General features: G+C 39.7%; 4 protein-coding genes, 1 long non-coding RNA gene and 2 pseudogenes across 13 annotated transcripts in view; 4 read left to right on the top strand and 3 right to left on the bottom strand.

The window, feature by feature from the left end:
• LOC139193147 (uncharacterized) overlaps positions 1-1,271 on the bottom strand; it is a 4,628-nt gene extending 3,357 nt beyond the window's left edge. The window contains exons 1-2 of the mRNA XM_070816122.1: positions 1,077-1,271; positions 643-878 (exon numbers count right to left, since the gene is read on the bottom strand). Coding sequence (XP_070672223.1) covers positions 643-878; positions 1,077-1,271 — 431 coding nt within the window. The remainder of the gene's footprint in view (positions 1-642; positions 879-1,076) is intronic.
• Positions 1,272-23,469: 22,198 nt separating this feature from the next.
• Positions 23,470-28,575, top strand: LOC114822018 (carbon catabolite repressor protein 4 homolog 4). 5 transcript variants are annotated; one of them, XM_029095888.2, is made up of 10 exons: positions 23,470-23,709; positions 23,819-23,916; positions 24,047-24,087; positions 24,612-24,661; positions 25,171-25,240; positions 25,354-25,475; positions 27,003-27,136; positions 27,462-27,609; positions 27,748-27,895; positions 28,057-28,575. In XM_029095888.2, the coding sequence occupies exons 1-10, from the start codon at positions 23,642-23,644 to the stop codon at positions 28,363-28,365; spliced, it is 1,188 nt and encodes a 395-aa protein (XP_028951721.1). In that variant the 5' UTR covers positions 23,470-23,641; the 3' UTR covers positions 28,366-28,575. The 5 variants fall into 5 exon arrangements, with proteins under 5 accessions (XP_028951721.1, XP_028951722.1, XP_070671284.1 ...); XM_029095889.2 differs by having other exon boundaries at positions 23,479-23,709; positions 23,822-23,916; XM_029095890.2 differs by having other exon boundaries at positions 23,567-23,696.
• A 5,594-nt stretch (positions 28,576-34,169) lies between these two features.
• LOC139193146 (uncharacterized) lies at positions 34,170-34,586 on the top strand. Its single transcript, XM_070816121.1, has one exon. The coding sequence runs from the start codon at positions 34,170-34,172 to the stop codon at positions 34,584-34,586; it is 417 nt and encodes a 138-aa protein (XP_070672222.1).
• A 2,160-nt stretch (positions 34,587-36,746) lies between these two features.
• Positions 36,747-50,408, top strand: LOC103420186 (pentatricopeptide repeat-containing protein At4g19440, chloroplastic-like). 5 transcript variants are annotated; one of them, XM_070815180.1, is made up of 6 exons: positions 36,747-37,305; positions 45,688-47,902; positions 48,020-48,107; positions 48,807-48,968; positions 49,377-49,462; positions 49,992-50,408. In XM_070815180.1, the coding sequence occupies exon 2, from the start codon at positions 45,867-45,869 to the stop codon at positions 47,883-47,885; it is 2,019 nt and encodes a 672-aa protein (XP_070671281.1). In that variant the 5' UTR covers positions 36,747-37,305; positions 45,688-45,866; the 3' UTR covers positions 47,886-47,902; positions 48,020-48,107; positions 48,807-48,968; positions 49,377-49,462; positions 49,992-50,408. The 5 variants fall into 5 exon arrangements, with proteins under 5 accessions (XP_070671281.1, XP_070671280.1, XP_070671279.1 ...); XM_070815178.1 differs by having other exon boundaries at positions 36,765-37,290; positions 45,671-47,902; XM_070815181.1 differs by having other exon boundaries at positions 37,045-37,179; positions 45,800-47,902.
• A 1,743-nt stretch (positions 50,409-52,151) lies between these two features.
• Positions 52,152-52,811, bottom strand: LOC114822333 (uncharacterized; annotated as a pseudogene).
• A 469-nt stretch (positions 52,812-53,280) lies between these two features.
• LOC114822334 (flotillin-like protein 3) lies at positions 53,281-57,856 on the bottom strand (annotated as a pseudogene).
• Positions 57,857-58,217: 361 nt separating this feature from the next.
• LOC139192858 (uncharacterized) lies at positions 58,218-59,931 on the top strand. The gene is made up of 2 exons (XR_011577342.1): positions 58,218-58,354; positions 59,464-59,931. It is a non-coding gene; the product is annotated as an uncharacterized lncRNA (long non-coding RNA).
• The last annotated feature ends 11,983 nt before the right edge of the window (positions 59,932-71,914 follow it).

Genomic DNA, 71,914 nt, shown 5'->3' with positions numbered 1-71,914 from the left:
ACAAGTAACATACCAGTGATGACTCTGGGATCCTGTTCTTCCTCCTATTGATTCATGGCATTGATACGCCCATGAGTTTGACGTCCTGAACCATTGTTACGGCCCCTATGAGTCCTAGGGCCCTGGTTGTTGTGGCTTGCTCGGTTCCCCTGAGCACGACTGCCAGAAGCTGCACCAAAAAATTACGGCTATCTCCGAGCAGAAAACAAAGTATTCGGATTACTACTCCTACCATAACTCTGAGTAGTCGAATAATTTCCCCCACCGTAATTCGAAGTGCTTGGGTTATTACTCCTACCGTAACTCGAATTGGAAGCAAAACCATTAAATGAAAGTAGAGTAGCACAATCACGGGCTATATGTCTAAAGCCGCCACATCTGTAACACTCGGCCGGATTAGCCGCACCTTGATTAAAGTGGCTGAAAGATTACCTTGCTGACTCACTGCCTGAGCCTTCATTAAATGATCATGAACCTTGACCTTGTCGCTTAAACGACTGAGAGTGTTTAGGGCCGAAGGAATTAGAAGAAGTAGAAGGCTCCCTCATACTCCGGGATCAGAATCCATAACCTTACTAGTTCTGGTTCCGGTTCCAATGTTGATTCTAAGTCCGGGGTTGATTCTGGTTAAGTCTACTCTACCTTGTCTGTTCGACCCTCAAAGCCTCATCAATCATCTCCTCGTATGATGTATACCTTTGTGGTGCCAGAAGCTCGCAAATGTCAATATTCATAGCAATTTGTAGTTGTATCATCATCTCCCGTTGGTTCTCATAGGTTCCCTTATGGTGCATCACCAACTGCCGAAATATGCTATCAAACTCTGTAATACTCAGATTACCTTGGTGAAACTCTAGGAATTCCTGTTTCTTCCTCAGCTGATAACCAGGGCTCAAAAAGTGTGTAGTGAAAAGTCTCTTGAATGTAGCCCAAGTCATTAAAGAATTACGTGGGTGAGAACCCGTCACTAACTTCCACCACTATCTCGCATTCCCCTAAAGGAAGTAACCAGCGGTATTCGCCCATTCAGACGTTGGGCATCTCATACTCTCTAAGGTGTCCTCCATCTTTTTAACCCAATCCCCATCCTCTTTACAGGCTCCAGCTACAATAAGCTCCGTAACGCCATGGCTACGAGCAATCTCCATATAAGTACGACTCGGCTTGTTACTTCTAAGAAAAGCATTTCGTAAAGTAGAGGGCAACTCTTGAATTCCTCCCATTGGACCAGAACGAGTTTGTCGAGGTACATTCCCACCAGTAGGATCCATGTTTTCGATAAGAGGCAAACAAGATTTAGAAGAACGAAACATTATGATTACCAAATGGAAGAATGAAGTCCTAAGTATGCTCTGATACCAATTGACACACCAAGTCTCGATGTCCGGCGGATAGCGGGATGGCCACCTGTTGGTCGACACTCAAGGGTGACGAAGCCATTTAATGAATATATATGCCGAGAACATGTGCAAATTGCATATAAATTTCGCGTGAACTACGCAATATAATATTCAAATACAAACCTTACCAAAATAATATAATAATAATATTCAGTCGTTAATAAAATGATAGTGATAATGCATGACATGTTCAAAGCATACATCTAATTCAGAATACAAGCGGAAGGTGTGACATAAAGTACTATTACAAGTGATGTCAAAAGCTGAGAGGATGACACAATATCACTGGTATGGGAATGCCTCGTAGCTCGGATCGTATGCCTCGTTCTTATGTCCTGAAGGGGCGCAAAACAAACATGAGTGGACCAAGTTGATATATATAATACTAAAATTGTTGATGCACAAAATCAGTGAGGACTTTGGTACAACCAAAAGTGTTAAGTTTGTGACCTTCGCTAGATTGCTCCGGTCACTAGTGTGGATAAGTAAGTAAATGGTAGAGACAAGGAAGCAAACATAAGATGTACGTGGTTCACCCAGATTGGCTACATCCACGGAGTAGAAGAGTTCTCATTAATTGTGAAGGGTTTACACAAGTACATAGGTTCAAGCTCTCATTTAGTGAGTGATGTGAAAATTAACTTAACACACAAATTTAACTCTCTTTTGACAATTGTAGTACAAGTATAAGTAGGGATCGTTCTGGACCGGGGATTAGGAGGGCTTGCTAATAACTTCTAAACTGACTCAAAAACATAAAACTAAATTTAAAAACACTTAACAAGACTCACAAGACTCAAAGCAAACTTAAAATACTCAAAACAGCTTAAAACAACCAAATAAACTTAAACTAGACACTAGGAATGACTTTGGACGAAAATTGACTTTTACTTTAATCAAAACACTTAAAAACACAAACTAACACAAATTTGAAACACTTTGAAACAAGAAACTAAAAGGGGGGTTTTGATTGGGATGGAGTTGAAACAAACAAACAAGTATGAAAAACTAGACAGATTGTAAAACAAATTTGAGAAATAAGATGATGGATGGGATAGCTAGAGGCTTTTTCTCCACACATGACATGTATGCAAATAACTTGATTTCCAGTTACTACTTCATTGAATTATAAACGACAATGCTCCAAATTAACCGTGACATCACTAGTTAACTCTCAGATTTTCCTTGTTTTATTGGATTGGATGACATCATTCGACAACTCAAAACATTCTTCAAAAGTTCCCTACATGACATCATAATAGAGATACAATCAAAGATCATTACGTTTAATGAAAAGCATAAGCATTGACAAAGCACTTGCAACTATGACATCATGTCGCTTATGCTAGGAATTGAACTTAACGCGATCGTTTATAAGCAACCTTCACTACATGTGAATATAAGTTTGTAACGATTATGTGAAACTTCCTTATATTCTAGCAACGGATTTATGCATGCCAATTAAGTGTCGACCCTTAATTGACAAATACAAATAAGTTATCAATCAAATAGTTAAGCCAATTGCATTCAAGAGTTCATAACTGGAATTCATCAAATTATATTGCACACATAATCATGGCTTTGAAATCACCCCTAGCCAAGAGGGGTTTAGCCACTCATACTTACAACAAAACGAAAGGAAAGAAATTTAAACATTAGAAACAAAAGAAAGAAAACACCTAAACGCTCAAACGATCCAAGTTGTACAGCAAGCACGTCTAAGCACTTTCATTCCCTTCCTTTGCTACGGCACAAGGTGTTGGTAAGTGTATGAAGGTTTATTTATATGGAGGAATAGATGTGTTCGAATGAAGGTTGTATTGAAATGGGGATGAATGATCAAGCAAAAACTAAGCTATATGGCTACCACACACACTTCCTTTTATAGAGGAAGTGCAAGACAATGGAGGGAAATTGGTGGTGTGTGCAATGATTCAAGGGTGAAAATGAAGTAATGATGCAAAGCCTAGGGGGTAAAATAGAGTGGTGTTGCAGCAATGAGTGCATTGAGTGGTATTTGAAATGATTCAATGGTGAAAGTGAAGTGATGATGCAAAGCATGGGGGGTAAAATTGAGTGGTATTGCAACTAGGGAACATGAATGATTGTGCACATGGTAGAGAAAGGAAAGGGAGGTGGAATGGTGCAGAAATGAGTCAAAGGTGCAACAAGACTCATGATGCACGACATGGGATTCCAAATGTGGTGGATGGTGCATCAATGAGTGCGTGTAATAGAGGTAAAAGTTGTATGAAATCTGATGGTGAAGGGGACAAGAAATGTGCAACAATTGAGTGCAATGATTCAATGTTTTGATGCATGAAATCAGAAATAATGAACGAGACAAGGGTGGATAATGAGTGTAATGGTGCCTGAAATGAGTGCAAGAAATCTGGTGCATGAAGGGGACAAGGGTGGTTATACATGGCATGGGTGGAAATGTGAGTAAGTGGTGAATCAATGAGTGCAAAAAGGTGAAAGGATATTGTGCACATGGTAGACAAAGGAAATGAAGTGGAATGATGCAACAAATGAGTCAATGGAGGGAACATGGATGATGATGCACGGCATAGGAATCCAAAGGGAGTGCAATGGTGGTGCACGGTAATGATGGAAATGTGAATGGTGGAGTAACACCCCTTTGTAGCTGAGCTCTTTGTCCTTTTTACATTAATTCTTCTTTCTCTTTAACACATTCCTAGCCTCTTTAGTCTTCAATTTCGTCCATCCACCTTGCTCCATGCATGTGCTATCCATTCCAAGCCCAAAACTGCTCCAAAATGCACCAAAATCATCTTATTGCTTTATAAGGTCTATGGACCTACAAACACATGAAAATAGCTTAAAATACATAATTAACTAAGAAATAACAACATAAATGCATGAGAACAAGCTAACTCAGTCGCATAAATATGCTCATATCAGTGAGTACTAGTGAATGATTTAGTACAAATGACATTAGGAAATATTGTGAAAGAATGAATCTCTATTTATAGAATAGAGTTTCTAGTTTCATTCTGACATTGACACGTGTCATGCTGTGATTGGCCTCTGATGTCAACACGTGTCGCATTATGATTGGCCTCTGATGTTGACATGTGTCGCGTTGTGATTGGCCTCCTGGTTGGAGAGAGACTCTTATGGGTCTTTGGCGGTATAATGTTGACCGGTGCTTAGTAGTTTCGGGGTTGGTCAAGTATGGTACAAACAAAAACAATTATTCATCAACGTACTAACCCCTAAAGTTTAAGAAAACTCAATAGTATACTATGTAATAGGTTTTCCGAAAACCTTAGCATTCCATAAAACCTTTCATAAAACATATATCGTATATAATGTGCTAAATAATGGTATCATAATCGACCGAAGCCACTACATCACCCGACTTGTAGGCCAAATATATGAATATCTTTCGAGTCATAGGCCACTACATCACCCGACCTATAAGCCAAATATATGAATATCTTCTAACCCGTAGGCCACTACATCACCCGACCGAAGCCAATATAAGTATCATCGCCTGTAGGCAGAACAATGACCACTAGATAAGCACAAAAACATTGAATATAATCTTTTCGACATAAGTACATATATCTCAACGGAGCTCAGCAGCTCAAACATCATATCTCAAAACATCTTCATAGTATATAGTCATCCATCATTTATAATACAAAGAACATGAAAATCGATAAAGCATGGTATTCCAAAATATTCGCAATAAAGCATAATATCTCATACTAAGTAAAATCTAATTTACTTATAAAACGTAACCATTAAATCATGCTTTTCATGTATGCATTTCTAATAGTATAATAAGCATTTTAGAAGGGGTCCACTCACAGATACTCCGTTGTCGAAAAGCCGTGCAAAATATGAGTGATGAAAACACTGCTAATAATTAGACCTAAGCACATAAGATTAATAAAACTCTACCATAACGATTGAATTTCTAAAAACTGAAGTCGAAAAACATAGGGGGGACCTCGGGTACCCACATGCGCCGCCGCGTGTCGAGATGGGTCATCAAAAAGTTCGTCGAAAAAGTCGATGTGGTCGTCGTTGACGGCGACACGTGTGCTCTACGCGCTGGCACCGGTGACCTTTCACGCACGCCCACGTATAAGCCAACACACCGGTTGGGTCTGGGTTCCGACTGGGTTTGGGCCTGGGGTTCTTAACCTGGGTTTAGTGGGTTTGGGCCTAGGTTCATTGGGCCGAAGGTTAGCATGGCCCAAAGGCCTGGGTTTAAAGGGATTTTAGGCTTGGGTTATATCGGGCTTTGGGCTTGAAAGCCTGGCCTAAAGCTCTGGCCTGGAAGACTCAATTTAGGGTCTCAGGTCGGGTATCACCCAGTTTTTGACGAGGGAGAAGATTGGAGCTTTCCGAGCTTGGATCATTCCGTTACTCAACCCTACGGTGCGACCTAGCTATCAAATTGAAGCTTAGGAGGAGAGGAAAATATTTATACCTACAACACGCCGTAGGGTGGCCGAAGTCGATCGGAGTTTAGCTCAAAATCCATGAGGCTTGCCAGAGCCTCTAAGCCCTTGCATGATTTCTCTTAATGTTACCTTCTTGGTCCTGGGTTCGAGGGTTAGTGTCTGTGGGTCGTGGGTTCGAAGGTTTGTGTGTGTGTGTGTGTGTGTGTCGTCGGAGGGGTAAGAGCACAGAGAGAGAGATCTACGAGAGGGAGAGGGAGTGTGAGCTGAGAGAGAGTACTCGGGGGAGAGAATAGAGAATGAGAGAAAGAAAAAGGGAGGGGGAGCTGCCACGTGGCAGTCAGAGCGAGAAGAAGAGTTAGGAGGAAATCCAAAAAGGGGATCCGGATTGGGTAAAGGATAAGGGACAAAAATCCTAAATGGGTCCCGCAGTTCGCAAATTAATAATGTAAAGAACAAAACACAAAAATATCCGAAAACGTTCGACGTTCGAACGTGGAATCTTCGTTATAAATTTGAATTTGAATCTGTTCGCGCCTACGCATTCTTGGCGATAAGTACGTTAAGAATAAATTAGAAAAAGCAAAACTACGCATTTCGACGAAACAGTCAAACAAAGTGAACTCCAGGCAAAATGATGATTTCATAAGTCCGTAAATATGAAAATGTACTAAATTTGGGACGGGGTTTCACAAATGTGTTACTTGATACTCAGTAGGTGTATTCAGTACATTTGAAAGACTAAATGATCTTCGATTTAAATGATTTTTGCAGAGATGATCTTCAAATGAAGATTAAAAAGTTGACGGTTTCGATTATGAAATTTGTACAGTGAAAATACGTTATTTGTAAGTAGAGTTGTGAAATTATCACCTCAAGGGAAAATGTAAGTATTATTCTTTTTACATCCCCTTAATTCTTAATGTAGGAAATTGGAGCAATTGTTTATAATTAAATTGTGGATTTGGTCCATAAAATTAAAATTTACAAAATGTGAAGTACTAGTTCTTTCGTGCTAAGTCTGAAAATTTTCATTAGTATGTTGATGTTGTGTATGTGGGCTCCATATTTAGTTGATGGAGATGTAAGGCTTAAAAGAATTCTTTCTTAAGGGAGAGGGTGGGGTTTTTTTAAAGTAATTAAAAAAAAAGAAAAATGAAGTAAGTAACAACTCCATAGGTGGGGTTGTTTATGTAATTTTACCATTTTATCTCTGATAATTAAGTAGTTTATTTCAAAATGTGTAACTAAGCGAAGGGCATTGTTAGGCATTTAAAATGCTTCACCAATTGTGCCTTCTTTTATATATAGGGAAGAGAAGAGACAATTATAATAGCACATGAATAAATAAACAAAGAAATTTTATTTTTTTTGTTCCTCTCTCTAGGCTCCCCTGTGACAACCCGTCCCTAAAATTTCGTTTTTATTTATTTTAATCGAGGTTGACAAAAATGTCTAGAGGCAAGGATTTTGATTTCTATTGACCATTGTCTAGAAGAACGTATAACTTATTATTTTGGTGTATTTGCATAGTACTCGATGGTACAAACACATAGGCGAAAGCCGTTTGTGAGTCCGAATTATAACGGTATAGTTAGACATTTGAAATTTGTTACTTGTTAGTTTAATTTTGAACTCCCACCAGGTGGGAATAGTGGACCAATTAAATTAAAAGGACAATGAACCAATTAGAAGAGAGGGAGAGGGGAACAGCCCAATCAGAAAATCAGGAAAAAAAAAAAAGAGGAAAGCTCCCAGCTTTCCGTACACCCGCACCCACACCTATTGCGACCACCCATCTTCTAAGGCTGATTTCGGCCAACTTTGGTGGATTTTTTCAACGCCACCACCACCATATTGAAGCTCTCATTCCCCTCTACAAAACCCACCCAATAACCACCTTTAGAAACCACCACATGGGGTGGGGCGAAGCCACGAAATCTAACCCGTCAAAACCATGTCCGGCCACTCTTTTCAATTTTTCGGCAAATCAGCAAAGCGATGGCCGATGCCACCACTTGGGCTTTGTAGCCCATCATCCTAGGAGCAAATCCCAACCAACCTTGACCCCATTGGTCCACTGTAGACGACGAATCGACGTCGTGAAGTTTTAGGCACCGTCGGCTTTGTGGGAAAAATTGACCATCTTTCGTCCACTTTTGGACTTCGTGGCAGGTATAAAAGTTGTTCATCTCTTTGAGATCTTCATTTCTATCAAATTTGAGAATTTTTAGAAATAGTGGAATTTTTCGGCGAACCGTGGCGGCCAGCCACCACCCGCGGCGGTACGTGTGGCGGCGGCCTAGCCAGGGGGTCGACGATGTCCTTTTAAGTTCAATTAGATGTTTATAATTGATATCCATGTGATGTGGTTTGATTGTTTGAACTTAGTTCATTACGATACATCACTTGACCTTTATATGAATCGATGATTCATTTGTTCGATTGTCGCCAAACTTGATACATATTAGTACGTAATATTTGAGGACCATAAAAACTTACGGATCAGGAATCCGAAGTACGGATCTTCCCAAATTGGATTTATAAGTTCATAAATTAAAATGTTGACCGCCATTTGGTTTTGGCAATTGGCGGAGATCCAACTGTTGGATCGTAATGAAACCTTAGGATGTTGTTCTAGAAGTATAATGTGGATCTTTGGAAGCAACGGATCGAAAATCCGTTATGCATATCTTCCGAATTGAATTACGTAGTGATGTGTTTTATGTAAATTATGTATTCTATCGAACAGAACTCTGAGATGTGATTTGATTGGTCGTAGGCGACGATAGTTCGTGATGTCTCGATATGCATGCTAGGGAGTCATAGCGTGGACCACAGGTGAGTGGGTCTTTTCCATTCTATCGTGTATTATATATATATATATATATGATTGACAATTCCATAAATGTTTATAAATCGATTATTGCTTATGATTAATGTGAATGCTTTGAAATACTATTGTGAACTACGAATGGCTTGATCCCTATTTAGGGCACATAAGCAGTCTAACAAGACGTTAGATGCAGCCATACAATATTTGAAACAAAAACCTTGTTTGGGAATTGAGCAATGTGAAGGAAGTTGGTGAAAATATGAAATTTAACCTTATATTTTTAGTGATTGGATGTTGGTTATAAATTAATGTGGAAGGAATCAAGAAACTGAAATATGATGCATTTAGAACTCATAAACCTGCACCCCGGTGTTAGTGCTCCTACATGTGGCTAGGGCATAGTCCTTCACGTGATGTTCACCTCCTGCACTTTACGCTTACCTTGGATCCAAGGTAGGTGCACAGGTTTATCGTACAGATCACTATAGGTGGTTCCGACTTATAGGTGATCTGTGATTATTCGCATAGTCTTCGCGTGATCGTAGCACTTGAGCGTATTTATTTACACCCAGTCCTGTCGTACAGACCACCTTAGGTGGTTCTGACTTGTGTGCAGATATACTTATTGAGGTATGGATAAGTCGTACAGGTCACTAGAGGTGACTCCCGACTTATGAGCTAGCATATGTGATGAGATATGGATAAGTCGTACAAGTCACTATAGGTGACTCCTGACTTATAAGCTAGCATATGTATGAGATATGGATAAGTCGTACAGGTCACTAGAGGTGGCTTCCGACTTATGAGCTAGCATATGTGATAAGATATGGATAAGTCATACAGGTCACTAGAGGTGACTCCCGACTTATATGTGATGAGATATGGATAAGTTGTACAAGTCACTAAAGGTGACTCCCGACTTATGAGCTAGCATATGTGATGAGATATGGATAAATCGTACAGGTCACTATAAGTGACTCCGACTTATGAGTTAGCATTGATTGATGAGATATGGGTCCAGTCGTACAAGTCACCATAGGTGACTCCGACTTGCGTGCTAGTATGGGTTATTAATCACATGATTATTGATATTGCTGATGAGATGCTGTGTTGTGGTTTATTTATGGTTTATTGTTGATATACTTTTGATTTCACATTGATACGTGGTATGATTTTTTGGAAACTATACAGGTATTGCAGCGAGGGGTTATAATGCTTTAGATGGTTTCTATTAAAATTTCATTTCTAGGGCCACTTACCCTTGTTTTGTTTTCACCCTCCAGGTTTTATTAGATGAGTTTTCTTATCGTCGAAGATTCATGGTGATTCTTAGTATTGGAGATTCTTCGAGGGTACGATTCTTAATCCACTCTATCGTACTTACTTATGCTCTAACGTCACGTGTGAAGTGAGTCTTTCCCGCTCACCAGCACACTCTGGTATTTAGGCACTCTTAGGTCTAAATTTATTCACATTTTTCCACATCTTCACACTTTATGGCTTCGTCACATTCCAGGTGTCGGCTAGCGCAGCTCGATTCGGAGTCCTAGTGGACATTCCGGATCGGGGTGTGTCATCCCCCCTTTTTCCCTTTCCACATAATTTATATTTTACTTTTTCTTTAAAAAATGAATTTTGTTGATGCACAAAATCAATAGGGACTTTGGTACAACAGAAAGTGTTAAGTTTGTGACATTCGCTAGATTACTCCGGTCACTAGTGTGGATAAGTATGTAAATGGATAGGGATAGGGAAGCAAACACAAGATGTACGTGGTTCGCGTAGATTGGCTACGTCCACGGAGTAGAGGAGTTCTCATTAATTGTGAAGGGTTTACACAAGTACATAAGTTTAAGCTCTCCTTTAGTGAGTACTAGTGAATGATTTAGTACAAATGACATTAGGCAATATTGTGAGAGAATGATCTATATTTATAAAAGAGAGTTTCTAGTTTCATTCTGACATTGACACGTGTCGTATTATGATTGGCTTCTGATGTTGACACGTGTAGCGCTATGATTGGCTTCTGATGTCGACACGTGTCGCGCTGTGATTGGCCTCCTAGTTGGAAGGAAACTCGTCTGGGTCTTTGACGGTATAACATTAACCAGTGCTCAGTAGTTTCGGGATTGGTCAAGTATGGTACAAACAGTGTTCCCTTAAGTTCCCGAGTGAGGGCTCGGTTGGGGACTTGCAAGATCCAAGCCATTGAGTAATCACGAAACTTCTAAGTACCGAAGTGTGGTATCATTTTCACTTACCTTATCTGTCTCATATGTAGATGTGGCATCTTCTCTGAAAGTACTTTTCCTCTATCCAAGGATGGTATCTTTAATCGATGAAGATGCACAAGGTAATGTATCAATTTCACTTGAAGCTTACTTGTAGTTTCGAGCTTGGTCAAGTGCGATACAAACCCTATAGTAGGAGTCCCCCAAGTCGCTGAGCTAGGAGATTTATCAAAGGAGGTAACAGACAAGGTAAGCAATCAGACTTCCAAGCAAGCAACCTGGATTGAAGATTCGACTTCGGCTTCCTGTTGATTGTTCTCCTTCTCCTTGTGTCGTAAATAGCAACAAGGATAAGGAGAAGCAAATGGAGAAAAGATGATATGAGATACTTTTGCTTTTGAAGAAGTAACTTTCCACATGCTTATTCTTGAACTGGGCTGGAAGGTTTTTTGGTTTATTCCAGAGTATAAGGCCGACTCAAGAATTTGAGGGTCAAAACAAGTCCATCAAATCTAAAGTACGTTTGACCCTGATGATATGGGATACTTTTGCTGTTGACAAAGTAGTGGATGTATTGGCACGTGTTCTGTTACGCTTGTCTCCACATGCTTCCTTATATCCTTCTCACTTGCCCTATCTGTTTCTCAGGCAGATGTGGTATCTTTTTTAGAAACATAAGATGTTGAAGATGAGTACTCGAGAGCAATGCCAGGTAAGTAATCAGGCAAGGGTTCCAGGCAGTCAGTTCCTGACTAGAAGCTTGATTCCAAGTGTTGACTGATTGCTCTCTTTCTCCTTATCTTGCAGGTAAGAATAAGGCCAAAGGAAAAGACAAGGAAAAAGCATGATATGGGATACTCTTGCTTTTAACCCTGATGATATGAGATACTCTTGCTCTGGTATGGCTTGTTTGCAGAGGTATTATCGGGGGGAAAAGAAGCTGAGTATTTCGAGAGACTTTGCTGAGAGTGCCCTCTCGGATGTGGCGAAAAGTTGAGCATTTTTTTTTATTTGTAGGTCTGCCTGGCTATGGAGGATGGAAGTCGACATATATAGGAGTCTCCCTAACAATAAGTAGTAGTGTTATTCCTTTACCCTTATTGGTCATAACAATGTAGTAGGAGCTACAAGCTTCACGTGTTTTAACTTTGTTAGAGCACTTTGAAAAAGTGTTCTGTGGTATCTGGAAAGCTGATGTTGCGTAAAGATTGCAGACAAGCTTTAACCAAGGAAATCTGGCTCTTGAAGTTCGGAAAGCGGTGCTTCTTCGGTTTTCGAACAAGCAATCCTATCGGGGATCTGGCTTTCAAGATTTAGAGAACGGTGCCTCTTCAATTTTTGAGAAACCAATCCTGTTAGGAGTCTGACTCTTGAGATTCTGAGAGTAGTGTTTCTTCGATTTTTGAGAAAGTAATCCTGTTGGGAGTCTAGCTCTCGAGATTCGGAGAGCGGTGCCTCTTCAATTTTTGAGCAAGCAATCTTGTTGGGAGTATTTTCTCAAATGTGAGTAAAGGTTGGGCATTTTTACCAGTCTGCCTTGCCACGGAGCACGGAGGTAGACACACATTGGGACTTTTTAGTTATCAAGCAGTGGTGCTGTTCTTTTACCTTTGTGGGTAATAGTAGGGTAGTTGGACTTTCAAAATTTATGTGTTTAAACTTTGTTAGAGATCTTTGGCAAAGTTATTTGTGGTACCCGAGGAGTTGATGTTGCGTGTGGAAAGTAATGCCTCTTCAGAATCTGGAAAGTGGTGCCTCTTCAGAATCTGGAAAGTGGTGCCTCTTCGATTTTTGAACCAACGACCCTGTTGCACCTCATTTCTCATTCATCATTTCTGAGAATGTCTAGCTCATCTGACTGTCGTTTTGACTTGAACTTTGGTGAAGAGGCAGCCATGCCTTCTCAAGACAACATATGGCGCCCATACTTCTTATCCCCTACTAGTCCTCTTACCGTTGGGGACTCTGTGATGAAGAATGATATGACCGCTGCTATGGTGGCCATGAACCTTCTCACTTCCAAAGATAATAGACTACTTTCCAAACGGTCTGATGAGTTGGCTGTTAAGGATTCTCTGGCTCTCAGTGTTCAGTGTGTTGGTTCTGTGTCTAATATGGCCCAACGCTTATTTGCTCGAACCCGTCAAGTTGAATCATTGGCGACTGAAGTGATAAGTCTCAAACAGGAGATCAGAAGGCTCAAGCATGAGAATAAACAATTGCACAGGCTCGCACATGACTATGCTACAAACATGAAGAGGAAGCTCGACCAGCTGCAGGAATCTGATGGTCAGATTTTACTTGATCATCAGAGGTTTGTGGGTTTGTTCCAAAGGCATTTATTACTTTCATCTTCTGGGGCTGTACCGCGTAATGAAGCTCCAAATGATCAACCTTTAGTGCCTCCTTCTTCTGGGGTTTTGCCTAGTACTGAGGCTCCAAATAATCACCCTCTGGTGCCTCCTCTTTCTGGAGCTCTACCGACTGCTGAGACTTCTCCTGAACAACCTTTGTGAAGGCTCCCTCTTGTTTGTTTATTTTGATTGATGTATATGTACATATTTGTAACTTATCAGAGATATCAATAAACAAGCTTTGCTTTATTTCAACGTATTGTGTTAAATACACCAAGGCCTTCTTCACTAAGTTCTTTGAATTTTTCCTTTTGTTGAAGCTTGTATGTTGAAGCTTTGTGAGTGAAGCATGTAGGTTAAGGTAATGCTCCCTTAATTTCCCGAGTGAGGAAAACTTCTCGGTTGGAGACTTGAAAAAATCCAAGTCACTGAGTGGTCGTGAGACTTCCGAGTATCAAGGTGCAGTAGCATATGGTAGGAGTCCCCTAAGTCTCCGGTCGAGGGAGTTGACGAATGAGGTGTCTTGCTAGTAGCCAAGTTTCCAAAGTAACAAAATTTCACCATTTTCCTTTCTAAGTGGTAGCCCAAAACTCCTCCTTCATATATATTTGTTATGAAAGTTGTTAGGCCTAAAGAAGAGGAGGCCTAGGCTTTTTTTTTTTTTTTTTTTTTTTTGAAATTTCGAAATTTTGAATTTTCGAATTTCTGAATTTTTGAATTTTCAAATTTCCGAAAATATATATATATATATATATATATATATATATAAGCTTTATAGGTGAAGCTTTGATGGGTGAAGCTTTTGTGGTGGGAGAAGCTTTTGTCGGTGAAGGTTTTGTTGGTGAAGCTTTTATGGGTGAAGCTTTTGTAGTGGGGGAAGCTTTTGTGGGTGAAGCTTTTGTGGTGGGAGAAGCTTTTGTGGGTGAAGCTTTTGTTGGTAAAGCTTTTGTGGGTGAAGCTTTTGTTGGTAAAGCTTTTGTGGGTGAAGCTTTTGTTGGTAAAGCTTTTATGGGTGAAGCTTTTGTAGGTGAAGCTTTTGTGGTGGGTGAAGCTTTTGTGGGTGAAGCTTTTGTGGTGGGTGAAGCTTTTATGGGTGAAGCTTTTGTTGGTGAAGCTTTTATGGGTAAAGCTTTTGTAGGTGAAGTTATTTTGGGTGAAGCTTTTGTAGGTGAAGCTATTGTGGGTGAAGGTTTTGTAGGTGAAGCTTTTGTGGTGGGTGAAGCTTTTGTGGGTGAAGCTTTTGTGGGTGAAGCTTTTGTTGGTGAAGCTTTTATGGGTGAAGCTTTTGTAGGTGAAGCTATTGTGGGTGAAGCTTTTGTAGGTGAAGCTTTGGAGTTGAAGCTTTTGTTGGGTACCATGAATTGATTTTGCTTCACACTATCTTGATCAAAATAGTGTGAAGCTTTTGAGAATTTGTAGTTGTCCTCCATTGATGAAGCTTTTGTTGGTGAAGCTTTTGTGGTGAAGCTTTGTTGGGTACCATGAATTGATTTTGCTTCACACTATCTTGATCAAGATAGTGTGAAGCTTTTGAGAATTTGTAGTTCTCCTCTATTGATGAAGCTTTTGTTGGCACCATAAATTGGGTTTGTTTCACACTGTCTTGATCAAGAGTGTGTGAAGCTTTTGAGAATTGTGGTTGAACTCCTTTGATGAGACTCTTGTTAGCACCATAAATTGATTTTGCTTCACACTGTCTTGATCAAGAGTGTGTGAAGCTTTCAACAAGTTGTAGTGTTTGCATTGTTACAGAGGGGAAATTCTGAAGCAGATGCAAGAGGGCTGAATAGCTTGATCTTCGTATGCCATGCATTGAAGTTGTTGTTGGCTTGCAATAAGACTTTGTTAGTGACTATAACTCTTGTTGGGCATAAGTGCTCCCCTAGTTGAGTTGTCAAGCTTGAAGGTTTTTTATTATTTGTGAATGCTAGGAGTTCACATGTACAAGTTGTACCACTCGTCCTCTGGTAGGTGGAATGAATGGTGAGTTGCTTTCATCACTTGGTTGGTGGTACGAAGGTGAGTTCCTTTATCACCTTTCATCACCTGGTTGGTGGCACGAGGATGAGTTCCTTCTTCACCTGGTTGGTGGCATGAATGGCAAGTTGCCAAATGATATTAGGGTACGGGTTGTACATTTCATCACCTAGTTGGTGGCATGAAGGAGAGTACGGGTTGTACATTTAATCACCTGGTTGGTGGCATGAAGATGAGTTCCTTCTTCACCTGGTTGGTGGCATGAGTGGCAAGTTGCCAAATGATATTAGAGTACGGGTTGTACATTTCATCACCCGTTTAGTGGCATGAAGGAGAGTACGAGTTGTACATTTCATCACTTGGTTGGTGGCATGAATGGCAAGTTGCCAAATGATATTAGAGTACGGGTTGTACATTTCATCACCTGGTTGGTGGCATGAAGAAGAGTACGAGTTGTACATTTCATCACCTGGTTGGTGGCAAGAAGATAAGTTCCTTCTTCACCTGGTTGGTGGCATGAGTGGCAAGTTACCAAATGATATTAGAGTACGGGTTGTACATTTCATCACCTGGTTGGTGGCATTAAGAAAAGTATGGGTTGTACATTTCATCACCTGGTTGGTGGCATAAAGATGAGTTCCTTCTTCACCTGGTTGGTGGCATCAGTGGCAAGTTGCCAAATGATATTAGAGTATGGGTTGTACATTTCATCATTTGGTTGGTGAGAATAAGGGCAATGTGTCTAGGCACATTGTAGCAAATGTCGAATGACACAAAGTATGTTGAACCTTTTCAAAGCACAGTTGGCTTATGTATGAATGTGTTGGAATGTATGATTGAATGAATATATTGTGAAGCCGTTCGTTTATTTGTATAGTCTTGTTGATATATACTTAGACTTTGTTTCATGAAAGCATTCATGTTGAAGCTTTGAACCCGAGTGTTTTATTGCTAGGAATGTAAGAGGATTAAGACCGAGTTGTCTAAATCACCTCTTTATTGAATTCATGCCAAATAGTCTTCGTTACATAAGATGCTGAACGACTGAAGCTTAACACTTGTACAATGTGCGTTTACTTGTAATAGTACTTCAAGTGATCAGCGTTCCATGGATAGCCAATGGTCTTGACATCGGTGCTTCTAAGCTTGTAGGAGCCAGGGCCACTGATGCCAACAACTTCAAACGGTCCATCCCAATTTAGACTAAGTGTTCATTCACTCGGGACTCTGTCGCAGAGTAATCTTTTCTTCAATACCCAATCCCTCACTTTGAAAGAACGAGGTTTGACCCTTGAGTCATAGTAGTTGGAGATGCGCTGCTTGTAGGCGACATTCCTCAAGTGAGCCTGGTTTCTATATTCCTCGACTAGATTTTAGTTGAGGGTAAGTTGTTCGTCATTTTCGCTTTGCACGTAGTTCTGGACTCAGAACGTTGCTTGCTCAAGCTCAACTAGGACAACTGCCTCTGTATAAAAAGCAAGTGAGAATGGGGTTTCTCCTGTTGATGTCCGATACAAAGTGCGGTATGACCAAAGAACTTGAGGTACAAATTCTGGCCAACAACCTTTAGCCTTATCCAAGTTGGTTTTCAAAGTTCGCTTGATTATTTTGTTGATGGCTTCAACTTGTCCATTAAACTGGGGATGAGCTGGGAGGCAAAACATAAGTTGATGTTGAACTTAGAGCGGAACATCTTGAACTTATTGTTGTCGAATTGTCACCCATTGTTAGTGACTATTGCATTGGGAATGCCAAATCTGCAAATGATGTTCTTCCATACGAAGTCTTCTATTTTTGCCTCAGTAATGGTTGCCAAGGGTTCTACTTCGGCCCACTTTGTGAAGTAGTCAACTGCAATGATTGCATAGCGAACCTTACCTTTCCCTGCAGGCATTGGACCGATCAAATCAAGTCCCCAATGGGCGAAGGGCCAAGGGCTAATCATAGGAGTGAGCGGCTCGGGAGGGGAGTGAGGAATAGTTGCGTATCGTTGACACTTATCACATGAGCAGGATATTCTGATGGCATCTTAGTGGAGTGTTGGCCAATAATATCCTTGGCGAAAAGCCTTATATGCTAGGGATCAAGATCCAGCATGATCTCTGCAGACTCCTTCATGTATTTCCCGAATGACAGTTTCCGCCTCTGCGGGCGTAAGGCATCTTAGGTATGGTAGGTTAAAACCCCGCTTGTAGAGTTGGTCATTAATGATCAAGTAACGGGTAGCCTTGTATCGAATCTGCTTAGCTTGGACTTTGTCATTTGGAAGGGTGCCATGAGCAAGGAATCTATAAATCGGGGTAATCCAACTATCCCCCTATTGTAAGTTGCACACTTCCACAGCCATGGTGTTTGGTGCTGCCAACAATTCGACCTGAATTTTTCTCCCAATCTTGTCTTCCACAGCTGAGGCGAGGTGAGCCAAAGCATATGCATGATTGTTTGCCGCTCGAGGAATTTGGGTGATCTGGTAGTGGAAGTGCTTGAGCAACAATTGTGTTTGTGCCAAATATACTGCCATGTAGCTATCCTTAGCGTCAAAGTTGTTGGTGACCTGGTTAACCATCAATTAGGAGTCACTGAAGATATCAATTCGTTTAACCCTAAGGTTTTTGGCCAAACATAAGCCTGCTAGGAGGGCTTCATATTCGGCCTCATTGTTCGACGCCTTGAATTTGAAATGAAGAGCATACTCCATCGCCACTTTGTCAGGGGTCGTAAGGACTAGTCTTACTCTACAACCTTGTTGATTGGACGAGCCATCAACATATAGACTCCATGCTAGGGTTGTTGGTTCTATTTTCTGAGCTTCCGAGGGTAATGAAACCACTTCTTTAGGCGTAGAAACAATGTCAACAGGATATGTGAAGTCGGCGATGAAGTCTGCCACTGCTTAGCCCTTCTCAGCTGGCTTTGGTTGGTAAGAGATGTCAAACTTACCCAATGTTATCGCCCATTTGATCATTCGCTCAGAAGTGTCAGGACTTTGGAGTATCTATCGAAAAGGATGATTGGTAAGCACGATGATGGAGTGTGCTTGGAAGTAAGGGCGAAGTTTTCGAGCAGACATGACCAATGCTAGAGCCAACTTCTTAATGTTAAAGTATCGTGTCTCCGTATCTTGTAAAGCCTTGCTAGTGTAGTAGACAGACTGTTCGACATTACCATCATTTCGAATGAGAACGAAATTTACTGCTGAAGCCGATACCGACAGATAGATAATGAGAGTGTCACCAACCTTAGGTTTGGAGAGTAGAGGAGCTTTACTCATGTAGTCTTTGAGGTTCTTGAATGCCTCAGCACATTCATCAGTCTATGTAATGTACTTCTTACTTCCTTTAAGTGCTTTGAAGAAATGAGCACATATGTCTGTGGCCTTAGAGATGAACCTAGTTAAGGCTGCCACCTTGCCAGTAAGGCTCTGGATGTCTTTTGAAGTTACCGGTTCCTTCATGTCAAGGATTGCTTTAATCTTCTCGGGATTAGCCTCAATGCTTCGTTGGCTTATCATGAAGCCTAAGAATTTGCCAGAGCCTATGCCGAAGGCACATTTGTTGGGGTTCAACCTCATTCGATACCTCTTCAGAATGGTGAAAGTTTCAGATAGGTTGGTGATGTGTTGGTCAGCTTGTTTGCTCTTGACTAGCATATCATCAACGTAAACTTTCATGCTCTTCCTAATTTGTTCGGCGAACATTAAATTGACCAGTCTCTGATAAGTCGCTCTTGCATTCTTTAGGCCGAAGGGCATAACTTTATAGCAATATAGTCCCTTGTCAGTAGTGAAAGTTGTGTGTTCTTGGTCCGGATGGTTCATGAGGATTTGGTTGTATCCTGAGTAAGCATCCATGAAGCTCAAGAGTTCATACCCTACAGTAGAGTCTATAAGTTTGTCTATGAGAGGAAGAGGAAAGATATCCTTCAGGCATCCTTTGTTTAGGTCGGTGTAATCGACACACATTCTCCACAAGACCTTTTGGAGCAGGAGACTTCCCTGGTCGGATTCTTCTTAACAAGGACAACATTTGCTACCCATGTTGGATAATTGACTTCGCGGACGAAGCCTATGCCTTTGAGTTTTTCAACTTCTGCCTTCATTGCCTCGTACCGTTCAGCGTAATAAGATCTTCGTTTCTATCTCACTAGTTTGGTCTTGGGGTCCATACTTAAGCGATGACAAATGATATCGGAAGAGATACCTAGCATGTCTTCGTATGACCAGGCGAAGACCTCAGTGTTCTTTTGCAAAAAAGAGATCAATGCCAACCGAATGGGTGGTGACAAGATGGTGCCAATCTTCACCATGCGATCCGGATAATCTTTTGAGATAGATACCTTCTCCAACTCTTTAGTGGGTTATGCTTGCTGGGTGAAAGAGTCATCTCGAGGATCGTCGGGTTAACTGTTGCCACCGTAAAAATCCAAGTTGGCTTCATCTGGGCTGGTCTTTATGACTTGGTCATGTATATAAAGGGTTTCCTTGGGCACAGACAGGTGCTGTTGCTTGACCGAAGTGTTGTAACATGATCGTGCACTAAGTTAATCTCCTCTGATGTAACCATTGCCATAGGGGGTTAGAAATTTCATCAACAACATATGTATGGATACATGGCCTTGAGATCATTGATGCCTGTGCGTTCGAAGATGACATTGTATGTCGTTGGGCAATCAACCACCAGGAAGTTAGTGGTAATGGTAGCTGTGTAAGGGCCTGTACCAATGGTGCAAGGTAAGTGTATGCTCCCCAAAGGTTGCACGATATCATCGGAGAAACTTATCAGAGGGGAAATCGAGCGATCGAGCAAGTGTTCAGTTACATTAAGTGCCCTGAAAGCTTCAGCAAACATGATATTGACCGAAGCCCCCGTGTCTACCAAGATTCGTCGTACTTCAAAGTTGGCTATGTGAGCTTCCACGATCAGTGGATCGTTGTGAGGGTAGATGATACCTCTTTCTTCCTCAGGGTAGAAACATATTGGATCCCAATTAGGCTTTTGATACTTACCTCCCTTGATGTCTTCCACGTGAAACACTTGGTGGCCAAACCTTAAAGCTCGTTCACTATTTTTCATGGCCCTGTTGAAAGATTTAAATATGGGTGTGCCACCACTTATGGAATATATCACATTCACCTGGCGTTGGTTACGGTTACCCCTTGGAGGGTGAATGAGGAATTGATCAATTTTTCCTTCACGTGCCAAAGCTTCAATATGATCACAAAGGGTGATACATTTCTCACCGTCATGGCCGTTATGCTCGTGGTAGTAGCAAAACGTGCCTGTGTTCTTCGTGGGTTTGTAATCCGGGTGCCTCGGCTTTGGCTTCGATATCAAGTGTGCTATGCTGGGGTAAATGGCCACGCATGTGGCATTCAAAGGTGTGTATGCCTCATACCTCGGGGTAGGGGCTGTCCTGACACGTGCTTGACCCACTATGTTAACTGCTTGGGGTTGGGGATTATCATGGCGATACCCTTGGTTATCACAGTAGTGTCTCTTACTCCTTTTACTAAAATGAAACTGGTGAGGATGGAAATCTTTCCTTTTGCCCTGAGATTGATATGTCTGTTGACTTGGCAAAGTATTAAGTAAGGCAGGGGGAGGCACCGTTGCCGTTTAGAATATTGAGGTCTTCTCATTTGGTTGGATCTAGCTTCCACTCCCTACTTGCTGATAAGGGGTGGCTGTTGGGGGTTTCCCTTGATATGTCCTTACCTCGGCCGAGGCATGGTTGTAAGCCTGTGCCATCATCTCAGAGTAAGTCTTCCAAGTGTTGGCATTGATCATGTACTTGAAGAAACAGTCACGTAGGCCTGCCGTGAAGGCTTTGAAGGCAGTCTTGTCGTCTGCCTCGGCACAACGGGAATACTCATGGCTGAAGCGGCCAGCATACATACGTAATGACTTGTTTAGCTTCTGGCGAATAGTGTACAAGTCATCCGCAGAGTGCAAGCGATCGGTCTGGAAAATGTGTTGAGAAACAAACAGTTTCCTCAATTCCTCAAATGAGTCTACCGTCTCAGGTGGAAGATGGCAATACCAGTTTAGAGCTCCACCAACGAGGGTAGAGGGGAAGAAAAGACATTGCTCTTCGTCGGTGTGCATCCGATATGCCATGGTGGACTTAAAAAGGTTAAGGTGTTCAATCGGGTCCTCCTTTCTAGTATAGAGTTGCAAACCAAGCTTCTGCTTTGTCTTTGCTTTAGGGGGGTGTCGAGGATTCTCCCTGTAAGAGGACCAGGCCTAGGTTGGTTCCAATCAGGTATCTCAGCTTGTCGTTCGGCCTTCAACTTGTTTACTTCCTTAAGAAGTTGTAAAACAAGAGGGTCCTGAGTGGAGTCATGTACCACTGGAGCTTTCTTTCGAAAATCTCCATCTCCTCTTTGAAGTATGAAGGTTTGATCAAGAGCATGTGATTTTTCCCTGGATTCGCCGTACTGACTTCCAATATATGTCTGTCAGAACATCTTTGAGTCCCCTATACCTTTGTGTTTCTCTAGGACTTGTTGCCCCTTCCCCAAATTAGTAGCCGGCATGGGACTTGGCTGGGACTTGGAAGGGGACCGAGTCTTTTAGAGACCCTTGGGTCATTGATCTTCAAGCTTACATGGATGGGATTGTCTCAATGTTGCTTTAGGAAATCTCGATAGTCACGAAAGACGACTTTCGATCCTTCCACTTTTTCTGTAAGGAGGTGTTTTCCTCCACTTCTCCTACTTCGAGTCGAATCAGCTGGGTTGAGAGAAGTCTCATATTGATCAATATTTTGATGATTAGCTCGCTCCTCATCAGGGATACCCATGTCAAAGGAAGGTGACCCTCCGTGTTGGGGGGCACCCAGATGATGGTTGATGTCAACAAGGGTAACGAGCTCACGTGTTTGAGTACTCCTAGTTTTGTGGAGCGTCTCAAAGAGCTTCTCATACTGCTCCTGAAGGACCTCATTCTTCATTGCTATCTTGTTGTTCTGAGCTTCTAGCTCATCGACTTTAGCTTGAAGAGCAACCCTCTTTCCTTCCTTCTTTCGTTGCCTCGCACCAAGTGCAAGAGGGGTGTCATTCTGCGTGCTGTGGCTTCCTTCGCTTCCCATGTTGGAGAGGGATGCATGGTCAAAAGAGAGTGTACGAATGGTGGAAACCAGCTTAACAAAGCTGAAGAAAGTGGGAATAACTGTCGTTCCCACAGATGGCGCCAAATGTTGATGCACAAAATCAATGGGGACTTTGGTACAACATAAAGTGTTAAGTTTGTGACCTTCGCTAGATTGCTCCGGTCACTAGTGTGGATAAGTATGTAAATGGATAGGGACAGGGAAGCAAACACAAGATGTACGTGGTTCACCCAAATTGGCTACGTCCATGGAGTAGAGGAGTTCTCATTAATTGTGAAGGGTTTACACAAGCACATAGGTTCAAGCTCTCCTTTAGTGAGTACTAGTGAATGATTTAGTACAAATAACATTAGGCAATATTGTGAGAGAATGATCATTATTTATAGAAGAAAGTTTCTAGTTTCATTCTGACATTGACACATGTCGTGTTGTGATTGGCTTCTGATGTTGACACGTGTCGCGCTATGATTGGCTTCTGATGTCGACACGTGTCGCGCTGTGATTGGCCTCCTGGTTCGAGGGAAACTCTTCTGGGTCCTTGACGGTATAACGTTGACCGGTGCTCAGTAGTTTCAGGATTGGTCAAGTATGGTACAAACAAATTTAATTACAAATTGTAAATCCCATTTCATGTCAAGTAAGAAAAATAAAGGAAAAACAAGAGGAGTTAGAATTAAGGATTAATGCTCCATATTTTGTCAAGTTTAAAAACCAAATCTAATTGTTGTAAATGGATGTGTGAATGCCTATTGTAATAAGCAACTAAGTATGATCAAACATTTACAACATCGTTAAAGAGAGTCGGTTTGGTAGGTTTGTGAGACATTTTGCCTATAAAAGATTGAAGCATAAACGAAAGAAGAGAAGTGAGAAACATATGGAGGAAAGGAAAGAAAAGTGGGAAGGAAGAGAGAAAAGAAAGAAGAGAGAAATAAAGGAAAGAAAGTAAGAGATGCAAACGAAAATACCAATGAGCTAGGCTAGAGAGAAGAGAGAAAATAATGAGAGTTATTTTGTAATCCTATTATCTTGTTCCGAAGACATAGGCACACTTGCCGAATCTCGTAAATATTATATTTTATTTATTTTATGTTCTACTGCACGCATATTCTGAATTTCACGAGATTAATGAATTTTTTGAGTTAGAAGGTCCAAAATTACAATTGATTCGTAGTGTTCTGTCATCCGTCGCCGCCTTTATTATTTTATTCGAGTCCTTCCCAACTCCCTCTTCGGACTTTTAACGAACACCTCATCTGCTCTGTGCATAATTTCTCAACCTCTATTTGTATCAATGCTGAGGGCTTTTCCTGCCCTTTTCCGCCTACCCATTCCCTCTTTCCCCATAAGTAATAAGACCACGTAACGTCAATGCCTAACTTTTACCTTCTCCTCCTTTTTCTTCTTCTTCATCTTCTTTTTGTATTCTTTTTCCTGACTAATTTGTAATTTTATTGGGTGCTTTTCGCAGAAGTGCTTTTAGCAGAATGAGCTCAACCCCATCACCAAAATGCCCAAAATTTATTCCTGTGGAAGAGAGTAAGATCTGCTCAATAAGCAAAGCTGATGGTAATCCCTTTTACCCTTTGTTTTCATTTCATTATTTTGTATTTGTTTTGGGCATTGACTTTTTGGACATTGTTTTATAGGGTTCGTAAAAAATTACTGTAAGCTTCTCTATATGATTGTGATTTTGCAGGTATCAGGTTTAGTCTTGTGTCATATAACATTTTGGCTCAGGTATGACTATCACACTTAATTTTCTGACAATTTCCGATTTCGTGCTTAATTGACCGTGTTTTAGTTTTTGCCTTTTGGGGTTTATTATATGCATCGGTATTCGATTATCGCTTTGTATCCACAAAGAAGTCTATGAAATAATAATGAACTTTTATTTAACTCAATAAAAATTACATGTTACAACTGAATTCAGCTTCCTTTTTTCTTTCTATGCCAATGTGATTGTTTGTTTTCTATGTTTTGTGATCATTAGTGAAGTGCATGTATTGATTATATGCAATGTTGCCCATATTATCATTGTATTTTTTCGTTAAATGATACATTTATTGTTAATAGTAAATTTAATTTTCTTGTGTTTTGCTTCAATTGGTTCTAATATAATGTTATTCTGTAATATTTCCTAATTCATTTAATGTTGAGGAAGTACTTTACAAGTTACATATAGGAATATGAATTCCTAGTGAATTCTATTTTTATATTTTTACCCTTTGTCTAAAATATCTCTCTATTTTTTGTATTTGCAGGTGTACGTAAAGAGCTCTTTGTTTCCACACTCTCCATCCTCCTGTCTCAGGTCTAATATAAATCATAACTTAAGCATTTTGTGAATAAGTTGCTCAACCGTTAGCTTATATTGATATAAGTAGTCTCTATTACTAGTTGTTCCATTTAATTGGCGCAACATTAGGATAATGTTGGCTTATAGTGATGCATAGCACGTAAGCTAACCTGCTATGAACATGGAATTATAAGCAGGAACTTGGACCTATGTATCAGATAGGATGTTGATTTGGTTTGTTGTCTTCAACATGTAAAGTAAGTTTTGGCATGCCCAGACGGTACATCAGTACACTGCATGTGCCTACAACATACTTTTTACCCTTTTACCCATCTAATTTTGTGATGTCAATTACCTTCTTCTGATGTTTAGCTGGATTGCTTAGTAATATTCTACACATTGAGCAAAGTTCCAGGAGAAATAGATGAGTTTTTCCCTTTTTGGTAATGTTTTCTTCTGCATGCTATATAAAGTTGTTCACATGTGAGTTTTTCCCTTTATGTTTGGAAATATGCTTACCATAGGTGGAAAGCTCGCTCGCAGGCCATTTTGAGTGTTGTAAGGAACCTTGGAGCTGACTTTTTCTGTCTACAGGTTTCCTTTTATGTTTTTTGTTATATTTTTCTGCTTTTCTTGAAAGGGGAGGTAAATAGTTTCTTTGCCATTTATATAACCTGTAGTTTTGAACAATATAAAATTCTTTCCAGGAAGTTGATGAGTATGACAGCTTTTACAAAGGAAATATGGAGAGCAATGGGTATTCTAGTACGTATATCCAGAGAAGTGGGCAAAAGCGTGACGGATGTGGAATTTTTTATAAACACGAAATGTAGGTTAAAAATCGACTCCTTTTCCTGGTTTAATGTGCATAATTTATATACTTATTAACTAGAATGAGCCATCAAGAAAAATATGAAAATAATAAAGAACAAGTATTTAACATCTAACAACACCAAGTAAGGAGCAAGTCTTAGCCTCTTCAAAGTGTTATTAGACATTGTGTTGGTAATCGGTGCTGGAAAATAACAAGGAGAAGGGTTCAATTTCAGGATAGATACTTGAGAACACAAAGTGGCTTGTTTAGCCCGTTGTTTGAGTAGTGGAGTGGGGAGATGTCCTTTGAAATACTTGTGGCTTCCACTAGGAGGTAATCACGGGTAGGTTGGGATCTGGTGGCAGAGAAAGTGAAAAAGATTATTGGAAGATTGTAAGAAAGAATTCCTCTCAAGAGGAGGTAGGTTGACTTTGATTGATTTGGTTTTAAGCTGCTTACTAACCTATTGGCACTGTGTTTTTTAAATTCCAGCACAAGTACCCAATAGAATAGAGCAATTGATGAGGGATTTGTGTGACAAGGTTTTGAGTAAGGTTTTGGTAAAGAGAAATAAGGTGGCGCTTGGAAAATGGCTAAGGACATTTCAGCTGGAGAGGTTTTTCTGTATGACATGATGTCATTAGACACAGTTATATGAGGTAGACAGGAATTTGAAGGATTCTAATCCAGTGGTACAAGTTTCATTTTATCACCCTTTGGAAAGACATTTAGCAAGGTCTGAACTTTTTTGTGTCTTGCTGTCTTTTTGGTGGTGGATAATGGAGTTTTTGGGACGAGAGTTGGCTGTGGAAACTTTGTTCATGACTTTTCAACGTCTCTACAGATTGGTAATATCGCAGTAATATAGCATAGTGTTCCTATAGTTAGAATGTGGTCAGTTTGTTCCTTCCTTTATAACGGGATTTAGGTCTCCACAGAAACTTGAGAGTGAATTTCAACTTGCAAAGGCCACTTCTTTGCCCCCAGTGACGTATCATGTGCAGAGGAGTTCAAATTTTTGGGTAGTGTGATTGGAAAGGAACAAAAGGATTTTAAAGATTTTAGAGGGGAGCAGAACTAGGCTCCCGACTGCATTTTGGTCTTCGATTGCTTCTGAGTCTTGGGAAATTTCATTTCTTTTCGTTGCTACCTTTGCAGATTGGAAAGCTGTTCTTGTCTAGATATTATGGTTTTTGTTGTATGTTAGCTAGAGCTTGATCCGTTAGTTAGTTGCTTGTATTTAGTGGATACCCTATCCACACAATTTTAGTTGTTTTCTTTGTTTAATAGAGTTTTGTTTCTTATCGAAATTAAAAACTTTAATCCGAAGCGACTAAACCGTCCCGTTCATGTCATGGACTCGTATGAAATGGCAAAACCCATAGCATTGTCTCTCCATTGCCATATGGATATTGGGACAAATTTGGATAATTTCTTTCCAACTTTTTTTAAACTTTGCAGCAGAGCGTTACCTATTTAAATCTATTTCAAATTTAAATGTACGGCTATCTTAATTGTGCCGGATTGTCCTTCATCCTTCAGGGCAGATTTGGTGTTAGAGGAGAAAATAGAATACAATGATCTTGTAAACTCAATTAAAGATGGAAATATACCCGGTGATGATAAACCAAATGATAAGGAAGCCACAGGAAATGAAGATGCCGGATCCAAAAATGGTAACTTCCATGCTGTTTTATTATCTAATCCGTTGCTGACTTCATGTTGTTAATGGTGTACCGTCTCAAATGTTTAAAATGTTAGAATCTTGATTTATGTTAATGCATAGCTGTCTTTAATTTCGAGTATTTAGAGGAATTCCTTCATTTGCAACTTTATCTATGTTCTTATTGTTGGTGACATTTTAAATACTTTTTCCCATCTGCTGTGTGTGTTTTTTCTATTGGTGTTATTAATCTTGATCATAGCTTCCTTATGTCTTAATACAGTTTTCTCCACAGAAGTAAAGATGTGGTTGACTGACATTTTCTTCACTCTCTTCAGGTTCAACAGTAGAGACCACTCAGGATCGTGGAGATCCTAATGATCCTCGTGTCAGACTAAAACGTGATTGTGTTGGAATTATGGCAGCATTCAAGTTAAAACATCCTTGTAATCATTTTGTTATTGTGGCAAACACACATCTTTACTGGTAAAGTTGTATGTTATTATATTGTTAGTTTCCTACTATTTTATGCGGTGTTGTGTTTATGCTTCTTGCCTATAGACATGGGGTTTATATTTTATTTGTTGTTGTAAATTGTTAAGGACATTGATGTTTATGCTTCAGGGATCCCAGCTGGGTTGATGTTAAGCTTGCACAAGCTAAATATCTTGTATCGCGTTTGGCTCAATTTAAAACATTAGTATCCGACAGATTTGAGTGCACTCCTTCATTGATTGTGGCTGGTGACTTCAATTCAGTTCCCGGGGATAAGGTCTGATGCCCTCAAATTTCTTAATATTCACCTACTTTACTCTTGTACTGGTTTGGTTTGCATTGTTTCTGATTCTTCAGGTTTTGTCTTAGTCCACGAGGGGACCTGGTCCTGGTGTATGCAAAATACTTCCCCCAGTTCTAACTTCTCTTGTATTCCAGGTTTACCAGTACCTTATTTCAGGCAACACTTCATCTGCACCAACAATGGATATTCTAGAAGATTTGCCTATTCCCTTGTGCAGCACCTACGCTTATACACGAGGTGAACCGCAATTTACAAATTGCACCCCTGGATTCACTGGTACGCTTGATTATATTTTCTTTTCCCCTTCTGACCACATAAAACCAGTCAGTTTTCTTGAGCTTCCGGGACCGGATTCCTCTGATGTGGATGGTGGATTACCAAACCTCTTTCACCCAAGTGATCATTTACCAGTTGGTGTGGAATTTGAGATATCCAGAGAATAGATTTCTTTTCTGACAAAAAAAAAAAAAAAAAAAAAAAACAATAAATTACTTGATACGGAAAGCAACATTTGGGTCCCTTAACTAAAAATTTTTGTTTTGCATTTATAGGTGTATGCTTCTTATTTTCTAAACCTCGTGATGTATAACTAACACTGAACTGAACATTTCATCGCTTAAGAGGGAAAGAGAAACGATTGGAGACTGATTGGTTTCGGCTACGCATAGGAGTTGGGCGGCCATGATAGGTTAGCTGGATTGATTAGTGTTATGAAGTGAATGGAAGAAAGTTATAATGTCTTAGTTACGTACAAGGTGGCTGAATGGGTGGTGGGGAAGATTGAAGATTGAAGACTGAGGACTAAGAATTGAATGTCAAGCTTATAGCGCGAGCTTGTAATTAAGCAAGGCATTAAAGTGATTCAGGTTAGACGTTCACTTCCAATGGGCGGTGGGCAAATATCAGCTTGAGAAAGGAGTAGCAAATGAACGTAGATCCATTCTATTGCTTTCATGCTGTGTTGATGAATGAAATCTGACTTAACATATGATTTTTGTGAGATCAAATTGGACCACCAAGTCTCTGCATTTAATAATATGTCACCGCCAACCAGAAATATGTTACAACTTTTCTTAGAGTGAAGGAGTAGCTGAAATGGAGAGTATAATTTTTGATAACTTGTATAGAATTAGTATTTACGGTGATGGTGTTGAATTTAGGGTCTGTAGACCTATCCTCATGGTCGTCATCGGCTTCGACGGACGGCGGTGGTGGTGTTGAATTTAGGGTCTGTAGACCTATCTATTAGGATTCTATTTTAAGTTTACAAAATCACATTCCTAATTGATAATTCTATTCACAATACTTTTCGATATATATTAGCAAAAATTGTCCACGTGATGCTGCGAGTTTCAAATGCAACTAGTTCTTGCGATTAGTAAATATGGTCGATAAGTTGTCAATAGTCAAGAAACACGTTGGCCAGGATGGTCAAATTTTATCAGATTACTCCAAATGACTTCAACTTCTTCAAAAGGTTTGCTTCTAGACTCTTACCAATCACTCAATAGATTTGTTAATTGGCCCTAAACTCAATATAAAAAAAAATATTAGCCAACTCTAATTAACAATAGCTAATCAAACTACAAAAACAACATGGTGAGTTTTAACTGTGTTCAAACATCCGAATCAACAAATTCAAAGGTCTTGATATGCATTATTACCCAAAAGGCATCCATTACATTTTAATAAAAATTTCCCTAATGGACTTCAGTTCACATACAATTTGAAAGATCAAATTCAAACATTGAAGCACTCAAGCAATTTAGATAATGCTTGAAAGATGAAATTCAAACACTAAAAGCATTCTGCAACTGAATCACATGAGTCGCATTAGGTCCTTACCAACCAAAACTTTATCGCAGCCAAACACTAGGTCCTTTCCATTAGTTAAGTAGATTTTACATAGCTGCATTATCATTGAAATTAGGGAAATAAATCAGTAATCTTAAATTTTTTCAGGAACACAATTATATTTCCCTATTTGCTTGTTTTCCTTGCATAAAAAATTATAAGCATAGAGGGGAAAGGATATTTCCCAACAGATAATGCAAAAACCAATAATAAAGTTTTGTATATAAATTTTGTGGTTAATCAAACCTTGAATATCATACAGCAAACATGGCTCTGCGAGGAGCCCACTTCAAGCACGATGGAACTCTGATGGGAATGTCCCATCATGCCACCTATAGAAAATACCAATTGATAAGAGTCAATATTCGATAAGTTTATCTCACAGTTATTTGATTTAAACCTATTCTTTTCATATGGTTCATCACATAAGTGGTTTCTGAGAAATCCATGCAACCAAGATATTGGCAGGATTCGGAGATAAATCGTGAAACGCTATGCAATTCAATGACAACTGAAAGGGAAGTAGGAGTACTGGTGATATTAGGATACAATCAGAAAAACATTGAAATGTTTAGCTTTTAGTCTAACACTCCTTTTCTTCTTTAGAGAAGAGAGGCAGGGGAAGGCAATAGGGACAGTGACAAGATTTTCTATAAACTAGATTTGTGAATGAATGTTGGGTTGGGCCACTTCGCAACAGTCGCTTACTCTACTCCATATTTGTGAATGAATGTTGGGTTGAACAACCAGTCACGGATATCCCATATCAAATCCAAATAAAAGGAATAAACAACTTAAAAAGTAACAATATTGCTACTTGGTAGTCTTCCTACATGATCTAAGAATATAATCAATTAAATAGATATAGGATCACATTGACCATAAAGTATTACCTGCAACTCAAAAACTAAAAATAAGATAGAGACTTGGCGGAAAACTCGAAATCCCTCACCAAAAAATACTCAATATTACGAAATTAGATCACCAGGTTTCATGGCATATTGTTTTTCGTTTAAGAAAACCTTCTTGCAGTTTGTTGTACAAAAAATCCTACTTGAAGTAAAAATTAATAGTAGTAAGTCATAGCAACATAAAGTATAATCAGTAAATTATATTCAACAGAACATAAAACACAATTTGACTAATAAACATTTAACTCAATAAATTCATTACCACATCAAACTTAAGAGTGCAACAAGTCTAAATGTGTCAAAACCTGAAGGGAAATCTAAGAGATTAATATGGGATTTCGAAATGACTAGCATGCATATACAATTCAAAATTAATATACATAAGCAACGGAAGCATGTTATCAAATAATATCAAAGCTATAGTCATGCAAATCCCCTTCAAGGTTCATAGGTTTATATATAATGCATCTAAAACATTTAAGTTAAGAACAAAGTGAAGGAATAGATCTATACCTCTTGATCTAGATTTTAGACCAAGGATGGACCACCTCCAAGCCCTTTGCTCCTTCAACTCCTTGAGCCTAGCCTCCCTCCTTGCCTCCTCCACTTTGTTGGTAAGAGTGCTCCTAGGTTCTCCTTTAGTCTCCAAAGGAGAAGACCTCTAAAGATCCACACCCACTAGTGTAGTGAGATGGATGGAGGAATAACCAAAAGAGTGAAAAAGGATTAGCTAAATCACCCTTAAGGTGGCCGGCCTTTGTGTAGTTTTAGAGAGATATTTCTTTTGCCTCTTTGTTGTTTTAAACACACAAAAACCCTAAGGAATAAATCTCTATAAAGTTCCTTATATAGACAAAAAGAAACCTAGTCAACAACTTGACTTAATATCTCTCCCTCTCCACTTTAAATGGCCGGCCCCTTTGTGTTGGTTTGGGCTTTGGACTTTTATTTATTTCTAGTCATCCAATGCTTGAATAAAAGCCAATGGGTTTAGGCCCAATGGGCCCAATTAAACCCGAACGTTTCTTTAAGCCCAAAACGATATTTTATCGCTTTTATGATTTCTTTAGACTTTCTAAATTAATCACAACACTTAATTAATCCAATTAATTATTTCCATCATCCATTAATTACTCACCATAAGAGTGTATCGGTGTACAATCATTTTAGGTTCTAATTAGCAAGGTAGTGAGGTGATTGACATCAATCCAATTGATTATATTTAATTCAATCACTTAGTGAATTAAAACTTCCTTTTAATTCACCTTCTTCTTTGATGACTACATTTAATCATCTAGAAGAACTCACAAGCTATGAGTGACATCTAACCATATATCATAGCTACCCAAGCTAATGTAGAAGTTGTTCGGAGAACCTATTCAGTTGGAATTACAATGTAATTCGATCATTCTCTAAAACAATACTCTCAATCACATTACTAGGGTATGGATATATTATGTCAAACCCCTAATGTGATTATTCCTTCTTATATGATTCAATTGAGTCGTATAGGAATGCTTTCCTTTATTACGCTCGATACTTCGGCCGAAGATTCCCGAATCATATCTTAGAGTATTCTTCCTCTCTTATCGAGGATTAGAGATTCCTTGTTGCGCATTCACTTGCCTTCATGACTAAGTGGCTTAACCCCAATTATGCCGTGGACACCCGCGAATAGGGTGACTTTGACATAATCAAAGATTAAGTACTTAGCCACAAGACAACGACGATGTCTCAGGTCAAAGGACTACTTACATTATTCCAACCATTAGAGTTACTTGCTTGACATGTGAGTAGACCTCCATGCAAGTACTCTCGTTCGATTGTGTTCAGTGAACTCATTCCCTTAATGAGCACCTACATACTTGTCTTAGTGTCACCACACGAATGGGATGAGACATTCCATCCTTCCATTCGAAGCAGACACAGTATGTACCGGTCTAAGCATTGTTAGTATCCCTCCGACAATCCAATGACCAGGAACCTTTTTGGACATTATGGTTATGTGAAGAAGGTCTCTGTAGTCTAACATCATTAGATTACTTCTTCAATCGATCAATTGTCCATGGATTCACTATTTAGGACATATATCGTTTATTGAGATAGTCCTAATTAGTATCTTTGCCATTTGATGTATAAGAATCATATATACATCCATTCATTTGTCCTGAAAGGTTTCTTCCAAAGATTGACAACCTTCTCCATATTCAACTTCAATTGCCTGAAAATACCGAAAAGCGGAGCAAAAACATAATTTCATCAAAATTGCTTACCCAAGGATAAGTTAAAAATAGAAAATAATCAAAACCTTCTCCATATTCTCTGTGTTTGTCCCAGTAACTTGGGAGAAAAAAAATGGGGTGTTTGATTGAAAACCAGAAGTCTTTGAAGAGAGATAGAGAGATTACATGCCTCATCAAGCATGGATAAGAAGCAAGCTGAAGAGGTGGCAGTGATACTCGATTATGCCCAAACTCACACAACACGCATACGGTACTCATAAGAATACATAATTTGTATTGGTAGTTAGTAATACCAATAAAAACAAAAAACAAAAAAAAACAAAAAACTTAAATTTTAATAAATAAAAAATCAAGCTACAGAAACAGTGGGCTGTTTTATAGCTAATTAGTTCCACCACCTGAGTTCCTTTACAACAAAAATTAACAAAACCTTAAAAAGATATAAAAGAAAATTAACAGAAAATTCACACTTCAAAGGATATCAAAAAACCAGCCCCTCTGAAGAAGAAAGATGCAAACGAAATATAACAATATAAACATAAATTAAATATAACAAATAAAACCAACAATAATCAGCAAACAAAAACCTAAACATTCAGATTTTTCAGATGAAACCCAATTTCCACAAAATAAATTCAAAATCCCATCAGAGAAAATTGCCCTTCTCAACCCATCATCCCCACCGTTCGATTTTAAGCTTTGGTGGGTAGAATAGTCATTAAATTTACTGAGGGCTGGGCTTTTACCGAAAACCAACGAAGCCCATGCAAAAACCGGGGGCAGCCCAAACCCCAACCCAGCCACAGATTTGGTGGTAGTAGGGTAAATCAGGCAAAATCAACAGACAAAAATTTGATTGTAGCTAAGCTACAGTCAGTTTTAGAATAGATAATTTACTCCCTTTACGTTATCATATTACCCTCGTGTACTTAAGAATCATTTAAATTTTTAAAGAAAAAAATTATAATAAAAAAATAAAATAAAATAAAATAATAGAGAATTAATCTTATAAGTTATAACCAAGGAATTAAATATCGATATTATCGGCGAAATATCGCCGATAATATCGTTTTTTTGACCCGGCGATATTTTTTTTAGTAAAAATAAAATATCTTTAAAATATCGCGATAATATCGCTAATATCGCGATATTACCGATATTAGCGATATTATCGCGATATTCGTCGTCGTCGCCGCCGCCGGGAGGTGAGAAAGGGATCCAGAAACCAGATCGAAGAAGATGGATCCAGAAACCAGATCGAAGAAGAAGGATCCAGAAACCAGATCGAGGGAGAGACGAAGACGGAGAGACCGAGGGAGAGACGGAGACGGAGAGACCGAGGCAGAGATGGAGACGGAGAGACCGAGGGAGAGACGGAGACGGAGAGACCGAGGCAGAGACGGAGACGGAGAGACGGAGACGGAGAGACCGAGGCAGAGACAGAGACGTAGAGACGGAGATGGCGATGAGGTGGTGTCGCCGTTGATGTGGTGTGGAAGTGAGGGTGTGGGTTGTTCACGAGGAGAAGGAGAGAGTGCAGAGATGCAGAGACTGCAGAGAGTGCAGAGAGGGCGAAGAGGGAGAATGAGGGTTGTTCACGGGGAGAAGGAGAGAGTGCAGAGAGTGCAGAGAGCGATGAGGAGGTGTCGCCGTTGAAGTGGTGTGGAAGTGAGGGTGTGGCGTGTGGGTTGGTTCACGGGGAGAAGGAGAGAGTGCAGAGAGAGAGCACGGTAGAGATGAGAGAGTGAGGGAAAAGAGAGATCTGAGAGAAAAGAGAGACGGGGACACAAAAGCAAGGTGGGCCCCCTGGGCACACCTATTAAGATCTAAAAATAATTTTAAAAGCAAGATAAACTCAAACTTAGTGAAAATACAATTTAAATTGGGGTGTGTGTAACAATCTACCCCTCTTAAAAGAATTTCGTCTCCGAAATTTAAAATCACTTACTAAACTGAAATACTAGAAAATAGGAAGAAGAATATATGTATAAAGAGAAATCAAGTCCAAATAATTACATCATATTAAAATTTGATTAATTTTTTTTTAGTTACATATATTCTATATGATAAATTTCTATTTTAAATCAAGTCCAAATAATTATATCATATTAAAATTTGATTATTTTTTTTTTCAGTTACATATATTCTATATGATAAATTTCTATTTTAAATCAAGTCCAAATAATTACATCATACTAAAATTTGATTAATTTCTTTTCAAGTATCTACTTTTGAACTACTCACCACGTTCACTCTATGTGATACTAAGTCACTCATGTATCTTACCATACAATGTATAAAGTGTAAAATATTGTACTAATTCATTATATATAAATGATTATGGTGTGTTTAAACTTATTTCATTAATTACTACATATTTTCTACGCTTACAATGTTTGCCAGCTCGCTATATAATCAACTTAAATCAGTTAAATCCATCATGCAATGCATTTCCTTCCAATTTTTTGTGATAAACTAATAGATAATTGACTAAATAAACATCCTGCAAAGTTTCAATAAAAATTTCCAAGTTTTTCTTACAATTTCCGTGGTTTCCATGTAATTTTTATCGATATCGATATTATCCCGATATTTCTATCGATATTTCCGTGTTTTCGGACTACCGATATTTCCGATATTACCGATATTTTCTTCCTTGGTTATAACCCAATCAGTAGTCGAACATGGATTACTCGTTGCCCTTGACGTCCATATTACTTCGTTGCCTGGATATTCCCTCCCTTGATTTAATCGAGGTTGATGGTGAAGTCTGGAGGCCTCTGGCTCGACCCCAGAAACCTCACAAACCGCTTGGAATGTTGAAAGAGAGGTTATTTCAGGGTTTCAGGTGGGAGCTACCGAATGGCATACACCCTGCTTAGGGAGGAGTCTAGCAAAGGACCATTCATAACTTGGGCTGCGATCCACGGAAAAGGGTTGTACGGAATGACATGCTTAGCTTGGGAGATTATTTTGAAGTAGACCTCAATATACTCTTTTCCTATGATTATGAGAAGGTTTTTTATAACCTCACGAGGTTTTGATGAGAAACTTACTCTGGAATGGTCATATCCTTTATTGGTGAACCACTATATATCCTTGTGTTGACCCTATATTACGCCCCATAAGATCTCTCATGCACCCTTTAAGGTAGCCTTACTACGATGAGGGTCAACCCACATCTATTAGGATTGACCTCCATTTTTTACCATGGACAATAATATCATTCTAGACTAACCATGTGTTTCTTATATTAAAAATTAAGGACAGATTGTAACTTAGTTAATTAAGGGTATTCATCCTTGCACCTTAGATTCGTAGTTTGATTTTCACTCCCCAAATATCCCTCGTATTAAAAAAAAAATAATAAAAGGGTGCCTTCAAGGAATTAAGGGTGGCCGACATTGGTTTGCAAGTTAATTAGAGCATTTTGCTTCATATTCTGCATTTAAGTTTGAATATTCCTCTCTATGCTTTAGATGACTTTAATGTTATATTCTATCGTTTGTTTAAAATTAAAAATAAATCGAGGGCTACTCAGTACTATAGTCTAGTGACATTTCTTTTAACTTGCAAGTGAGATGATTTAGGTTCGAATTTGATACTAAATAGGTTGCCCATTGTGTAGTTTGCTGAACTCTCCTATATCTTTAGTATAAAATATGTCGTTATACTAAAAATAAATAAATAAATAAATCAAGGGTTGCAATAGAAAAATGAACGTATAGTGGGTTAGGGAGATTGAAATATGCGCAGTTAGCCCAATAGAAAGCCCAAATTTCGGCCTACACCTCTCTCTTCGTTTCTCTCTATGACGGTCTGTCTCCCTCTCTCACCCTGGTTTGACATGGTTGTTGCTTGTGCCTTCTGCCTGCGGCGCAGCTTTAAACCCACAAGGGCCACAACAGAATAGCAAACCTCAAGGGCCTCTCTCTCTCTCTCCCTCTCTCACTATCGTGGCTCTTTCGCATCCTCTGAATCTCAAAGCAAAAATCCATGGCAGCTTCACTCTCATAAACCCTGCAGTAAAACCCACAAAATCGACACACCCAGAAGAGCTAATCACATGCATTTTCCGATGGATTTGAGGAGGCTTTCGGTCCCCAAACCCCATCTTTTTCTCTTCTCTCCCATCAACCGCCCGTGCGTGACCTGCACCACCCAACGCCGCCACAAAGAGCCTCCTCAGCCACCGCCATTGCATCTTCCGGATCAACCGGAGCCGCCCGATCAGAGTTTGCACAACTGGGTATCTTCTGTTCTCTCAAAACCATCTCTAGATTCTTCTAAGTGTAAAGCTCTCGTACCCCTTTTGTCGCCTCTTCAATTTGATCAGTTGTTCTGTTCCATTAGCTCCAATGTGAACCCCAAAACAGCTCTCCAACAACAACAACAACAACAAAGCCTTTTCCCACTAAGTGGGGTCGGCTATATGAATCCTAGAACGCCATTGCATTCGGTTTTGTGTCATGTCATCCGTTAGATCCAAGTACTCTAAGTCTTTTCTTAGAGTCTCTTCCAAAGTTTTCCTAGGTCTTCCTCTACCCCTTCGGCCCTGAACCTCTGTCCCGTAGTCACATCTTCGAACCGGAGCGTCAGTCGGCCTTCTTTGCACATGTCCAAATCACCGGAGCCGATTTTCTCTCATCTTTCCTACAATTTCGGCTACTCCTACTTTACCTCGGATATCCTCATTCCCAATCTTATCCTTTTTCGTGTGCCCACACATCCCACGAAGCATCCTCATCTCCGCTACACCCATTTTGTGTACGTGTTGATGCTTCACCGCCCAACATTCTGTGCCATACAACATCGCTGGCCTTATTGCCGTCCTATAAAATTTTCCCTTGAGCTTCAGTGGCCTACGACGGTCACACAACACGCCGGATGCGCTCTTACACTTCATCCATCCAGCTCGTATTCTATGGTTGAGATTTCCATCTAATTCTCCGTTCTCTTGCAAGATAGATCCTAGGTAGCGAAAACGGTCGCTTTTTGTGATCTTCGCTAGATTGCTCCGGTCATTAGTGTGGATAAGTATATAAATGGATAGAGATAGGAAAGCAAACACAAGATGTACGTGGTTCACCCAGATTGGCTACGTCCACGGAATAGAAGAGTTCTCATTAATTGTGAAGGGTTTACACAAGTACATAGGTTCAAGCTCTCCTTTAGTGAGTACAAGTGAATGATTTAGTACAAATGACATTAGGAAATATTGTGGGAGAATGATCTCGTAATCACGAAACTTCTAAGTATCGGAGTGTGGTGTCGTCTTGACTTGCCTTATCTGTCTCATAGGTAGATGTGGCATCTTCTGTGGAAGTACTTTTCCTCCATCCAGGGGTGGTATCTTTAACTGGTGGAGATGCACAAGGTAATGTATCAATTTCACTTGAAGCTTACTTGTAGTTTCAGGCTTGGTCGAGCGCGATACAAACCATGTAGTAGGAGTTCCCCAAGTCGCCGAGCTAGGGGGTCTGCTGAAAGAGGTGACAGACAAGGTAAGCAATCAGAGCTCCGACTGATTGTTCACCTTCTCCCCATCTTGCAACAGCATGAAGGATAAAGAGAAGAAAAATGAGAAGAGATGATATGAGATACTTTTGCTTTTGAAGAAGTAACTTTCCACAGGCTTATTCTTGAACTGAGCTGGAGGGTTTTCTGGTTTCCTCCAGAGTATAAGGCCGACTGAAGAATTTGAGGGTCAAAACAAGTCCATCAAATCTAGAGTACGTTCCACCCTGCTGATATGGGATACTTTTGCTTTTGACAGAGTAATGGATGTATCGGCACGTGTGCTGTTACGCTTGTCTCCACATGCTTCCTTGTATCCTTCGCACTTGCCCTATCTGTTCCTCAAGCAGATGCGGAATCTTCCCTGGAAACATAAGATGTTGAAGATGAGTACTCGAGAGCAATGCCAGGTAAGTAATCAGGTAAGGGGTTCCAGGCAGTCAGTTCCTGGCTGGAAGCTTGATTCCAAGTGCTGACTGATTGCTCTCTTTCTCCTTGTCTTGCAGGTAAAAACAAGGCCAAAGGAAAAGGCAGGGAAAAAGCATGATATGGGATACTCTTGCTTTTAACCCTGATGATATGAGATATTCTTGCTCTAGTATAGCTTGTTTGCAGAGGTATTATCGGGGGGAAAGAAAGCTGAATATTTCGAAAGGCTTCGTTGGGAGTGCCCTCTCAGATATGATGGAGGGTTGAGCATTTTTGCAGGTCTGCCTGTCCGTTGGGGATGGAGGTCGACATATATAGGCGTCTCCCTAACAACAAGTAGTAATGCTATTCCTTTACCCTGCTTGGTCATAGCACGGTAGTGGGAGCTGCCAGCTTCACATGTTTTAACTCTGTCAGAGCACTTTGAAAAAGTGGTCTGTGGTATCTGGCTCTCGAGATTCGGAGAACGATGCCTCTTCGATTTTTGAGAAAGCAATCATGCTGGGGTCTGGCTCTCGAGATTCGGAGAGCAGTGTCTCTTCGATTTTTGAGGAAGTAATCATGTTGGGAGTCTGGCTCTCGAGATTCGGAGGGCGGTGCCTCTTCGATTTTGGAGCAAGCAATCTTGTTGGGAGTGTTGTCTCGAATTTGAGTAAAGGTTGGGCATGTTTGCTAGTCTACCTTGCCACGAAGCACAAAGGTTGACACACAGGGACTTTCCAATTATCCAGCAATGGTACTGTTCCTTTACCCTCTCTTCGATTTTGAGAAAGTAGTCATGTTGAGAGTCTGGCTCTCGAGATTCGGAGGACGGTGCCTCTTCGATTTTGGAGCAAGCAATCTTGTTGGGAGTGTTTTCTCGAATGTGAGTAAAGGTTGGGCATGTTTGCTAGTCTACCTTGCCACGAAGCACAGAGGTTGACACACAGGGACTTTCCAATTATCCAGCAGTGGTACTGTTCTTTTACCCTTGTGGGTAATAATATGGTAGCTAGACCTTCAAAATTTATGTGTCTAAACTTTGTTAGTGCTGTTTCTTTGCTATTCTTTTACCTTTCTTGGTCAGAGCGATGTAGTGGGAGCTGCAAGCTTCACGTGCTCAACTTTGGCAGAGAACTTTGGCAAAGTTATATGTGGTACCCATGAGCTATTGTTGCGTGTGGAAAGTGGGTAATTGAACAGTAAGATTCATGTGCTTTCTACTTCACCAGAAATCTTCGACAGAATGCCCATAATTTCTGCAAAGCTGAGTGTGCGTGTGACAGGTGCTGACAAGGCTAGAAAAGTAGGTGCCTCTTCGATTTCTGAGATCGGCCCTCGTGGTCTCTGGGCAGCCCAGCTTTTGAGAAAGCGAGCGCCTCTTCGATTGATTCGGAGAACGATGCCTCATCGATTTTTGAGAAAGCAATCATGCTAGGGGTCTGGCTCTCGAAGATTCGGGGAGCAGTGTCTCTTCGATTTTTGAGAAAGTAATCATGTTGGGAGTCTGGCTCTCAAGATTCGGAAGGCGGTGCCTCTTCGATTTTGGAGCAAGCAATCTTATTGGGAGTGTTTTCTCGAATGTGAGTAAAGGTTGGGCATGTTTGCTAGTCTACCTTGCCACGAAGCACAGAGGTTGACACACAGGGACTTTCCAATTATCCAGCAATGGTACTGTTCCTTTACCCTCTCTTCGATTTTTAATAAAGTAGTCATGTTGGGAGTCTGGCTCTCGAGATTCGGAGGACGGTGCCTCTTCGATTTTGGAGCAAGCAATCTTATTGGGAGTGTTTTCTCGAATGTGAGTAAAGATTGGGCATGTTTGCTAGTCTACCTTGCCACGAAGCACAGAGGTTGACACACAGGGACTTTCCAATTATCCAGCAGTGGTACTGTTCCTTTACCCTTGTGGGTAATAATATGGTAGCTAGACCTTCAAAATTTATGGGTCTAAACTTTGTTAGTGCTGTTTCTTTGCTATTCTTTTACCCTTCTTGGTCAGAGCGATGTAGTGGGAGCTGCAAGCTTCACGTGCTCAACTTTGGCAGAGAACTTTGGCAAAGTTATCTGTGGTACCCATGAGCTATTGTTGCGTGTGGGAAGTGAGTGATTGAACAGTAAGATTCATGTGTTTTCTACTTCCCCAGAAGTCTTCGACAGAATGCCCATAATTTCCGCAAAGCTGAGTGTGCGTGTGACAGGTGCTGACAAGGCTGGAAAAGTAGGTGCCTCTTCGATTTCTGAGATCGGCCCTCGTGGTCTCTGGGGAGCCCAGCTTTTGAGAAAGCGAGCGCCTCTTCGATTTCTGAGATCGGCCTTCGTGGTCTTTGAGCAGCCCAACTATTGAGAAAGCAAAAGCCTCTTCGATTTCTGAGATCAACCCTCGTGATCTCTAAACAGCTCAGCTTTTGAGAAAGCAAACGCCTCTTCGATTTCTGAGCAGGCGCCTCTCCGATTTCTGAGCAGGCGCCTCTTCGATTTCTGAAGCTCCGTCGAGTGCAGATTTTTATAGGGGCTGGCATTAAGTTCTAAAGCACACTTGAATCTCCACCAGTAGAAGCTTCATTCTTGCACTTCTAAGATCTTGATTTGTCCGACCTCTTCTCTCTTCAACACCTTTGAAAATGTCTGGCCCCTCCGACCGTCGTTTTGACTTGAACCTTGTTGAAGAGGCAGCCCCGCCTTCTCCAGACAACATATGGCGCCCATCCTTCGTCTCCCCTACTGGTCCTCTTACCGTTGGGGATTCCGTGATGAAGAATGATATGACCGCTGCGGTGGTGGCCAGGAACCTTCTCACTCCCAAAGATAACAGACTACTTTCCAAACGGTCTGATGAGTTAGCTGTTAAGGATTCGCTGGCTCTCAGTGTTCAGTGTGCAGGTTCTGTGTCTAATATGGCCCAACGCCTATTTGCTCGAACCCGCCAAGTTGAATCATTGGCGGCTGAAGTGATGAGTCTCAAACAGGAGATTAGAGGGCTCAAGCATGAGAATAAACAGTTGCACCGGCTCGCACATGACTATGCTACAAACATGAAGAGGAAGCTTGACCAGATGAAGGAAACTGATGGTCAGGTTTTACTTGATCATCAGAGATTTGTGGGTTTGTTCCAAAGGCATTTATTGCCTTCGTCTTCTGGGGCTGTACCGCGTAATGAAGCTCCAAATGATCAACCTCTGATGCCTCCTCCTTCCAGGGTTCTGTCCAGTACTGAGGCTCCAAATGATCCCCCTCCGGTGCCTTCTCTTTCTGGGGCTCTACCGACTGCTGAGACTTCTCCTAAGCAACCTTTGTGAAGGCTCCCTCTTGTGTGTTTATTTTGACTCATGTATATGTACATATTTGTAGCTTATCGGGGATATCAATAAATAAGCTTTCCTTCATTTCAACGTATTGTGTTAAATACACCAAAGCCTTCTTCGCTAAGTTCTTTGAATTTTCTTTTGTTGAAGCTTGTATGTTGAAGCTTTCTGAGTGGAGCATGTAGGTTGGGGTAGTGTTCCCTTAATTTCCCGAGTGAGGAAAACTTCTCGGTTGGAGACTTGGAAAATCCAAGTCACTAAGTGGGATCGGCTATATGAATCTTAGAACGCCATTGTGCTCGATCCTGTGTCATGTCCTTCGTTAGATCCAAGTACTCTAAGTCTTTTCTTAGAGTCTCTTCCAAAGTTTTCCTAGGTCTTCCTCTACCCCTTCGGCCCTGAACCTCTGTCCCATAGTCGCATCTTCTAATCGGAGCGTCAGTAGGCCTTCTTTGCACATGTCCAAACCACCGTAACCGATTTTCTCTCATCTTTCCTTCAATTTCGGCTACTCCTACTTTACCCCGGATATCCTCATTCCTAATCTTATCCTTTCTCGTGTGCCCACACATCCAACGAAGCATCCTCATCTCCGCTACACCCATTTTGTGTACGTGTTGATGTTTCACCGCCCAACATTCTGTGCCATACAGCATCGCCGGCCTTATTGCCGTCCTATAAAATTTTCCCTTGAGCTTCAGTGGCATACGGCGGTCACACAACACGCCGGATGCACTCTTCCACTTCATCCATCCAGCTTGTATTCTATGGTTGAGATCTCCATCTAATTCTCCGTTCTTTTGCAAGATAGATCCTAGGTAACGAAAACGGTCGCTCTTTGGTATTTCTTGATCTCCGATCCTCACCCCTAACTCGTTTTGGCCTCCATTTGCACTGAACTTGCACTCCATATATTCTGTCTTTGATCGGCTTAGGCGAAGACCTTTAGATTCCAACACTTCTCTCCAAAGGTTAAGCTTTGCATTTACCCCTTCCTGAGTTTCATCTATCAACACTATATCGTCTGCGAAAAGCATACACCAAGGAATATCATCTTGAATATGTCCTGTTAACTCATCCATTACCAACGCAAAAAGGTAAGGACTTAAGGATGAGCCTTGATGTAATCCTACAGTTATGGGAAAGCTTTCGGTTTGTCCTTCATGAGTTCTTACGGCAGTCTTTGCTCCTTCATACATATCCTGTATAGCTTGGATATATGCTACTCGTACTCCTTTCTTCTCTAAAATCCTCCAAAGAATGTCTCTTGGGACCCTATCATACGCTTTTTCCAAATCTATAAAGACCATGTGTAAATCCTTTTTCCCATCTCTATATCTTTCCATCAATCTTCGTAAGAGATAGATTGCCTCCATGGTTGAGCGCCCTGGCATGAACCCGAATTGGTTGTCCGAAACCCGTGTCTCTTGCCTCAATCTATGCTCAATGACTCTCTCCCAGAGCTTCATTGTATGACTCATTAGCTTAATACCCCTATAGTTCATGCAATTTTGTACGTCGCCCTTATTCTTGTAGATAGGCACCAAAGTGCTCGTTCGCCACTCATTTGGCATCTTCTTCGTTTTCAAAATCCTATTGAAAAGGTCAGTGAGCCATGTTATACCTGTCTCTCCCAAAAGTTTCCACACTTCGATTGGTATATCGTCTGGGCCTATTGCTTTTTTATGCTTCATCTTCTTCAAAGCTACAACCACTTCTTCCTTCCGGATTCGACGATAAAAAGAGTAGTTTCTACAGTCTTCTGAGTTACTCAACTCCCCTAAAGAAGCACTCATTTCATGTCCTTCATTGAAAAGATTATGAAAATAACCTCTCCATCTGTCTTTAACCGCGTTCTCTGTAGCAAGAACCTTTCCATCCTCATCCTTGATGCACCTCACTTGGTTTAGGTCCCTTGTCTTCTTTTCCCTTGCTCTAGATAGTTTATAGATATCCAACTCTCCTTCTTTGGTATCTAGTCGTTTATACATATCGTCGTAAGCCGCTAACTTAGCTTCTCTGACAGCTTTCTTCGCCTCTTGCTTCGCTTTTCTATACCTTTCACCATTTTCATCGGTCCTCTCCTTGTATAAGGCTTTACAACATTCCTTCTTAGCCTTCACCTTCGTTTGTACCTCCTCATTCCACCACCAAGATTCCTTTTGGTGTGGGGCAAAGCCCTTGGACTCTCCTAATACCTCTTTTGCTACTTTTCGGATACAACTAGCCATGGAATCCCACATTTGGCTAGCTTCCCCCTCTCTATCCCACACACATTGGGTGATTACCTTCTCTTTGAAAATGGCTTGTTTTTCTTCTTTTAGATTCCACCATCTAGTCCTTGGGCACTTCCAAGTCTTGTTCTTTTGTCTTACTCTTTTGATATGTACATCCATCACCAACAAGCGATGTTGATTAGCCACGCTCTCTCCTGGTATAACTTTGCAATCCTTACAAGTTATACGATCCCCTTTCCTCATTAGAAGAAAATCTATTTGTGTTTTTGACGACCCACTCTTGTAGGTGATCACATGTTCTTCTCTCTTCTTAAAGAAGGTGTTGGCTAAGAAGAGATCATATGCCATTGCAAAATCCAAGATAGCTTCCCCATCCTCGTTTCTCTCCCCAAAACCATGGCCACCATGAAAACCTCCATAGTTGCCTGTCTCCCTGCCCACGTGTCCATTTAAATCTCCTCCTATAAATAACTTCTCCGTCTGAGCAATTCCTTGCACCAAGTCTCCAAGATCTTCCCAAAATTTCTCCTTCGAACTCGTATCCAACCCTACTTGAGGTGCGTACGCACTAATCACATTGATAAGTTCTTGTCCTATTACAATCTTGATTGCCATGATTCTATCTCCTACCCTCTTGACATCTACAACATCTTGTACCAAGGTCTTGTCCACGATGATGCCAACACCGTTTCTCGTTCTATTTGTGCCCGAATACCAAAGTTTAAACCCTGAGTTTTCTAGATCCTTTGCCTTACTACCAACCCACTTAGTTTCTTGTAGGCACATAATATTTATCCTTCTCCTCACCATAACTTCCACTACTTCCATAGATTTTCCCGTTAAGGTTCCTATATTCCACGTTCCTAAACGCATTTTGCTCTCTTGAACTCTACCCTTCTGTCCTAGCTTCTTCACATTCCCCCGTCTAATAGGATCAAAGTACTTCTTTTGTGTGTCCCGGGTAAAGTTGATAGGAGCATATGCTCCCAAACAACTTTGAGTGGAGTCGTTCGAAAAGAAGTTTCTATGGCCCCCTTGCTCATTTAACACTGCATCCGGGTGCCGATGGAGATACAGCGACCCTTGCTCACTTATCACTGTGCTCAGGCCACACAGCGCGCCACTTACGGGTGACGCCCTAGCTTTAGCGCGATTTTGTTCTGGATTCATTTTCATAAGGATTCGACGTGATCATGGAGTGCCGGCTGTCGACTACCTGACGCCCTCCCCCTCCTCCTTTATCCGGGCTTGGGACCGGCCATGTAAGACATAGGCGGAGTTCCAAAACAGCTCTCCATTTCTTCTATTTTGCTTCTGAATCTTTTAAGTTTCGGTTTACTGTTCGATCGTTTTGTGTTTTGGTTCATCTGCTTATTAATTCAAATCTTGTATCGCCTGCGAGATTGCTTTTGATCCGTTCGATTGATGGGAATGTGCCAGTTTCATATGCTAACCCCAGTCACAGGCATATGGAGATAGCCATTGCCATGTTGGAATTGAATACTGTGGCCGAAAGAGGTGTTGGTGTTCAGGCACTGGACTTGTTGATTCATGTTTACTGCACCCAATTCAAGAGTATGGGTTTTGGTTACGCCGTTGATATGTTTATGTGTTTTTCTGATAAGGGCTTCTTTCCATCGTTGAAGATTTGTAATTTTTTGTTGAGTTCGTTAGTGAAGGCTAGCGAACTTCATAAGAGTTATCAAGTATTTGAAGTTATGTCTCGAGGTGTTTCTCCTGATGTTTACTTGTTTACTACTGCAATTAATGCATTTTGTAAGGGAGGGAAGGTTGATGAAGCGATAGGTTTGCTCTCAAAAATGGAAGGGTGGGGTATTGCTCCAAATGTTGTTACATACAATAATGTTATTCACGGGCTTTGTAAGAGCAGGAGATTAGACGAAGCTTTCCAGTTCAAGAAGAAGATGGTAGAAAACAATGTGAACCCGAGTCTTATAACGTACAGTGTGCTCATTAATGGTTTGATCAAGCTGGAAAAGTTTTATGAGGCAAATTGTGTTTTGAAGGAAATGTCCAATAGGGGATTTGTCCCGAATGAGGTTGTCTATAACACATTGATTGATGGGTATTGTAAAACGGGAAATATCAGTGAGGCACTAAAGATAATGGATGATATGTTGTCCAATGGATTAACTCCCAATTCTGTTACTCTTAATTCTCTGCTGCAGGGATATTGTAAAACTAATCAGTTGGAGCATGCTGAGCAGATTTTAGACAAGATGCTGTCCCATTGTTTATCCATAAATCAAGCTGTTTGTTTCTCAGCTATTCACTGGTTATGCATGAGATCTAGGTTCAATTCTGCGCTAAAGTTTACTATAGAAATGCTTTTAAGAAACTGTAGGCCTAGTGATGGCTTGCTAACCACGTTGGTTTGTGGGCTTTGTAAAGATGGAAAGCATTCTGAGGCAGTTGAACTTTGGTTTAGGCTATGTGATCTAGGATTTGCAGCCAACACTGCGACTTCAAATGCCTTAATTCATGGACTTTGTGAATCTGGTAGCACACAAGATGTTGTTCTGCGACTGAAAACAATGCTAGAGAGAGGTTTGGTAATGGATAAAATCTCATACAACACACTTATCTCGGGTTGTTGCAAGGAGGGAAAAGTGGAGGAAGCTTTTAAGCTTAAAGAAGAGATGACTAAGCAAGGAATTGAACCAGATACTTATACTTATAATTTGTTAATTCATGGTCTATGTAATAGGGGAAAAGTGGACGATGCACTTAAACTATGGGATGAGTGTGAAAATCGGGGTCTGGCTCCCAATGTCTATACATATGGGGTGATGATAGATGGGTACTGTAAAGCTGGCAGAGTGGATGAGGGTGAAAACCTTTTCAGTAAGTTGGTGACTAAAAAAGTGGAGCTAAATTCTGTTGTTTATAATACACTAATCAGAGCATACAGCAAAAATGGGAATATGACTGCAGCCCTTGGTCTCCGCTTGGACATGAAAAAGAAAGGCATTCAACCAACTTGTGCCACGTATTCTTCTCTTATAGATGGACTCTGCAATATTGGCAGTGTTGAGGATGCAAAATGCCTTCTAGATGAAATGAGGAATGAGGGCTTGTTGCCAGATGTTGTATGTTATACAGCACTAATTCATGGTTATTTTAAGCTAGGACAAATATATAAAGTAGGGAATGTCTTGCTGGAGATGTCTTCATTTAACATAAAACCGAATAAGATTACCTACACTGTCATGATTGATGGGTACTGTAAACTAGGCAATATGGAAGAAGCAACTAGACTGCTATCTGAGATGACAAAAATGGGAGTTGTCCCAGATGCTGTCACCTATAATGCGTTAACAAATGGATTTTGTAAGGAAAGGAAGGTGGAAGAAGCTTTTGAAGTATGTGATCATATGGCCAGTAAAGGAGTAGCTTTAGATGAAATTACGTATACAACATTGGTTCATGGGTTGCATCAGCCCACTACATGTACAAATCAGGAATGATTGGAAACATTCAAAAGGTTAGGTTTTTTCTTTTTTGCATGAAGAATTCTTCTGTTTCTGAACAGTTTTATGATATTTAACTTGTGCACCATGTTTGCGCACCATGTTCTGAAGGTAATATGGTTCATTCACAGGTGCATATTCCTATTCTTAAAACTGATGGCCGTAGACCATGGGATACATCTCCTTAACGTCTCTAAAATGATTCTTGAACATTTGGAGGTTGGTAGATCTGTACATTACTCATTTTCTTTGCTTCATATTTTTATGAAGATTCTTTAATTACTTCTAATTCAATAACTATGTGGAGTTGATATATGTTATTGCATCGTCACTAGTAGGGTGAAGGTATAGCCATGATATGACATTGGTTCACTAGTAAATTTATTCCTGGGTTGGGAGTAAAATAAATAGCTGGCACAATTGTTGCTTTCCCATGTTCTTTTTTCGTCTTATTATTTTAGAAACATCTTCCTTGTTTGGCTAACTTATTAAAGATTCTCACTGTTACATGTGCTTGCAGAGTTTCATCCGCTAGTAGTTATTAAGTTACGTATAAACTTAAACATCATGACATAATCACATTTTATGTTGTAACTCCTTTTAGCTCCCAAATATTACAGACTTCAAGACTTTGTGATGATTCATATTTTAAGTGCCTCTCCTTCCATTAAGTTTACACATGCTCAGACTTTTAGCATCACTGCATAAAGTGGCCTCTTTGAGAAAAAATTACACTTGTGTGCTCACTTCCATTGTTAACTGCTTAAGTACTATTGAGCAGTGTGGCTGTAGTATATATCCTTTATTTCCCATCTCAATGGTTGAGCGCCATTAGTATTCCTAGTAGGGATGTCCTAATTCATTAATTCAAGATGTCTGTATCAATTGACTGTTACTTACTCTAATGGTGGTCACCAGTTGCAACCCTACTTCATTTGAGTTCGGGACTGGCTATGTTTACAAAAGAAAGTAAGAAATCAGCTGTCTCAAATTTGAATCCTGTTTACTCTGTTGATGAGGCACATAGCTCGACCAGATGGCCATACCGAATGATTGAAACATCAAGAGATGTCAGACTAGGTATTGCACTTTAGACCATCTTATCTTTCGAAGGTTTATTGCATGAGTTTATTTTCCCCTCGATATATAATGTGGTTGATGGAGGCTAGAGAACTTGTTCTGAGGTGAATCACAGAATAAACAAAAAATTGCTACGAGGATTGTGTTGCATAAAGCCTGGGGAAGAGATATTTTATAGATAACTGTGGGCAAGCAAACCTGCTTCTAGCAATTTTATCAATAATATTGTTTGCTTTCTATTTTATTGTTTTCATTCCGCAAACCGCAGTTGCTGAATTTGATGAACAACAGTTGTGATCATTATTTCGAGTTGTTAGTGGTTTTTTTTCTTTCTCCTTCCTGCTTCTGTTGAATTCTGTTGTATTACGCAGAACCATTTAAATTTTCTTTTCTTTCGTTTTCAATCAGAATTTCCTGGATTCCTGACCTAGCAATTCCTCAGCCGATCTTTGGAGCTAGTATTGAGGTTTACAAGGTCACGCTTCAAATATGAGGTTAGAAGTTGTTTATCAAAAAGTCATGCTTGGATATAACAGAACTGATATTTTGCTCAACTCCTTTTTATATTTAAGTTCTCTTTTCCTTTCCCAGAATTTAGGATTTGATGATATCAACAGAGACTAGATATCCTGAGTGACGCTAAGTTTATGACATAACAAGTTTGATTGATTAACTTGTCATTTTTGTTTGGCTTTCAGCCGTATAAACTACGGACCGTACCATACTGACCAAATTACTGAAGGTTACTTGGGGGTGATTGTTGATTTGGCTATGGCTATTACCGAAATGAAAGATGTACTTTGAATACGTCTGTATAGTAATAACATTGATCATGGATTGCTAATTTAGGCCTAATTTCATAGCTCGTCTATTATTTTATTTTCGTAGTTGGCATTCCACCTTTCTGTTTCTTGTTGGCTTAATGGAGCTATATCATTACTAGCTGTGAATCATGCCATGGATGGCTAATATTGTGAAGAGAAATTAGATTTAAAGTCTCACAATCCAAATGTAACTTTGCAGAACTTAAATGACATTTGCAACAGACCTCCCAAATGCTCCTGCCTGCTCCAGATGCTTGCTGTCGTCTGGAAGTCATGAGATTTACAACTCCCTGCAGGATGCGATGCCTGTGTTCTATTGTTGTGCGATCTTTCGAGGAGAGGATGGCTTTTCCAGCGCGGATTATGTGAATTTTCACGCAACTGATTGACCGGGGTTTGTTTGGGTAAAAACCAGTTCCCTGCGTTTTTCCAAGGCAATTCATGGAAAGGCTGTTGGAATGCAAGAAAGAAATTCATCTATGCGTTTCCTTTCTGGTGGAGACGCGATGTATCCGTGTTATGAAAATTGTTATTTCCCATTCATATTTGTAGTGCTTCGTTCATAGAGAACATGAAGAAAAGAGTGCTGACAAAATAATAATAATAATAATAATGATGAACATAAGAAAAGTTCAACAAGGAATGCGGATGGTATGACTTCTGATTAATGAAGGGACCTGTCCATAAATAAATACATAAAAAAAACAATAGTCAATGAAAGTAATAAGGGTAAATTACAAAAAACTATCTCAACTATTGGGTCCAAGGTATTAAATATCGATGATATCGGAAATATCGGTAGTCCGAAAACACGGAAATATTGATGGAAATATCGGGATAATATCGATATCGATAAAAATTATATGGAAACCACGGAAATTGTAAGAAAAACTTGGAAATTTTTATTGAAACTTTGCAGGATGTTTATTTAGTCAATTATCTATTAATTTATCACAAAAAATTGGAAGGAAATGCATTGCATGATGGATTTAACTTATTTAAGTTGATTATATAGCGAGCTGGCAAACATTGTGAGTGTAGAAAATATGTAGTAATTAATGAAAGAAGTTTAAACACACCATAATTATTTATATATAATGAATTAGTATAATATTTTACATTTTATTCGTCCTATAAATTATTTGCATGTTTTTTTTTTTCACATTACACGCCACGCCACCACACACACACACAGAGATAAATTTTTTCACATTACACTCTTACACACGCCACCACACATGCACACAGAGTTCAAGAGAACCCACACCACACACGCACACCAAGAGCTCTCAGTCAATCCCTCTCTCTTCTCCTTTCAGTCTTCTTGAATCCCCCATCTCCCCCCTCCCCCCCCCCCCCAACAATCTCTTCTCCGCTGCGCCCCCCCCACACTTCGAATCTTCAGATCCCCCCCACCCTTCGAATCTTCAGATCTCTCCCCCCCCAACCCTTCGAATCTTCAATCGCCGCGGATCTCCCCCCCCCCAACCCTTCAAAACTTCAATCGCCGCAGCCCCTGGAAATGGAAAAACGAAGGGCGAATTGTGTTATGGTTTTTGTTTTCATTTGTATATTTTCCCTTTTTTATTGGTAAGATTTGTTCAAACCTCATCCTGCCATTGATTTTCATAACTGCTTCCCAGAGCCTCCCCAATTTCTTCCCCGCAGAAGCCCTCTCCTTCCCTTCCGACGACGGAGCCTCGGAGTTTGGCGATATTATCGGTAATATCAATAATATCGCGATATTTTGACGATAAATGACTGGATATGTGTAAAAATATCGCTCTCTGTAAAAAACGATATTATCGGCGATATTTCGCCGATAATATCGATATTTTGTTCATTGATTGGGTCAACCACAGTTTCATACCTCATCTTTAAAACATTTCAATGTCATACCTTATCTTCGAATTTGTTGCAATGTGATACCTTTGTCTATTAATTCCTCTGTTAAATGTTGACGTGGCTTGAGGCATGATCCACTTTCTATTAAAAAATTAATTAAATATTAAAAAAAATTAAAATACAATTATTTAAATATTTTTATAAAAATAATGTGGGACCCACCCACCTTCTTCCTATCCTAGTCGTCTCCCCCACCTTTCCTCCCTTCCCTCAAAACTAGAATCCCATCGTGACTCTCCCTCGCTCTCATCCTCACTACTCAATCATCTTTTCCACCTAGCCACCCAACCATCTACACTCTGATCAAGCCATTCCCCTCCATGACCGTCCTCCCCTATGCCCCCCTCCACTGCTGCACTTGCCACTCCGTCCTCAACCCATTCTCCACCGTCGATTACACAGTCAAGATTTGGATTTACCCTTTCTGCTTCACTCACAACCACTTCCCTCCCCACTACACCTCCATCTCCGACGAGAAGCTCCCTTCCACCATCTGATGGCCATACTCTTTTTCGATGGTGTGGACTAACACAGCAGACACCACGATGTCTAAGTACCCGTCCCCGAACAACAATCTCCTGGGGTCGCCCTCGCGTCAAGTCACGTACTCCCCCACACCTTCAATCTTCGCCGTTTGCAGCGTTGACTAGAGACTCGTTATCTTGGACCGATCCAGGCCCATAACCCGACCCGAACTCCCATCTTTCTTCATTTGGGTCGCCACAACGTTTAAGAGTATGCCGCGACCGCTGCCGACTTCGAGGGCGTGCTTGACGTTAAACCATTCGTTGACTGAGCCGACCATGTGCTGGGCGACATTGTAGTGGAGGGGGAGTGAGGAGTATAGGAAGTGTCCGGATGTGAAGAAGAGGCAAAGGGAGGAAAGGGCGGTGACAGAGCCAGTGAACTCTGCGACAAAACAAGCAGTGTCGATGAGGAGGAGGAGGAGGAAGAAGAGGGTGACGAGGTTGAAATAAGTGAGGTAGAAGAGTGACAGAGCGGTAAATAAGACATCGTTGAAGAGAAGGAAGAGAATGGTGTGCAACTGGTTGAGACCGTAGATTGCGTAGATCTGATGGTTTCCCCATCTTCCTCTCTCTGAACATGTTTCTAGAAGGCATCAAATCTCCAAGACTTTAAACAAATTCGAAGAAGGTGGATAGGGAATGAAGGTTGGGGGTTAAGGACACGGGTGGATGGGGAATAAGCTGGTTCTGGTTTTGGACTGAAGGGAGGAAGAGTGGGGGGAGATGGGTGGGATAGGAAGAAGGTGGGTGGGTCCCACATTATTTTTATAAAAATATTTAAATAAAAATATTTTAATTTTTTTAATATTTAATTAATTTTTTTAATAGAAAGTGGGTCCCGTCTCAAGCCATGTCAACATTTAATAGAGCAATTGACAGACAAACTGACGGAAGGTACGACATTGCAACAAATTTAAAGATAAGGTATGACATTGAAATGTTTTAAAGATGGGGTATGAAACTGTGGTTGACCCAATAGTTGAGGTAGTTTTTTGTAATTCGAAAACTAAGTAGTTTGAATTGAAATGAATTCAGAGCTCAGTTGTTGACAACATGCTAGTTTGATGTGCCAAGAGTCGAGTTGGTAGAAGGAGAATTGGACAAAGTCCCCAACCAAGGTGGTGGCAACATGCCAGTTTGCTCATTAACTGTCGTGAACAACGATGGCAATGTCTTGTAAACACTCGCAATCTCTTTGAAAGCCCCATTGGCACCGTCATCACTGCCCTTTGCGCCACTAGTAGTCTAACTGCTAATCTTGGGCTGAAGACTGCACACGGCGTCAGCATTGATCTGGGCAACTTGTTGAAACATGCCATTGTTGATCACCAAGAAGTCCCTCACAGCTGCATAGTTGCCTCTAACTGCGTCCAAAAGAGAGCGTGGATATGCGCCTTGGGCTTGTCCAAGGGCCATGAGTCCTTCAACCTCTCTTTTCTTTGCATAACATTATGCATCAGCAGCTTGTTGACGAGCATAGAGTCCTGCCTCGATCATTTTTTACTTTGCATAAAAGTCTCAATCAACGACTTGTTATTTGAAAATACAACCCTGATGGATCAACTATTTCATATAGGTAGAGCACTAGTTTACATAATTTTTCATCTGTATTCATGCGTGCAAAACCAATGCATGCATATATGTATTCTATATAATATTTAAGAAGGAAAAAGAAAGAAGCACAAGACGTACCTTGGTTTCATACTCAACATTGGCCTCAGTCAATAACTCACCCTTAAACTTCTCCATTCTAGTCAAGGCATTTATCTTCTCCACCTCTTTTTGCAACTCTGCCTCTCTCGATGCCATCGCATTTTCAGCCTCTACCTCAGCCACATGCGCCTCTTCATATTCTTCCTTATCGGCTCAGCATCGGCTTCTGCTATCTCAGCCTCCCTTATATTCTCAAACACCTTCACCTACATCCTAGTCTTAATCTCCTCCATCTTCCTCTCTCCCTCCCTATGCATCATAAAAATCTTCGTTTCTGCATCAATCTATGTTGCGTTCTACAACGTCAACCCCTGCCTCTCTTTCGACCCTATATATCTCCCATTTCTTCTTTGTTTCTGCCACGTCAACCCTAGCCTGATTCGCCGCCTTCATCTGTATCTTCTACCCCACAACAACAACAACAATAACAAAGCCTTTTCCCACTAAGTGGGGTCGGCTATATGAATCCTAGAATGCCATTATGCTCGATCCTGTGTCATGTCCTCCGTTAGATCTAAGTACTCTAAGTCTTTTCTTAGAGTCTCTTCCAAAGTTTTCCTAGGTCTTCCTCTACCCCTTCGGCCCTGAACCTCTATCCCGTAGTCGCATCTTCTAACCGGAGCGTCAGTAGGCCTTCTTTGCACATGTCCAAACCACCGTAACCGATTTTCTCTCAGCTTTCCTTCAATTTCGGCTACTCTTACTTTACATCGGATATCCTCATTCCTAATCTTATCCTTTCTCGTGTGCCCACACATCCAACGAAGCATCCTCATCTCCGCTACACCTATTTTATGTATGTGTTGATGCTTCACCGCCCAACATTCTATGCCATACAGCATCGCCGGCCTTATTGCCGTCCTATAAATTTTCCCTTGAGCTTCAGTGGCATACGGCGGTCACACAACACGCCGGATGCACTCTTCCACTTCATCCATCCAGCTTGTATTCTATGGTTGAGATCTCCACTATATCGTCTACGAAAAGCATACACCAAGGAATATCATCTTGAATATGTCCTGTTAACTCATCCATTACCAACGCAAAAAGGTAAGGACTTAAGGATGAGCCTTGATGTAATCCTACAGTTATGGGGAAGCTTTCGGTTTGTCCTTCATGAGTTCTTGCGGCAGTCTTTGCTCCTTCATACATATCCTTTATAGCTTGGATATATGCTACTCGTACTCCTTTCTTCTCTAAAATCCTCCAAAGAATGTCTCTTGGGACCTTATCATACCCTTTTTCCAAATCTATAAAGACCATGTGTAAATCCTTTTTCCCATCTCTATATCTTTCCATCAATCTTCGTAAGAGATAGATTGCCTCCATGGTTGAGCGCCTTGGCATGAACTTGAATTGGTTGTCCGAAACCAGTGTCTCTTGCCTCAATCTATGCTCAATGACTCTCTCCCAGAGCTTCATTGTATGACTCATTAGCTTAATACCCCTATAGTTCATGCAATTTTGTACGTCGCCCTTATTCTTGTAGATAAGCACCAAAGTGCTCTTTCGCCACTCATTTGGCATCTTCTTCGTTTTCAAAATCCTATTGAAAAGGTCAGTGAGCCATGCTATACCTGTCTCTCCCAAGACTTTCCACACTTCGATCGGTATATCATCTGGGCCCACTGCTCTTCTATGCTTCATCTTCTTCAAAGCTACAACCACTTCTTCCTTCCTAATTCGACGGTAAAAGAAGTAGTTTCTACACTCTTCTGAGTTACTCAACTCCCCTAAAGAAGTACTCCTTTTATGTCCTTCATTGAAAAGATTATGAAAACAACCTCTTCATCTGTCTTTGACCGCGTTCTCTGTAGCAAGAACCTTTCCATCCTCATCCTTGATGCACCTCACTTGGTTTAGGTCCCTTGTCTTCTTTTCCCTTGCTTTAGCTAGTTTATAGATATCCAACTCTCCTTCTTTGGTATCTAGTCGCTTAAATATATATCTTCGTAAGCCGCTAACTTAGCTTCTCTCACAGCTTTCTTCGCCTCTTGCTTCGCTCTTCTATACCTTTCACCATTTTCATCGGTCCTATCCTTGTATAAGGCTTTACAACATTCCTTCTTAGCCTTCACCTTTGTTTGTACCTCCTCATTCCACCACCAAGATTCCTTTTGGTGTGGAGCAAAGCCCTTGGACTCTCATAATACCTCTTTTGCTACTTTTCGAATACAACTAGCCATGGAATCCCACCTTTGGCTAGCTTCCCCCTCTCTATCCCACACGCACTGGGTGATTACTTTCTCTTTGAAAATGGCTTGTTTTTCTCCTTTTAGATTCCACTATCTAGTCCTTTGGCACTTCCAAGTCTTGTTCTTTTTTCTCACTCTTTTGATATGTACATCCATCACCAACAAGCGATGTTGATTAGCCAAGCTCTCTCTCGGTATAACTTTGCAATCCTTACAAGTTATACGATCCCCTTTCCTCATTAGAAGAAAATCTATTTGTGTTTTTGACGACCCACTCTTGTAGGTGATCACATGTTCTTCTCTCTTCTTAAAGAAGGTGATGGCTAAGAAGAGATCGTATGCCATTGCAAAATCCAAGATAGCTTCCCCATCCTCGTTTCTCTCCCTAAAACCATGGCCACCATGAAAACCTCCATAGTTGCCTGTCTTTTTGGCCACGTGTCCATTTAAATCTCCTCCTATAAATAACTTCTCTGTCTGAGCAATTCCTTGCACCAAGTCTCCAAGGTCTTCTCAAAATTTCTCCTTCGAACTTGTATCCAACCCTACTTGAGGTGCGTACGCACTAATCACATTGATGAGTTCTTGTCATATTACAATCTTGATTGCCATGATTCTATCTCCTACCCTCTTGACACCTACAACATCTTGTGTCAAGGTCTTGTCCACGATGATGCCAACACCGTTTCTCGTTTTATTTGTGCCCGAATACCAAAGTTTAAACCCTGAGTTTTCTAGATCCTTTGCCTTAAGACCAACCCACTTAGTTTCTTGTAGGCACATAATATTTATCCTTCTCCTCACCATAACTTCCACTACTTCCATAGATTTTCCTGTTAATGTTCCTATATTTCACGTTCCTAAACGCATTCTACTCTCTTGAACTCTACCCTTCTGTCCTAGCTTCTTCACCCTCCCCCGTCTAATAGGATCAAAGTACTTCTTTTGTGTGTCCTGTGTAAAGTTGACAAGAGCATATGCTCCCAAACAACTTTGAGTGGAGTCGTTCAAAAAGAAGTTTCTATGGCCCCTTTGCTCATTTAACACTGCATCCGGGTGCCGATGGAGATACAGCGACCCTTGCTCACTTATCACTGTGCTCGGGCCCCACAGCACGCCACTTACGGGTGACGCCCTAGCTTTAGCGCAATTTCGTTCTGGATTCATTTTCATAAGGATTCGACGTAACCTAGGAGTGCCGGCTGTCGACTACCTGACGCCTTCCCCCTCATCTCTTGAACTCTACCCTTCTGCCCCAAGTAACTAAAATACTCATGGTCGGGAATGTTCTTCAGCTGTTTGACGTTTGCATTATAAATCAAAAGCCCAAATTGATTCAGTTCCAATTGAACCTTGGCAAACACCTCTTGCTTAAACTCTTTTCTCCCCACGAACAACTCCTCCATGGTCATCGAGGTGGCAAGGACACGTGTCTCCTCCTCGATGATCCCCTAGACAAGCTTTTTCACATGGTTGGAGAGCTTGTCGTGGCGGTAGAGGAGTTTTGCGTACTTTGTAGAGGTTGGGCATGTCATTAGTGCGTGGCCTGATGGTAAAGACCGCGGGGAGGGTGAAGGCGAGCTTTGGCTGTAGTTGATGAAGAATATGTCGAAGATGGTGCATGATTGGCCAAGGAGAATCCATGCTTTCTTTGCAAGCTTTAGGTCGTCTATTCCAACTCCGGTAATCACTTGATAATCTGAAGCCTCCACAACTCTGTACATGGCTACATTTCTTTTAACAAAAAACCACCTAATAAATGTATTTAATAAAAAATGCTTGAATTCTATTGAAAATAACAAAAGTTTAATATAATAAAAAATTCAAAAGAAAAACTATAAAACTTACCCGTAGTCCCAATCTCCCTCCACCCTCCCCCATTTCCCTCTCTCCCACGAGAAATTATTAGATGGTACAGTATCACCACGTGGCATTGACAACTGGTAGTACCCACCAATAAATAAATGACACGTGGCATAATAATGATTAAATGAAAAACAATAGCTGGATTTTCATCTTCCCTAATGCCATTAGAGTTCTCTGCCAAAACTAATAACTGCTGCCCCTCGTATTCCACCTCATTTTCCGCCACCCTTTTCGCTTGAATCAAATCCATAAATTGCAATCTTTCTTTTCCACGAAAACATAAAATTCCCTCCGCCTCCCTTTTTTGCTTGAAATCAAATCCACAAACTGCAAAAATCAGAAATCTCAGGCTACAGGTACTATAATTTTTTGCTTGAATTTTGTTTTATCCTTTTTGGATTTCAGTTTGCGTGAATTTTGGATCTGATTTAAGCAAGCTTGAATCTGACAACAATTTCTTGCTTGAATTTTGTTTTACCCCTTTGGATTCCAGCTTGTGTAAATTTTGGGGTTCTGGGTCATCTTAGATTGTTTTTTTCTTCTTTCTTTCTTATTTGGACGATACCTTTGTGCCCCATGCATTTTCTTTTTACAATTGCTACATGTCGAGCGATTGCTCTGTTTATTCAATTAATTGGGGCACCAACTTTGTCTCTGTTCTTGTTTTCTTCTTAAACCTAAAATTAAGGATTAGGGACCTCATCCAAAGTATCCCTTATAAATATTACGACAATACCAGTTTTCTATTTAACAAAGAGAGTTAGAGAGAAAGTAAAAGGTAGAGGTACTTGAAAGAATTACAAACACGATACGAAAGACTTGAATGCTTTGTTTTATGGTTTGTCCTTTCTATTTTTTATCGATTTGTAAGACTTTGGCAATTTATGAATTTAGTTAAACAAATTGGATCTTAAAGTGTCTTTATTTCACTAATTCATTGTATTTGATTAAGTGGGATTTTGGTATGTCCCAAGAACTAAAAAAATGTCTATCAAGGTTTGATGAAACTCTAGGAAGTGCCCTCTGTCCTTTGGGTATAATGCCCATGGATGGAGGTTGCAAGATTGAAAGAGAACTTCTATGGGATTTTTTTCATTTGATTAAGCTTTTCTCTCTAATGTTTTTAGGGGGTGTCAGATTGCAAGAATGAATGACAACATGAATTGGATTTTGGGTTGCTTCAGATTACTACTTTCAGCTATAGCTATAGTTCATTTTAGGTTCATGTATAGAATTGGATTTGTTGTATCAAATGCTACAATTTTGCAGTGACATACAATGTGTTAATAGCCTTTTGCTATTGTAAGTACAAGTGAGCCTGTGGTTGTAAATTGTAATGAGACAAAGTGATATCTTATACAACTCATCGTATGGCTGACATGATTTCTTATGCCTTGGCCTTTTGCTCCTTATATGCTTTATTCACTATGATATATAGCATGACAGTACATTACTCAAATGACAGGTGCACTCAATCTTAAAACGAGAAAGTTATGGAACAATAATTAAGAGCAAAGTTATTGTTTCAAGTGACTGTAATCTCAATGCTTCCTACTATCTAGTGCTACAATCAAGTGAAGACTGGCGCTATTCGCGATCACATATGAGTCAGGGTTGCCTATTGCAACCTGTACGACAGGACTGGCACCTACTTGGATCCAAGGCGAGCATGCGGTGCAGATGTGAACATACACGTGAAAGACTGGCCTTGGCCCTAGGTGAGCACTAACACCGGGTGCAGCTATGATGAGTAGACTACATAAATATAAGCATGCCATAATGATTCAATAATTCTAGTCAACATAATAAACTTACCACCGTATCCCGTAGGATCATTTTAGCATTTCACAACAGTACAACATTTCTTATAACGTTATTTAATCATGGCATGATATGCATAAATCAATTCAAAAGCATTTGTGGAAACTATAAAGTTTATATATATATATATACACACACACACACGAAAACAAATGCCCACTCACTGATACGTGGATAGATCATAGCCTTCTAGCCTTACTTAACCTCGTACGTCTTCGGGATAAGTCTCACCTATATGCGAAGTAACTAAACTAATTAATTAATAAGGACATAAACGAAAAGGCCAGGAAAACCCCCTATAGTTTTCTCAAACGGAGGATTTAAATATACGAAAACATTCTACTCAACGACGCGGACCCGTACATGTTAACCATTCGCCGGCCGGTGGCCAGACGCGCCATTATGTGCGGCCACACACGCCTGACAGGCTGACAATAACCCTAGGGGGAATATTTCGTCAGACTTGACGAAATATTCCATTAATGGTAACGGCGTCAATTACTTTAACGACATTAGAATATTTCGTTAACTTTAACAGAATATTCTGTGTTCTTCTCCGGTGGACCTCCACCGCCGTCCGCCGCCATCTGTGGAATTTTCACCGGTTTTTGGAAAAATTTCAAATCTTCATATCTTGCTCATTTCTCAACCATTTTTAACGAACTTTATATGGATTTGAAGCCTGGGAAGAGGAGAATAAGATTTTACCTCTTAAAAGTCCAAAAGGTGGACAGAAGTGGATCAAAATCCACTCGACACTCTTGGCCTTACTTTCGTTGTCTCAAACCCAAGGGTCTCCTCGTCGGCTCCACTTCAAAACTAGGCTAATGGCCTCGGGGAGTCACCTCTAAGCTTCCAAGACTCCCAAAACCATGCAACACGGCTGGAAACACATTGGAGTACAACCCTCCAAGTCGGAGCTTTCGAGTTGACGAGTCAAAACTTGATCATTTTCGAATCGGCTTGTAGGGCTAGGTTCATGGGTTCGAGATGAGTGTGATGGTGGTGTTGTTGGGTTCGATCTGCAAGTTTTGATGATGGTGTGTGTGTGTTGCAGAGGGGAAAGAGTCACGGGCGAGGGAGAGGGAGAAGGAGAAGGTAAGAGAGAGAGTGACAACTTTCTGATTAGGCAGAGAGGAGAGAGAGTGATCTAATTGGTGGAAAAGAAAGAAAATCTAATTAGGTGAGGGAATTGAGGAAATGAACTGCTTGGTAAGGGGAATAGGTACAAGGGTCAATTTTAAAGAAGAAAAACGATAAGGTTTTTAGATTTTGTACAGTAAGTCGTACACAAAAATCTGTCTCCTTATAAAAAACAGTGTTTCCAACACTGATAAATTAACACACTCATGTACAATTCTACCCATTGTTAATGTACTTTAATTGTGCGTAACTTTTTCGTTAATAGATCTGATTTGGGTCTAATTTGCACTCACGGGATCGTAACAACGAGTACTAATTAATTACGATAACAAGAAAAATAAATTAAAGCCGAATAATCACGTCCATGTCACTTTGCCCACAAGGGCATAAATGTCAATTTACACACTCGAGGAGAAAATTACATGGCAAAATTAGAACAGGTCGTCACAGATGTGGAGAGTTTTAGACATTAAATGACTTGGATGATGATGTGGATTATAACTAATAAAGAAAACATTTATCCAAAAATTAATATCTAATAGGATAAAATTGAAAAAACCAATAATCAAGCTTTGAACCTAGCGTAAAAAATTCAAAAATAAGAAAACAAAAGCATGAAAATACTGTAACCAATAATCAAGCAATGCCTTGGATGAAATCCGCTCTTTCATTTTATAAAAAATGAACCCTAATAAATAACAAAAAAGGAATGATTAAAAAAAAAGGTGATACTAGGGATAGGATTAATAGTCAGTGGAAACGAAATTGCTATAATAAAAAAAAAAAATTGAAAGCGCAGACGAATGAAATCAAGTTGTTTGTTTGATTCCAAAAGCTAAAAAAAGTAGAAAAATCATCAATTTCCTAAATCGACAAAACTAAAAGGATTTTGCAAAACCTAATTTAATCACCCTACACATATGAACAATAATATACGGTTTAGGGTTTTGTAGGTTTTGCTTACGTAATGAAGATTCTAGAGACTAATAGCTTGATTCGTTGTAGAAGGCATCAAAATTTCATATCAATCCTATGAAAGTTGCAGACCTCATCGGCAAAGAGGGAAATGGAGGTTACAATACTTTGAATCAATGGAGTTTTACCTTTCTTGTTTGCATGCTTAAAACTAGGGTTTCTTCCTTTTTAATTTTATTTTTAATTACCTTCCATATTTATGCTTTTTGAATTTTATTTTTATGTTTAATCTAAGTTAAAATCCACTTAAGCATCCATGTCATTTAATGAATGAATATGAACCTTTGGATGTTTTATAATCTAAAGGTTTAAAAAAAGTGTAAAAATATTTGTCAAAATGTTTGTCCCTTGATCCCATATATATATATATATATATATATATATATATATATATATATATATATATATATATATCTTAATCACACAATTTCATTAAAGCCAATCCAACGGTCAAGAGGGCGCTCCCATTTTTCTAGAAAAATGGAGATCCCTCATGTTACAGGCTTTAATGAAATTGTGTGGTTAAGATTAAATAGCTCATAAAATCTTTTTTTTATGCTTTTTTCTTCTTTTCCCTATTTACTTTTTCTTTTCTGTTCTCTCCTCTTCCTTGCGACACAGACGCACATGCATCTCCCACGAACAAAGCTTCGTGCTCAACTAAACCACAAGCCATCGCGTCTAACCTTTGAGATTTCAGGTATGGATTTCCTCCTCATTCACTATTTTAAGTGATTAATTTGGATATTGGGTTGAACAATTGGGGTTTATATTTTTCGAATTCTAAACGCAAAAACCTATTTCCATTCTGATTCGGGATGAATCTAGTTTCGAATGGGTCCATAAATTTGGTGGTTTCCTTTCAGGTTTAGGGTAAAAACCTTTTGAGTTCTAATTCAAATTGGTTACAGATTTGAACGTGTCCATAAATTTGGTGGTTTTCTTTATGGTTTTAAGGTAAAAACCTTTTGATTTCTAATTCAAATTGGCTTATAGATTTGAATGAAATGAATTAATAGAGTATGAACTTGGGACCTTATAACCTTTTGGGTTTTGATTTTGCAGGAAAGCCACCGATTGGCAAGGACTTGCTATTAAGGCTGCCATTTTCATTATAATTAAATTGTTTGCCATTTGCTTTTACTTATTAAATTGACTGTGTATATGCCATATCTTGCCAATCATGCGATTTGCATTACTCGTTTGAACATTTGCTTTCTATTAAGGCTGCCATTTGCTTTTGGGGTATATTTCTTAGATGTAGTTGATCCTTTGGTGTTCTTCCCACCAAAAAATTCTCTATCAAACAACACAAATGATTATGCTTGTTACATTTTTTTTTTGCAGGAGCCCTTCAAGTATTTACTATGAATATGGACTATCCATGAATAATCACTTGCTGCTTGATCAAGCATGAGCCCTTTAAGTCTTTATTTATCAATTTTTGTAAATTAGTATTGTTTTTCACTGTGTATGAGAAGCATTGTAAAAGAATTGGATTGATATTTAATGAAATCAAAATAGGCATTTGATGTCTTCCATGTTGCCTCCAAAGTTGGTATGCTATCGTTCTTGTGTCATTGAATATAAATTTCTAAATAAAGTCATACAAAATACTCGAATTCCTTCAAGTTCATGGCCAATTCCTCTAAATTCATAGAATAAACTTATACAAAACAGAGGAACCCCATTAACATTATGTAAATCAGGAACAAAAAAACTGAGATTAGCATCCCATAGATAATGAGTGCTCCTCATCCTAACCAAAAATAGAAATCATAAAAATGTTGATTAACAATAATAATGCTATTATACCTACAAATAATGCTGGAAGGATTGCCTGTCATCAATAACATTTTCATGTAACATTTTGGTCCACATGGGCCATTCTACATCAAAGACAACAAACACATTTCAACTATTGATATATTAATTGCATGATATACATAGAAAAACATGCGGAGTATGTATTCTTACCGATTATGGAGCTTTGGATAATTTCTTTTGTCATGATTAACTCTATATGGCCCACACCCATGACAAAGGTTACCATTAACCCTCTTCTTGCATTTTCTTTTTGCAGGACGTTCCACATCTTCTTTGGTTGCAGGAGGCTCCACATTTTCATTGCTACTACCAACCAATGGCTTAATCTTTTCATTCACAACATCCATCATCTCACAAAAGAGTTTACTTGCCTCATCATTTAGAATGACTTTATCAATCAAATGTGAATATTATTGGAATAATGTACCACGCCTTTCAAGTTCGAATTTGTCAACAAATATCTCCACACTAGAGTTGTCTACCGTAACCAAAGGTTTTGTAGATTTAGTCCATCTCTTCAAGATGTATTCATCCTGCAATATCTGAAGTTGACGTACTTTATGCAAATATGCCAAAGGATGACTGCATGGGATTCTTGAACTGTCAAATTGCTTGTAGCTAAATGATGCAAAATCCCTAGATTTTTCATACAAAATTTCACGAACTCTACCCTTTTTGTCATCAATGGGCAAAACTTTAAACATGTTGCAAGTATTATGTTCACTTGTAAGCTCAATATTATAGCAGTAACTTTCCCACAACTGCTCTTGAAAATCAAGGTAGTAGCTACGTGTATAAATATTGGCCATTTGCGCATCCATCTTAATAGGGCATTTGAGTTTTGGCATTTCATTCAAATCAATGTGATCTGCCTTCAACTCCGAATGACGTTGGCGTACCAATGCCTTATTATATTTAACCATAAACTCGAGGAAGGAGTTGTTCTTGGAAACATATTTCTTTAGAAATGAATGTCCACTCTCAGCTCTCTGACTAGTTGAGCAATTTGCAGAAAAAACATGATTCACATAGGTTGGAACCCAAGTAGATTGAATCCTATACATTGATTGCAACTAGCTGTTACCAGATAATCCACTTTTTGAAACAATGGCCATCCATTTCACATCAAACTCCTCTCTAGTCTCTGGCTCCGAATACATGATTTGAAATCTAAATAATGATCTCTGTATTTGATCACATGAAACTTTTTCGAGAACTTATCCAAAATCTACCACATACAAAATCTGTGAAACGTGTTTGGAAAACAGTAGGGAATAGCTTTTGTCATTGCTGAATCTTGATCAGTAATAATCATTTTTAGAGCATCACCTGGCACGACATTAAAAAATTCTCTAAATAACCAAATGAATGAATCTGTCGTCTCGTCACTTAGAAAAGCACCAGAAAAAATGATTGTTTACACCCATGAACGGGGCAAATATCATACTATACGAATTGGTGTTGTATGTAGTGTCAAGAATGACCACATCACCATAAAACTTGTATGCTTGCCTAGAACTTGAATCGGCCCAAAAACTTTGAGTAATCTTGTGTTCTTCATTTGCTTGAATCTTGAATGCGAATTCAAATTTTTTTTCTTGCTCTAGCAAACAATCATCATGCAACATTTTCCATCATGCCCTTTCATCTGGTTTCACACTTTTGTTCGATAATTATATAAATTCCACCTATTTGCAATCCAAGAATGTCAAATTGTTTGTGTGGAGGTATGTTTGCCATGTCTAACTGATCAACTAATATTTTATGACATTTAATAACTTTGTGATGAGACTTTAGCAAGTGGCATCTTCGTGGGGATGCTATTGGATGATTATGACCCTTATCAAATATAGTGACTCTATACCCACCAAGTTTAATCTCACAACTATCAATCTTGCTTTACAACCCTCTTTGGTTAATCCACGACACTTTTGTTTGTCACCAATTCATTCTTTTGTATTACTTCCCTCTTTGTTGCACACAAACTCCTTTCTCGTGATCTCAACATCCTTATTTTTCTTACTTGAATGCATTCAGACACTAAACCGAGCCTCCCTTGCATAGTTGTTGTAAAATACAAGCACTTCATCTAATGTTTCAAAATGTTGACCTATGGTAGGCTTGAACTCATTACTTGAGGATAGAAAAAAACAAATACTAGCTACAATTTCTGACTGATTTTCCATGGGAACTTGCATTTCATTAGCTTCCATAACTTGAATAGGCATTTTGTCAGTTTCCGTAACTTCAATAGCCATCTCATTAGCTTCCATAACTTAAACATTAGCACAACCAAACATCCACACCAAAAAGAATAATAAAAAGCATCAACAAAACTTGAAAAGAAGAACAAAAGTCAAATTATTCAACTACTCCACTAACACATTCAAATCTATAAGCCAATTTGAATTAGCACTCAAAAGGTTTTTACCTTAAAAGAAAACCACCAAATTTATGGACCCATCCAAACTTGTAACCAATTTGAATTAGAACTCAAAAGGTTTTTACCCTAAAACCTGAAAGAAAACCACCAAATTTATGGACCCATTCGAAACTGGAACCATCCTGAATCAGAATGGAAATAGGTTTTTGTGTTTAGAATTCGAAAAATATAAACCCCAATTTTTCAACCCTATATCCAAATTAATCACCTAAAATAGTGAATGAGGAAGAGACCCTTACCTGAAATCTGAAAGGTTAGACACGATGGCCTGTGATTTGGCTAATCACGAAGCTTTGTTCGTGGGAGATGCCTGTACGTCTTTGTCGCAAAGAAGAGAAGAGAACCAGAAAAGAAAAAGGAAATAGGGAAAAGAAAAAATGAAAAGGAAAAAAAGAAGATTTTATGAGCTATTTAATCTCAACCACACAATTTCATTATGGCTATTCGAAGGTCAAGATGCTGCTCCCTTTTTTTTAGAACAATGGAGATCTCTCTTGTTAAAGGATATGTATATATATATATATATATATATATATATATATATATATTGTATAAAGAGAGAATGAACATGGGAAGAGAAGAGAGAGAAAGGGAGCCAGGCCAAGTGGAAGATGATAGATAAAATAAGTGGACTAATGGAGGAGTGGAGAAAGGAGAGAGAGAAAGAAAGAAGAGGGGGTGGGGCCAGTGGAAAAAAGGAAGGAGGGAGAGAAAAAAAATGGTAGCTGATAAACAAGTTATAAACCCCTGAGAGTGCAAAGTTACTATTTTGCCCCTATTTGGGTAATATACATAAATTGTTCAATTTATGCATTGTTCATAAGGGCACGTACCATCTAAAAGGAAGAAAATGAATGCTGAGTAATAATGACTCAATTTATGCATCCTCAAAAACCTGCTGCAAATTCATCATAACACACGTCTTTGAGTTATGTCGTCCGAATTGTTGTTTTCACTTCAGCTGTGGTCATCACATGCACACTGATCTTCATTTCTCCTATCCTATCTGCTGCCGAAGCCACGTCTATCCTAAGTTACTTTGCGAGGTTACCATCGTCGAAAAGGTTGTTGAGCCTCGGGGAAAAATATATTGATTGAACTAGGTAATCGATCGATTATGGGCCATAACCATAGTCCGGTTGCTAAGTCATACCAAAGGACATTCCAGTATTCTACTAGAATTTGGAAATTATTCCGATAATGTCCTGGGTAACCACAATTAATTAAATGTGCTTCGGTCCAGCGGTTGTTGTCATAATTAAATGAAACATGTAGTTAAACATGTAGTGCATCCTTTTGGAAAGAACCACTTCATGATTCACTCCCAAAGAAATGCACACTACTCGCCGATATCCTACTCACTGGAGCAGTAGTCACCTTAGATCTACCATACGCAGATCCCAAAAGTTGTCCATTCTTCTTAAACACCGTCTTCACTACCTATTCATCTTTCTTCTTACAAATTACTTTTTGCTCCACATTCAGAGTTATACAGAAAGAAACTTCCTAAATAACTCCACCATTAACCACAAAACAAGCATAAAATTTATGGGTTAATTTTAATATAACCTAATTCTCAGTTTCTTCTTTGTTATTTCCGAATCCCGGACACAAATTAATAAATCTCTGAAATTCCCGCTCTTAACCGGCTACCGACATAGTTCCTTGCTTAAGCGATGGAAACTTTTGTCTCTACACCACTTGAAATCTAGAACTTAAGAAATTAGTCTTAAATTTTCCTTGAATAAAACCCAAGTCATTGGCTATTCACCGACATCGTCCTCTTTTCTGCTTTCCACCCATACTTAGCACTCCCGACATGAAGAATTTTGTGGTGCACACCTTTCGATCTTCCGTACATCTCGTAACTTCTACTACATCATTTATGTTTTCTAGCCAAAACTTGGCTTCATCATTTGATCTTCGGTCATCAATTGAACATGCTCCATGACTTAAGACAATCTCTGTCCGAGTACAGCCTTACTTTTCCAATGGGGATTTGTTAGGCTAATACCTCAATTAACTGCTATAAACCAGGTACAACAGTTCACACACACGGAAATAGAATATTTTTGTCAAATCGACATCAATATCCCATCAAAATATACTGGCATCATTCAATGCAAATGTATTTTCTACTGACTATGCTCTACTACCAAATTAACACACCCGACCCGATTAGCCTTCTAGCTAAGGGTGGAAATGTGATGGCTATCACTAAATTGACAATTAAACCCCATTATAGAGGTGACGAAATACCATCAGCTTAATGACGAAGCCATAAGTAAGGAAATTGTGATATGAAATATTTCGAACCGAAAGGCTCATTTATTTATTTTTATACTAACGTCTAGGTTCCCTGCATAACCTCCCCACTTGGTACACATTCTAGGACTAAATTTCATTTTTATCAGATGTCACATCAGTAAGAGCATAACAGTAGTGCATACAACAGTAAATCATAATATTGATATGGAGATTTACATGTAAGTTCTTGAAAAATTACATGGACTAATTAAAATAGTTCAAAACCACGAAACACCCTCTCAACTCGTTTGAGGCGTTCACTTTACGGATTGAAGCAATTCGGCGGATGTGATATACCCGTCTAAGTGATTAATTGATATGCCAAGGATATGAAATTATGCCCTTGCATGTAAATTAAGAAGTTATATTCCGAATTAGTAAAGTTTCAGTTTATGTCCATGACATAAATCTCACTAAGACTCTGGAAGAGCTTGAGAAAACTGCCTCGCACATAAAGATGGAATTTTAGATGAAGGATCTTAGGAAAACTCGTTAGTGCCTTGACCTGCAGTTCGAGCATTGTTTTGACTATATTTTAGTATATTAGTCGAACTATACCTTGAAGGTGTTACCTTTGGGTATACCTATGATCTTCCATAAGCTATATGAAAATGAGGCCCTTGAAGAGGTTATGGAATCCGAAGTTTTGTTGGAAATGTGCCCTAAAACCAATCATGTGATGATACTTTACGGACATTTCACATGTTAAACTAATCTAGTTCAATATAAAGGGCAAAGATTATTGTTTGAGCCGTCTCATATAAATGTTATATGCTTAAACGATAAAGTCCAAGGAATATGTGATTGGGAGAATGCAATCTAAAGAAGTTAGATTCATGAGACCATTCTTTCGTATACACATCCTAAACGTTCCTGATCATAGAATTGCCAATTGGGCATTGACAGTCCGTTAAGATCAGTACGTACTGTGTCTTCTCTCAGGGAGAGTGACTAGTCTCGAGTCATTGGTGTGTGTGACATCAAGACAAGTACATAGGTGCTCAGTAGAGAATGAGTTCATTGAACACGATCAACGAAGAGTTCTCATATTCATGTCACATGAGAACTCATGGTTGGGATAATGCAAAGTAGTCATTTGACCTGAGGCATCACAGCTGTCTTGTGGTTAAGTCCTTGATCTTTGATTATGTCAAAGTCACCCCATTGGGGTGTCCACGGCATCGTTGGGGTTAAGCCACTTAGTCATGGAGGCAAGTGAATGCGCAACAAGGGATCTCTAACCTTCAAACCGTTTAAGGGAGAATACTCTATGATATGATTAAGAATCTTTGGCCAAAGTATGAATGAGATTTAGGAAAGCGTTTCAAATCATATTCAAGGTAATCATATAAGCACACGAATCACATTGGATAGTAGACATGAATAAATAAACTATCAAACCAAACAATGTGGTCAAGAGTATTGTATTAGAGAAAGACCGTATTGCATTTGTAATCCTAAACTGAATAGGTTCTCCACCTCTTCTGATTAGCTTGGGTAACCATGATATGCTGCTAGGTGTCACTCATGGTTTGTGGAAGCCCTAAACGTGTGTAATCACCAAAGGGAGAATTAAAAGTAAGTTTCAGTTCACAATCGATGTGAAATGGTTTTAATCGCCCACTGCCTCGCTAAAAGGAACCTAATGGATCGCACACCGTGTAAGGTGGAGATTGAAGAAACAATGGAGATGAGTAAGAATGATTACATGGTTTAATTATTTATTTATGGCAAGGATTAATTAATATGTTAATTAATCAAACGAATAAGTTCGTTAAAGACCTCGGGATAGTTTTTGGACCTTAAGGCCCAATGGGCTTCGAATGTCAAGCCCATTGACTTAAGTTGTATGACAACTTGATGACTAAATATTCACAAAGGCCCAAACAACCCAAATACACCCTAAGGCCGGCCATATTGTTAAGGGTAGTGAACTTGGACTTATTTACAAGTTTGCCACTCAAATGAATAAAGGTATAAATATGACTTTATAGCCAAAATTCATTTAGGGTTTGTTTTGGAGAAAATTGGAGAGAACATGTCTCTCCATTTCTCTCTAAAGAGGCCGGCCCCTTGGAGGGTGCATCTAGCAATCCCACTACTCCAAGGTCACTCATTTCTTCTCCAATCTCTCCTTGGTGAAGGGACTTAGAGGTTCTCAATTTTGGGAACTTGGAGAAACCTTTTCATCTATCCAAATCCATAGATTTAAGATGCAAGGAATGAAGGCCCTCTCTTTGGGTGATTAGCCTTTGCTTATGCAAAGAGGAATCTACAAAGGTATAAATCTCAACTCACTTTGTTTTGAGTTGATTAATGGTTCACCAATCTACTAGGCTTTGAATTTCATGGGTAATGTTTTGTTTTTGAATGCATGCAAGCATGATTCCGCCTTTTAATTGTTAATTGCATGCTATAGATGTTATTCAAATGAACATGTTTTCACAAAATATTCCTTCAAGTTTCATATATGAGTTCAACTTTGCGCTTTGTTGTACTTAGCTCATTGCAATTAGATAGGACATCACATTTGATGTTGATCTATTGGTAAAGATGCAGCATTGCACTTACACGCAGCCACTAAATTGGTATCAAAGACGTTTTTGTGCTACCCTGAAGGTATTACAAATTTGGGCTTATCCCTACGCATCCCGAGCGGATATGACCCCCTGATTCTCGGAATGATGCTTGCCTTATTGTTATGCTAATGCTGATTACTTATCAAACCCACACAAGGCACATCCCTGGATGGTTATGTTTCTATCATTACAGACACCACAATATCTTGAAGGTTCACAATATGACCTTAGTTACGAAATCTTTGAATCATTCCAAGACTCACATCACTTCAGTACGCCACATGTAAGACATGGTTGAGAGTTCTTGTTGAGCATATTCGAAATACCTATGGTTTTCATCCATCGATGAGTCTCGACAACGATCCATGAAAGCTATGTCGCATGTATCAATCAAACCAATACATGATACATTAATGAAGTTAATGCCAGATATATTGCGTCTACATCATATATCAGGAGATTGAAGTCAAGCAATATGATCCCACATAACCTTGCTGACCTCTTCACGACGTCACTACCGAAGTTTACCTTCCAAAAACTTGTCCAGGGAATTGGTATGCCTAACTATTCATATGCAATGCGTTTAGTTCTCTTTTGGAAGTTTTGTCAAACTCAAAGGGAGTATCCAGAAGTATAATCACTTGATCTTAATGTACTTTTTTTCCCTATGATTAGAAGCATTTTTTTCACTAGGTTTTTGCTACCTAACTAGGTTGTGATGATGCATACATCTGGGCTGATCATACCCTTGTGAGCTTGCTACTTATGTCCAGAAGACATACACTTTTAACTGAATACAACTTCTCACCTTTGTCCTTAGT

This window comes from Malus domestica, chromosome 16, assembly GCF_042453785.1.
Source record: "Malus domestica chromosome 16, GDT2T_hap1".
In the NCBI taxonomy this organism is placed as follows: Eukaryota; Viridiplantae; Streptophyta; class Magnoliopsida; order Rosales; family Rosaceae; genus Malus; species Malus domestica.
Note: the sequence above shows the minus strand (reverse complement) of the source record. Positions and strands in the feature narration are given on the sequence as shown.

Bases quoted from the DNA above. Each gene is read 5' to 3' on its own strand.
- LOC114822018 (XM_029095888.2), top strand. From the start codon at position 23,642: ATGCTGAGGGCTTTTCCTGCCCTTTTCCGCCTACCCATTCCCTCTTTC. The intron at 23,917-24,046 runs GTAATCCCTTTT...GTGATTTTGCAG, and splicing joins CTCAATAAGCAAAGCTGATG to GTATCAGGTTTAGTCTTGTG. The intron at 25,241-25,353 runs GTTTCCTTTTAT...AATTCTTTCCAG, and splicing joins CTGACTTTTTCTGTCTACAG to GAAGTTGATGAGTATGACAG.
- LOC139193146 (XM_070816121.1), top strand. From the start codon at position 34,170: ATGGATCCAGAAACCAGATCGAAGAAGAAGGATCCAGAAACCAGATCG.